This window comes from Chiloscyllium punctatum, chromosome 28, assembly GCF_047496795.1.
Source record: "Chiloscyllium punctatum isolate Juve2018m chromosome 28, sChiPun1.3, whole genome shotgun sequence".
In the NCBI taxonomy this organism is placed as follows: Eukaryota; Metazoa; Chordata; class Chondrichthyes; order Orectolobiformes; family Hemiscylliidae; genus Chiloscyllium; species Chiloscyllium punctatum.
In genome coordinates this window covers 62,954,064-63,026,152 of record NC_092766.1, presented here as the reverse complement: position 1 = coordinate 63,026,152, position 72,089 = coordinate 62,954,064, and positions in this window count along the sequence as shown.

Genomic DNA, 72,089 nt, shown 5'->3' with positions numbered 1-72,089 from the left:
GCCCCCACCCTCTGTCTCTTCCCCCTTCCACTTTCACTCTCGTCCCCCTCCCCACTCTCTTGTCCCCTCTCTCTCTTTCTCGCTCATTTCCATTCTCTCTCTCCCCGTCCCTCTCTCTCTCACCCCCTCGCTCTCTCTCTCTTGCCCCCCCCTTCCTCTCTCTCTTTCACCCCCTCCCTCCCTCGCTCTCAGCCTCTCCCTCTCTTTCTCACCCCAACCCTCTCTCGCTCTCACCCCCTCCCTCTCTCTCGCCCCTTCCCTCTCTCTCTCGCCCCTTTCCTCTCTCTTTCGCCCCATCGCTCTCTCGTCCCCCTACCTCTCTCTCTCTCTGTCGATCTCTCCCTCCCACGCTCTCACCCTCTCCCTCTCTTTCTCACCCCATCCCTCTCTCGTTCTCACCCCCTCCATTTCTCTCACCCCCTCCCTCTCTCTCTCGCCCCTTCCCTCTCTCTCTCGCCCCTTCCCTCTCTCTTTCGCCCCCTCGCTCTCTCTCGTCCCCTACCTCTCTCTCTCGATCTCTCCCTCCCTCTCTTTCACCCCATCCCTCTCTCTCTCGCCCCCCTCCCTCGCTCTCTCGTCCCTCTAACTCTATCTCTCATCCCTCCCTCTATCTCTCTCTCTACCCCTCCCTCTCTCTCTCTCTCGACCCCTCCCTCTCTCGCACCCTCCTTCACTCTCTCGTCCCTCTCTCTCTCTCTCGCCCACGCTCTGACTCTCATCCCCCTCCCTCTCTCTCTCTCGCACCTTTCATCTCTCTCTCACCCCCCTCACTCCCTCGCTCGCCCGTCCCTCTCACTCTATCTCTCGCCCCTCCCTCTCTCTCTCTCTCTACCCCTCTCTCTCTCTCTCGCCCCCTCCCTCTCTCGCCCCCTCCTCTCTCTCGTCCCTCTCTCTCTCTAGCTCACTCCCTCTCTCTCACCCCCTGCCTCTCCCTCTCTCGCCACCTCCCTCTCTCGCCCCCTCCCTCTCTCTCTTTTCTCCCTCTCTCTCGCACCCTCCTTCTCTCTCTCTCACACGCTCCCTCTCTCTGTCTCTCGCCCCCTCCCTCCCCCTCTCTCGCCCCCTCCCTCTCTCTCGCCCCTTCTCTCTCTCTCTCCCACGCCCTCTCTCTCTTATCCCCCTCCCTCTCTCTCTCGTCCCCTCCCTCTCTCTCTCTTGTCCCCCTCCCCTTTCTCTCCCGCCCCCTTCATCTCTCTCTCGCCCCTCTTTCACTCTCTCTCTCACACCCTCTCTCTCTCGCCCCCTCCCTCTCTCTCGCCAACTCCCTCTCTCTCTCGCTGCCCCTTCCTCTCTCGCTCGCTCTCTCACGACCTCGCTCTCATACTGTCCCTCACTTTCTCACCCCATCCCTCTCTCGCTCTCACCCTCTCCTTCTCTCTCTCACCCCATCCCTCTCTCTCTCACCCCATCCCTCTCTCTCTCGTCCCCTTCCTATCTCTCTCTCGCCCCCTCCCTCTCTCCCGCCCCCCTCGCTCTCTCTTGCCCTCCTTGGTCTCGCTCTCACACTCCCCTCCCTCGCTCTCTCGTCGCTCTCACTCTATCTCTCGCCCCTCCCTCTCTCTCTCGCCCCTCCCTCTCTCTCTACCACTCCCTCTCTTTCTCTCTCTCTCTCGCCCCCTCCATCTCCCTCTCTCGCCCCCTCCCTCTCTCGCCCCTTCCCTCTCTTGCTCATCCCTCTCTCTCTCAAGTCCACTGCGTCTTTCTCTCTCTCGGCCTCTGCCTCTCCCTCTCTCGCCCCCTCCCTCTAGCCCCCTCCCTCTCTCTCATCCCTCTCTCTTTCTCGCCCACGCCCTCACTCCCCCCTCCCTCTCTCTCTTGCACCCTCCCTCTCTCTGTCTCATCCCCTCCCTCTCTCTCTAGTCCACACCTCTCCCCCTATCTCACCCACATCTCTCTTGGCCCACCACTCGCCCCCCCCCCGCTCTCTCGCCCCCCTCCATCTCTCGTCCCCGTCCCTCTCTATCTCACCCCCTCCCTCACTCTCTCTCTCGCACACTCCATCTCTCTCTCGCCCGCCCACCCTCTCTCTCTCTCATCCCCCGTCTCTCTCTCTCACCCCTCCCTCTCTCTCTCTCGCCCCTCCCTCTCTCTCTCTCACCCCCTCCCTCTCTCTCGCACACTCCCTCTCTCTCTCGCCCGCCCAACCTCTCTCTCTCTCTCTCACCCCCTCTATCTCTCTCCCCTCCCTCTCTCTCGTTCCCCTCCCTCTCTCTCGTGCCCCTCCCTCTCACTCTCTCGTGCCCCTCCCTCTCTCTCTCCCCTCCCTCTCTCTCTCACTCCCTCACCTCTCTCGCCCACGCCCTCTCTTTCTCGTCCCTCTCCCTCTCTGTCACGCCCCCTCCCTCTCCCTCTCTCGCCCCCTCCCCCTTCCCTCTCTCTCTCTTGACCCCTCCCTCTCTCTCTCGACCTGTCCTTCTCTCTCTCTGATCCCCGCCATCTCTCTCTCCCCTTCCGCTCTCTCTCTCTCTCCCTTCGCTCCCTTTTGCCCCCTCCCTCCCTCTTTCTCGCCCCTCCCCGACTCACTCTCGCCCCCTCCCTCTCTCTCTCTCTTGCCCTCTCCCTCTCTCTCTCGCCCCCTTCATCTCCCTCTCTCTCTTGCTTACCTCCCTCTCTCTCTTGTCCCTCTCTCTCTCTCGCCCCCGCTCTCTCTGTCACTTGGTCCCTGCCCTCTCTCTCTCATTCCCATTCCGCTCTCTCGTCCGCCTCGGTCTCTTTCTTATCCTCCTTCCACACTCTCTCGCCCCTCCCTCGCTCTCCCGCCCCTCTCCCTCTCTCTCGCACCTGCTCTCTCTCTCGCCTGCCCCACTCTCTCTCGCCCCCTCCCTCTCTCTCTCTCTCTCGCCCCCTCCCTCTCTCTCGACCAGCTCCCCCTCTCTCGCGCCCCTTCCCTCTCTCTCTCGTCCCCTCCCTTTCTCTCTCGTCGCCATTCCTCTCTATCTCTCGCCCCTTCCCGCTCTCGCTCTCACCCTTTCACTCTCTATCTCTCTCACCCCATCGCTCTCTCTCTCACTCGCTCCGACCCTCTTTCTCTCTCTTGTCCCTGCCTCTCTCTCTCTTGCCCCCCTCGGTCTCTCTCTCTCGCCCCCCCTCCCCCTCTCTCTCGTCCCTCTCTCTCTCTCGCCCCCTCCCTCTCTCGCCCCCTCTCTCTTTCTCGTCCCTGTCTCTCTCTCGCTCACGCCCTCTCTCGCTCGTCCCTCTCCCTCTCTGTCTCTCGTCCCCTTCCCTCTCTCTCTTGCCCCCTCACTCTCTCTCTCGCCCCTCCCACTCTCACCCCCTGTCTCTCGTCCCTCTCACTCTCTCTCGCCCCTCCCTCTCTCTCGTCCCTCTCACTCTATCTCTCGCCCCCTCCCTCTCTCTCTCGTCCCTCTCACTCTCGTTCCCCCACCCTCTCTCTTCCCCTCCCACTTTCTCTCTCGTCCACCTCCCATCTCTCTCTCTCGTCCCCTCTCTCTCTTTCTCGCCCCACTTCCATTCTCTCTCGCCCCCTCCTTCTCTCTCACTCCCTCTCTCTCTCTCACTCGCCCCTCCCTCTCTCTCTCCCCCCTTCCCTCTCTCTCTCTCTCTCGCCCCTTCCCTCTCTCTCTCGCCCCCTTCTCTCTCTCTCACCCCTCGCTCTCTCTCGTGCCCCCCTTCCTCTCTCTCTCTCGCTCTCTCTCCCTCGCTCTCACCCTATCCCTCTCTCTCTCACCCCATCCCTCTCTCTCCCTCACCCCATCCCTCTCACTCTATCGTCCCTTCCTCTCTCTCACTCTCACCCCCTCCCTCTCTCTCTACCCCTGCCTCTCCCTCTCTCACCCCTCCCTCTCTCGCCCCCTCCCTCTCTCTCGTCCCTCTCTCTCTCTCGCACACGCCCTCTCTCTCATCCACATCCCTCTCTCACCCTCCTCCCTCTCTCTCTCGCACCCTCCATCTCTCACTCCCCCCCTCCATCTCTCGCTCGCCCCATCCCTCGCTCGCCCGCTCCTCTCTCTCGTCCCTCTCACTCTCTCTCTCGCCCCCTCCCTCTCTCTCTCTCGCCCCCTCCATCTCTCTCTCTCACGCCCCACTCTCTCTTTCCCCCTCCCTTTCTCTCTCATCGCCCTGCCTCACTCTCTCGCCCCTTCCCGCTCTCGCTCTCACCCTTTCACTCTCTCTTTCTCACCCCATCCCTCTCTCTCATTCGCCCCGTCCCTCTCTCTCTCTCGTCCCTGCCTCTCTCTCTCTCGCCCCCCTCGCTCTCTCTCTTTCATCCCCTCCCTCTCTCTCTCATCCTTCTCACTCTATCTCTCACCCTCTCTCTCTAACCCCCCTCCCTCCCCCTCTCTCGCCCCCTCCCTCTCTCTCGTCCCTATCTCTCTCTCACCCATGCCCTCTCTCTCTCATCCCTCTCCCTCTCTGTCCCATCCCCCTCCCCTCTCTCTCTGTCGTCCCCTTCCCTCTCTCTCTCGTCCATCTCTCTCTCCTTCTCCCCCGCCCTCTCTCTAGTCCCCTACCCTCCCTCTCTCTCCCGTCCCCCTCCCACTTTCTCTCTCGTCCGCCTCCCCTCTCTATCTCGTGCCCTCTCATTCTTTCTCGCCCCACTTCCATTCTCTCTCGCCCCCTCCTTGTCTCTCACTCCCTCTCTCTCTCTTCCCCTTCCCTCTCTATCGCCCCTTTCCTCTCTGTCTCGCCCCCTTCTCTCTCTCTCTGGCCCCCTCGCTCTCTCTCTCGCCCCCTTTCCTCTCTCTCTCTTGCTCTCTCCCTCCCTCGCTCTCATCCTATCCCTCTCTCTCTCACCCCATCCCTCTCTCGCTCTCACCCTCTCCCTCTCTCTTTCACCGCATCCCTCTCTCTCTCTCACCCCTTCCCCCTCTCTCTCTCTCGTCCCCTCCCTCCCCCTCTCTCGCCCCCTCCCTCTCCCTCTCGTCCCTCTCTCTCTCTCGCCCACGCACTCTCGCTCTCATCCCCCTCCCTCTCTCTCTCGTCCCCCCTCTCTCTCTCTTGTCCCCCTCCCCTTTCTCTCCCGCCCCCTCAATTTCGCTCTCGCCTCTCTTTCACTCTCTCGCCCCCTCCCTCTCTCTCACACCCTCTCTCTCTCGCCCCCTCCCTCTCTCTCGCCCCCTACCTCTCTCTTTCGCCCCCTTCCCTCTCTCTCTCGCCCCTTCCCTCTCTCTCTCGCCCCCTCCCTCTCTCTCTCGCACCCTCCCTCTCTCGCTCTCACCCTCTCCGTCTCTCTCTCACCCAATCCCTCTCTCTCTCTCAGTCTCACCCAATCCCTCTCTCCCTCTCGCCCCCTCCCTCTCTCGCTCTCACCCCATCCCTCTCTCTCTCACCCATCCCTCTCTCTCGCCCCCTCCCTCTCTCTCGCCCCCTCTCTCGCTTTCGCCCCCCTCCCTCTCTCTCTCGTCCCTCTCACTCTGTCTCCCGCCCCCCTCCCTCTCTCTCGTCTCTCTCACTCTCTCTCTCTCTCGCCCACACACTTTCTCGCTCGTCCCTCTCACTCTCTGTCTCTCATCCACCTCCCTCTTTTACTCCCCATTCCCTCGTTCTCTCACGCCCTCCCTCTCTCTTTCTCACACCCTCCCTCTCTCTCTCTCGCCCCCTCCCTCTCTCGCCCGCCCCTCTTTCTCGTCCCACTCCCTCTCTCTCTCGCCCGCTCCATCTCTCTCTCTCGCGCCCCTCCCTCTCCCTCTCTCGTCCCCTCCCTCTTTGTCTTCTCCCTCTCTCTCTCGGCCCCACCCTGTCTCTAGTCCCCTTCCACCTCTCTCTCTCTCGTCCCCCTCCCACTTTCTCTCTCGCGCCCTCCGTTCTCTCTGTCATCCACTCTCTCTCTCTCTCGCCCCCATTCCACTCTCACTCACCTTCCCCCACTCTCTCGCCCACTCCCTCTCTCTCTCTCACTCGCTCTCTCTCGCCCCCTTCCTCTGTCTCTCGCCCTCTCCCTCTCTCGCTCTCACCCGCTCCCACTCTCTCTCTCTCACCCCATCCGTCTCTCTCTCGCCCCCTCCCTCTCACTGTCTCGCCCCCTCCCCCTCTCTCACCCTTCTCACTGTCTGTCTCCCACCCGCCTTGCACTCTCTCTCTCTCGCCCCCTCGCTATCTCTCTCTCTCGCTCCCTCCCTCTCTCTCGTCCCTCTCACACTCTCTCTTGCTGCCTCCCTCTCTCTCTCTCGCACCCTCCCTCTCTCTGTCTTTCGCCCCCTCCCTGTACCACTCTCACCCCCTCCCTCTCTCTCACGTCCCTCTCTCTCTCGCCCCTCCCTCTCTCTCTCACCCCCTCTCACTCTTTTGCCCCCTCCCTCTCTCTCGCCCCGTCCCTCTCTCTCGCCCCCGCTCCCTCACACTCTCTCTCTCTCACCCCCTCCCTCTCTCTCTCGCGCCCCACTTTCTCTTTCTCTCTCACCACCACCCTCCCTTTCTCTAGCCACCCCTCCCTCTCTCTCTCGCCCTGCTTTCTCTTTCTCTCTCACCCCCTCCCTCTCTTTTGCCCCTTCCTCTCTCTCGCCCCGTCCCCCTCTCTCGCCCCACTCCCTCACTCTCTCTCTCACCCCGTCCCTCTCTCACTCTCTCACCCCCCTTTCTCTTTCTCTCTCACCACCACCTTCCCTTTCTCTAACCACCCCTCCCCCTCTCTCTCGCCCTGGTTTCTCTTTCTCTCTCGCCCCCTCCCTCTCTCTCTCTCGCCCCCTACCACTGTCTCTCGCCACTCCCTCTCTCTCTCACTCCGTCTCTCTCTTGCCCCCTCCTTCTCTCTCTCGCCCCATCCCTCTCTCTCTCGCTCCATCGCTCTCGCTCTCACCCCCTTCCTCTCTCTCTCGCCCCCTCCCTTTCTCGCTCTCAACCCGTTCCTCTCTCTTTCACCCCATCCCTAGCTCTCTCTCTCTCTCATTCGCACCCTCCCTCTCTCTCTCTCGAACCCCTGCCTCTCTCTCATCCCCCCTCGCTCACTCTTGTCCCTCTCCCTCTCTCTCTTGCCCCATCAATCTCTCGCTCTCCCCCACCCTCCCTCGTCCCCTCACTCTCTCTGTCTCTTGCCCCCTCCCTCTCTCTCTCTCACTCGCTTGCCCCCTCCCACTCTCAACCCCTCTCACACGCCCCCCCTTGACCCTCGGTCTCTTTCATCCCCCCTCTGCTCTCTCTCTCGTCCCTCTCACTCTCTCTCTCTCACCCCCTCCCTCTCTCTCTCTCGTGCCCCCTCCTTCTCCCTCCCTCGCCCATCCCTCTCTCTCTTGTCCCTCTCTCTCTCTCTCGGCCCTGCCCTCTCTCTAGCCCCCTCCCCTCCCTCTTGCTCTTGTCCCCCTCCCACTTTCTCTCTCGTCCGCCTCCCCCCTCTCTCTCCTCCCCTCTCTCTCTTTCTCACTGCACTTCCATTCTCTCTCACCCCCTCCCTCTCTCTCTCGCCCCTTCGCTCTCTCTCGCCCCCTTCCCTCTCTCTCTCGCCCCCTCACTCTCTCGCTCTCACCCTCTCCCTCTCTCTCTCATCCCCTCCTTCTCTCTCTCGCCCCCTCCCTCTCTCTCTCGCCCCCCTCTCTCGCTTTCGCCCCCTCCCTCTCTCTCGTCCCTCTCACTCTGTCTCTCACCCCTCCCTCTCCCTCTCTCGCCCCCTCCCTCTCTTTCTCGTCCCTCTCTCTCTCCTTCTCTCCCGCCCTCTCTCTAGCCCCCCACCCTCCCTCTCTCTCTCGTCCCCCTCCCCTCTCTCTCTCATCCCCTCTCTCTCTCTCGCCCCCATTCCACTCTCTCTCGCTTCCCCTACTCTCCCGCCCACTCCCTCTCTCTCAAACTCGCTCTCTCTCTCTCGCCCCCTTCCTCTCTCTCTCGCCCCCTTCCTCTCTCTCTCGCCCTCTCCCTCTCTCGCTCTCACCCGCTCCCTCTCTCTCTCTCACCCCATCCCTCTCTCTCTCGCCCCCTCCCTATCACTGTCTCGCCCCCTCCCTCTCTCTCGCCCCTCTCACTCTCTGTCTCTCGCCCGCCTCGCTCTCTCTCTCTCTCTCGCCCACTCACTATCTCTCACTCTTGCCCCCTGCCTCTCTCTCTCATCCCTCTCATTCTATCTCTCACCCCTCCCTCTCTCTCTCTCCCCCTCCCTCTCTCTCTCGTCCGTCTCCCGCTCTCGCCCTCTCCCTCTCTCTCTCGTCCCTCTCTCTCTACCACCCACGCCATCTCTCTTGTCCCTCTCCCTCTCTGTCCCGTCCCCTCCCTCTCTCTCTCTCGTCCCCCTCCCTCTCTCTCTCGTCCCCCTCCCTCTCTTTCTCCCCCTCCCTCTCTCTCTCTCTCTCTCTCTCGCCCAGGCCCTCTCTCTCTCTCACCCCTGCCTCTCCCTCTCTCGCCCCCTCCCTCCCCCTCTCTCGCCCCCTCCCTCTCTCTCTCGCCCACGCCCTCTCTCTCTCGTCCCCCTCCCTCTCTCTCTCTCATCCTTCTCTCTCTCTCCCCCGCCCTCTCTCTAGTCCCCTTCCATCCCTCTCTCTCGTCCCCCTCCCACTTTCTCTCTCATCCCCCTCCACTCTCTCTCTCATCCCCTCTCTCTCGCTCGCCCCCAATCCAGTCTCTCTTGCCCCCCTCTCTCTCTCGCCCACTCCCTCTCTCTCTCACTCCCTCTCTCTCTCACCGCCTCACTCTCTCTCTCGCCCCCTTCCCTCTCTCTCACCCCATCCCTCTCTCTCTCACCCCATCCCTCTCTCTCTCTCACCCCCTCCATCTCTCTCCTGCCCCCTCCCTCTCTCTCGCCCCCTCGCTATCTCTCTCTCTCTCACCCCCTTCCCTCTCTGTCTAACCCCCTTCCCTCTCTCTCTCGCCCCCTCGCACTCACTCTCACCCCCCTTCCTCTCTCTCTCGCCCTCTCCCTCTCTCGCTCTCACCTGCTTCCTCTCTCTCGCCCCCTCCCTCTCTCTCTCTCGCCCCCTACCACTGTCTCTCGCCACTCCCTCTCTCTCTCACTCCGTCTCTCTCTCGCCCCCTCCTTCTCTCTCTCGCCCCATCCCTCTCTCTCTCGCTCCATCGCTCTCGCTCTCACCCCCTTCCTCTCTCTCTCGCCCCCTCCCTTTCTCGCTCTCAACCCGTTCCTCTCTCTTTCACCCCATCCCTAGCTCTCTCTCTCTCTCATTCGCTCCCTCCCTCTCTCTCTCTCGAACCCCTGCCTCTCTCTCATCCCCCCTCGCTCACTCTTGTCCCTCTCCCTCTCTCTCTTGCCCCATCAATCTCTCGCTCTCCCCCACCCTCCCTCGTCCCCTCACTCTCTCTGTCTCTTGCCCCCTCCCTCTCTCTCTCTCACTCGCTCGCCCCCTCCCACTCTCAACCCCTCTCACACGCCCCCCCTTGACCCTCGGTCTCTTTCATCCCCCCTCCCTCTCTCTCTCGTCCCTCTCACTCTCTCTCTCTCACCCCCTCCCTCTCTCTCTCTCGTGCCCCCTCCTTCTCCCTCCCTCGCCCATCCCTCTCTCTCTTGTCCCTCTCTCTCTCTCTCGGCCCTGCCCTCTCTCTAGCCCCCTCCCCTCCCTCTTGCTCTTGTCCCCCTCCCACTTTCTCTCTCGTCCGCCTCCCCCCTCTCTCTCCTCCCCTCTCTCTCTTTCTCACTGCACTTCCATTCTCTCTCACCCCCTCCCTCTCTCTCTCGCCCCCTCGCTCTCTCTCGCCCCCTTCCCTCTCTCTCTCGCCCCCTCACTCTCTCGCTCTCACCCTCTCCCTCTTTCTCTCATCCCCTCCTTCTCTCTCTCGCCCCCTCCCTCTCTCTCTCGCCCCCTCTCTCGCTTTCGCCCCCTCCCTCTCTCTCGTCCCTCTCACTCTGTCTCTCACCCCTCCCTCTCCCTCTCTCGCCCCCTCCCTCTCTCTCTCGTCCCACTCCCACTTTCTCTCTCGTCCCCCTCCCCTCTCTCTCTCATCCCCTCTCTCTCTCTCGCCCCCATTCCACTCTCTCTCGCTTCCCCTACTCTCCCGCCCACTCCCTCTCTCTCAAACTCGCTCTCTCTCTCTCGCCCCCTTCCTCTCTCTCTCGCCCCCTTCCTCTCTCTCTCGCCCTCTCCCTCTCTCGCTCTCACCCGCTCCCTCTCTCTCTCTCACCCCATCCCTCTCTCTCTCGCCCCCTCCCTATCACTGTCTCGCCCCCTCCCTCTCTCTCGCCCCTCTCACTCTCTGTCTCTCGCCCGCCTCGCTCTCTCTCTCTCTCTCGCCCACTCGCTATCTCTCACTCTTGCCCCCTACCTCTCTCTCTCATCCCTCTCATTCTATCTCTCACCCCTCCCTCTCTCTCTCTCCCCCTCCCTCTCTCTCTCGTCCGTCTCCCGCTCTCGCCCTCTCCCTCTCTCTCTCGTCCCTCTCTCTCTACCACCCACGCCATCTCTCTTGTCCCTCTCCCTCTCTGTCCCATCCCCTCCCTCTCTCTCTCTCGTCCCCCTCCCTCTCTCTCTCGTCCCCCTCCCTCTCTTTCTCCCCCTCCCTCTCTCTCTCGCTCTCTCTCTCGCCCAGGCCCTCTCTCTCTCTCACCCCTGCCTCTCCCTCTCTCGCCCCCTCCCTCCCCCTCTCTCGCCCCCTCCCTCTCTCTCTCGCCCACGCCCTCTCTCTCTCGTCCCCCTCCCTCTCTCTCTCTCTCATCCTTCTCTCTCTCTCCCCCGCCCTCTCTCTAGTCCCCTTCCATCCCTCTCTCTCTCGTCCCCCTCCCACTTTCTCTCTCATCCCCCTCCACTCTCTCTCTCATCCCCTCTCTCTCGCTCGCCCCCAATCCACTCTCTCTTGCCCCCCTCTCTCTCTCGCCCACTCCCTCTCTCTCTCACTCCCTCTCTCTCTCACCGCCTCCCTCTCTCTCTCGCCCCTTCCCTCTCTCTCACCCCATCCCTCTCTCTCTCTCACCCCCTCCATCTCTGTCCTGCCTCCTCCCTCTCTCTCGCCCCCTCGCTATCTCTCTCTCTCTCACCCCCTTCCCTCTCTCTCTAACCCCCTTACCTCTCTCTCTCGCCCCCTCGCACTCACTCTCACCCGCCTTCCTCTCTCTCTCGCCCTCTCCCTCTCTCGCTCTCACCTGCTTCCTCTCTCTCGCCCCCTCCCTCTCTCTCTCTCGCCCCCTACCACTGTCTCTCGCCACTCCCTCTCTCTCTCACTCCGTCTCTCTCTCGCCCCCTCCTTCTCTCTCTCGCCCCATCCCTCTCTCTCTCGCTCCATCGCTCTCGCTCTCACCCCCTTCCTCTCTCTCTCGCCCCCTCCCTTTCTCGCTCTCAACCCGTTCCTCTCTCTTTCACCCCATCCCTAGCTCTCTCTCTCTCTCATTCGCACCCTCCCTCTCTCTCTCTCGAACCCCTGCCTCTCTCTCATCCCCCCTCGCTCACTCTTGTCCCTCTCCCTCTCTCTCTTGCCCCATCAATCTCTCGCTCTCCCCCACCCTCCCTCGTCCCCTCACTCTCTCTGTCTCTTGCCCCCTCCCTCTCTCTCTCTCACTCGCTCGCCCCCTCCCACTCTCAACCCCTCTCACACGCCCCCCCTTGACCCTCGGTCTCTTTCATCCCCCCTCCCTCTCTCTCTCGTCCCTCTCACTCTCTCTCTCTCACCCCCTCCCTCTCTCTCTCTCGTGCCCCCTCCTTCTCCCTCCCTCGCCCATCCCTCTCTCTCTTGTCCCTCTCTCTCTCTCTCGGCCCTGCCCTCTCTCTAGCCCCCTCCCCTCCCTCTTGCTCTTGTCCCCCTCCCACTTTCTCTCTCGTCCGCCTCCCCCCTCTCTCTCCTCCCCTCTCTCTCTTTCTCACTGCACTTCCATTCTCTCTCACCCCCTCCCTCTCTCTCTCGCCCCCTCGCTCTCTCTCGCCCCCTTCCCTCTCTCTCTCGCCCCCTCACTCTCTCGCTCTCACCCTCTCCCTCTCTCTCTCATCCCCTCCTTCTCTCTCTCGCCCCCTTCCTCTCTCTCTCGCCCCCTCTCTCGCTTTCGCCCCCTCCCTCTCTCTCGTCCCTCTCACTCTGTCTCTCACCCCTCCCTCTCCCTCTCTCGCCCCCTCCCTCTCTTTCTCGTCCCTCTCTCTCTCCTTCTCTCCCGCCCTCTCTCTAGCCCCCCACCCTCCCTCTCTCTCTCATCCCCTCCTTCTCTCTCTCGCCCCCTTCCTCTCTCTCTCGCCCCCTCTCTCGCTTTCGCCCCCTCCCTCTCTCTCGTCCCTCTCACTCTGTCTCTCACCCCTCCCTCTCCCTCTCTCGCCCCCTCCCTCTCTTTCTCGTCCCTCTCTCTCTCCTTCTCTCCCGCCCTCTCTCTAGCCCCCCACCCTCCCTCTCTCTCTCGTCCCCCTCCCACTTTCTCTCTCGTCCCCCTCCCCTCTCTCTCTCATCCCCTCTCTCTCTCTCGCCCCCATTCCACTCTCTCTCGCTTCCCCTACTCTCCCGCCCACTCCCTCTCTCTCAAACTCGCTCTCTCTCTCTCGCCCCCTTCCTCTCTCTCTCGCCCCCTTCCTCTGTCTCTCGCCCTCTCCCTCTCTCGCTCTCACCCGCTCCCTCTCTCTCTCTCACCCCATCCCTCTCTCTCTCGCCCCCTCCCTATCACTGTCTCGCCCCCTCCCTCTCTCTCGCCCACTCGCTATCTCTCACTCTTGCCCCCTGCCTCTCTCTCTCATCCCTCTCATTGTATCTCTCACCCCTCCCTCTCTCTCTCTCCCCCTCCCTCTCTCTCTCGTCCGTCTCCCGCTCTCGCCCTCTCCCTCTCTCTCTCGTCCCTCTCTCTCTACCACCCACGCCATCTCTCTTGTCCCTCTCCCTCTCTGTCCCGTCCCCTCCCTCTCTCTCTCTCGTCCCCCTCCCTCTCTCTCTCGTCCCCCTCCCTCTCTTTCTCCCCCTCCCTCTCTCTCTCTCTCTCTCTCTCGCCCAGGCCCTCTCTCTCTCTCACCCCTGCCTCTCCCTCTCTCGCCCCCTCCCTCCCCCTCTCTCGCCCCCTCCCTCTCTCTCTCGCCCACGCCCTCTCTCTCTCGTCCCCCTCCCTCTCTCTCTCTCATCCTTCTCTCTCTCTCCCCCGCCCTCTCTCTAGTCCCCTTCCATCCCTCTCTCTCTCGTCCCCCTCCCACTTTCTCTCTCATCCCCCTCCACTCTCTCTCTCATCCCCTCTCTCTCTCTCACCCCCTTCCCTCTCTCTCTATCCCCCTTCCCTCTCTCTCTCGCCCCCTCGCACTCACTCTCACCCCCTTCCTCTCTCTCTCGCCCTCTCCCTCTCTCGCTCTCACCTGCTTCCTCTCTCTCACCCCATCCCTCTCTCTCTCATCCGCCTCCCTCTCTCACACTCTCGTCCCCTCCATCTCTCTCGCTCGTATCCCCCTCTCTCACCCCCTTTCCTCTCTCTCTCGCTCCCCTCCCTGTCTCTCTCACACCCTCCCTCTCTCTCTCTTTCGCTCCCCTCTCTCTCTCTCGCCCGCCCCTCCCTCTCTCTCTCTTGCTCACCTCCCTCTCCCTCTCTCAAACCTTCCCTCTCTCTCTCTCCCTCTCTCCCTCTATCTCTCACCCTCTCCCTCTCTCTCTCACCCATCCTCTCTCTCTCTCGCCCCCTCCTTCTCTCTCTTTCGACTCCTCCCTCTCTCTCTAACCCCCTCCCTATCTCTCTCTCACCGCCACCCTCCCTCTCACTCTCTCATCCCACCTCCCTCTCTCTCATTCTCGCTCCGACTCGCTCTTTATCTCGCCTCCCCTCCCTCTCTCTCTTTCTCCCTCCCTGTTTCTCTCTCATCCCCCTCCCTCTCTCTCCCATCCCCCTCCTTCTCTCTCTCTCTCACCCGGCTCCCTCCATCTGTCATACCCCTCCCTCTCTCTCTCACCCCTACTTCACAATCACGTCCACTCCCTCTCCCCAGCTCCCTCTCTCTCTCTCACCCCCCTCCCTCTCTCTCTCGCGCCCCCCGTCTCTCGCCCACCTCCCTCTCTCTCCCTCACCCCCTCCCTCCCTCTCTCTCACCCCTCTCCCTCTCTCTCGTACCCTTCCCTCTCTCTCTCACCCACTTCCCTCTCTCTCTCTCGTCCCCCTCCCTCTCTCTGGTACCCCTCCTTCTCTCTCTAAGCCCCCCCTCTCTCCCTCTCGCCCCCTCCCTCTCTCTCTCGACCCCCTCTCCCTATCTCTCTAATCCCCCTCCCTCTCTCTCTCGTCCCCCCTTCTTTCTCTCTCGCCTGCCCACCCATTCTCTCTCTCGTCCCACTCCCTCTCCCTCGCCCCTTCCCTCTCTCTCACCCCCTCTCTCTCTCTCTCGCTCGCTCCCTCCCTCCCTCTCTCTCTCGCCCGCCCCCTCCCTCTCTCTCGCCCTCTCACACACCCCTCTCTCCTTTGTGCCCTTCCTCTCTCTCACCATCTCTCTCTCTCTCGCCCATTCTCGCTTTCATCCAGTCTTTCTCTCTCTCTCTCTCTACCTCCCTCTCTCGACCCTTTCTCTCTTCTCACCTCTATCTCTCTCTCTTCCCTCCTCTATCTCTCTCCAGCCATCCCGCTTTTTCTTGCCCCATCTCCCAACCCCTGTCTCTCTTTCGCCCCCTCATCCTCTCTCTCTCTGCCTTGTCTTTTTCTCTCTATCTCGCCTTCCCTATCTCTCTTGTTCCTTTCTTTCTCTCGTCGCCCCTCTCTCTCTCTGTGTCTTTCTCCCTCTTGCCCCCTCCCTCACCCCTCTCTCAGTCTCACTCTCTCTCGCCCCTCTCTCATTATCTCCTCCCGTGTCTCTCCCTCACCCTCTCTCTCTCTCTCTCTCCCCCTTCTTGCTCTCCCACTCCCTCGGTATCTCTCTCTTCCAATCTCCCTCTCTTTTCCTCTGACTGAATCTCTCTCCCTCCTGTCCCTCCCTCCCTCCCTCTCTCTCTGACATACTCTGCCTCCCTGATCCTTGTCTCTCCCTCTGACCCAGAGACTGGGGGTGTTTGGGGGTCAGTCTGCGTGTGGGGGGTGGGGGCGAAATGTGGGGGGTGGAGGTGAGATTTGGGAGGTGCGGAAAATGTCGTAGAGATGGAATTGTGAGAGGGAGACAGCGACGGCATGAGAGAGAGAGGGGGGGGGGAGAGGGAAGAGTGGAGGCAGGTGGAGAAACCGGATTTGGGGGTGTGTGTGTGTAGAGAGAGGGATGAGGGAGAGGGTTGAGAAAGAGAGTGTGTGCTGAAAGTGAGAGAAAGAGAGAGTTGAGGAGAAAGAGTAGGGGAGAGGTAATGGGGAGGCCAGGCTGCAGTGGTGGGACAGAGGCTGTTAAACCCAGCTCCTGAGCTCAGGGCGCGGTGCCCTCCCCTTCCCTGAGGACCAGGACTTGGGGCTGAGTCTGTCTCTCTCCAGTTCAGCTTCTCCAACACAAAGACACACAACAACATCGGTCACTCTGCTGCTCGGCACGCTTTAATCAACATTTTTATTGGTTACAAATGGCAGTGATGGATACAGTCAGTGGGATGGTGCCTTTTCTCACTGGCCCCTAAGTTGTGAGAAACATTGAAATGTTTCCCTGTAACCCCCCTGTGCGATAAGGATGGACAAACCAGCACTACCCTCAGTCTGTTACCATAGCGACAGGCTGCTCCATCGCTGAAACACTGAACTGAAATGAGAAAATCCCGGATGGATTGATTATAGAGGGAATTTGATGGATGGATGGATTTGGGTGAAGGGATATTTCATCACATTCTTCAGCTGCTGCCTGAACTTAGTCTGGGTCACGGCATAAATTGCGGTGTTTGTGCAGCAACTGAGGAGCTGCAGCATGAAGCCAAATTCCTGCACAAAGCGATGGAGAAACACAGTCTCATACCCAAAATCATACATCCGTCTCCATATAGAAAACAGCATGAACGTTGACCATAACAGGATGAAATTGGCCGAGATCACAAACAGTAAAATGATGTATTTTTTTCCGTTTCTCATTTCAGTGTCAGACTGAGCGTCCCCATTGGTGTGAGCGTGGAGTCTCCTGCGGGCTCTGCTGGTCACTAAAATGTGTCTGACGGTGAGAACATTGAGCAGCAGAATAAGGAGAAATGGGACACACGGGGTTAGAATGTGGTGGAGGAACTCGATTGTGACCCAGACAATGGAGTATTGAACAGCGTCTGTTACATCACAAAACCAGGGTTTGTTCCTCAGCCGATACTGAGCCATGAGCATAAAATACCAGAAAATGTTCTTTAAACAGCTCAGCACAGTCACTGCTCCCAGAACCACAGCCGCCGTTTTCTCACTGCAATATTTACTTTTCAGCTTCTGACAACAAATGGCCACAAACCGATCAAAGGTGAAAGTGACGGTGAACCAGACAGAGCAGTCAGTGGCTGTATAAAGCAGGACGGCGTGGATATTACACACGGGGACGGAGTCCATCAGGAAATAAAACTGTTCCCGATAAACAATGGGAATGTGTCTCAGGATCAGGTCGAGGATAATGACTAGGAGATCCGCCGCTGCCATGGCCCCCAGGTAACGTCTGACACATGGAGACAATCCACAATCTTTATAAAGCAGGACGTAGATGGTCACTACGTTAACTGTGAGGAAGGAAAACAAACCCATTATCCATCAGCCTGGAGGCAAAGGGACCCGTTTGATCGGGGACCCAGTGAGATTTTCAAATGTGTCCCTGCATTCAGGGATTTATTAAGATAATTGGATCTGGAATAACAAATGGGAAGGTCAGGATTACTGACAAAAATATGACATAAACTAAAAGAAACTCCTCCCTCCCCAAACACACAGAGACACATCCATAAGGACAGATGGTTTCTAGAACATTCCCACACACTCGATCACTAGAGAGCAGACACAGGTCACTCCTTCCCAGTTCCTAATACGGAGGGAGGGAATGTTGCTGTCCTGAAGGACTCTCTCCCAGTTTCCTGAAGACAAACGGAGTTTGTGAATTCCTGCATTTTGGTCTAAATTGTGGTCGATCCTGTGTCGTAGAGAAATGTAAACGCAGGGAAAATGTATTCTCCCCTTTAACTGCCTGAGGGGCCTTCGAAACAGTGTCTACTTCTCCCTGGAACGGGATCTCTTCCCTCGGGATCTTATCGTTTGTTCAATTCACTGACGTCCGGCCGTTCACAAACAATGTCAGGGACAGACGTTCCAGAGAATGTCAGTTATAGAATGTCGGGGAAAGAACGTTCCATTGAATGTCAGTTATAGAATGTTGGGGACAGAACGTTCCGCGGAATGTCAGTTATAGAATGTCGGGGGCAGAACGTTCCGGCGAACTCCTTGACCTGTCCAACACCTTTCCCCCTCTATCCACCACACCAACATGATGTACTGTGCACAGGCTACATATCCATCCAGGTAAAAGGGGAAAACGATGTAAACGAGGCTTTTGCCCTAAACGTCGATTTCGCTGCTCCTTGGATGCTGCCTGAACTGCTGTGCTCTTCCAGCACCACTAATCCAGATACCTATCCATCCAGCACGGGGAGCTGCACTGACCACATCATTGCATTATCTATAAACCTATTCACCAGATAGTCTATTCACCACAGCAACCTGTGCAATGATCACCCGTGAGTTAATCTGCAAACCTGCAGCAGTTACCCTCCCCTCATGTAGGACTGTGTACCCCACCCCAGTGCATTGCTCAGTAACACTGTGTTAGATCACTGCCCTGTGTGACAAAACTTGCGTCCCTTGCTGGAAGTGACAGGATGTGCAGCTCACACCCATTTCCAGCTCCATATCTAGATTAGAGTGATGCTGGAAAAGCTCAGCAGTTCAGGCAGCATACGAGGAGGAGTAAAATTGATGTTTTGGGCAAAGGCCCTTCAACAGGAATGAAGGTTTTTGCCTGAAACATTGATTTAACTCCTCCTCGGATGCTGCCTGAACTGCTGAGCTTTTCCAGCATCACTCCAATCTAGACTCTGGTTTCCAGCATCTGCAGTCATTAAACATACATAACTCCATCTCTCCATTGTGCCATGACAAGGGGGTGCTGTGGATGTGAACATCACTGCCAGAGAGAGATGATGGGGATATCAGTTTAAATATCACCACATGGGAGGGGTTTGGGGTATAGACCGAGAGGGGGAGATTGAGAGACAGTGTCATGGAAGGATGTGTTCCCAGGTTGCAGAGTGCTGAAATGTGGACACTTTGACAGCATCCTGTAACATGAGCCAGTCTTCCCAGGAAAATGGAAAAAAGGGAGATTGGTGTGAGGTCAGAAGAGCATTTGTTCCGCATCTTTGTAACTGGAATTGGATTCAAATGAATCTATGACTCATTGGGCTGATTCTAACAATAATTTATCTTTGTTTGATTTTCCTTTAGTGTGACAGAGGGATCGTCCACACGAGGCTGAGGTAGTTTCCTGGTGCTATCGTATTGGACTCACCTCATTAACTACCCACCCCACCCCATGGTGTCCCTCAGCCCGATTCTCCCACCCATCATAACTGGAGGTACTCCCCACCACCCGGGTACCCCTGGATATTCCGACCATGGCAATTACACCACGGTTTGTTGACAGGGCACGGAGGTCCTGGTGGATATGCTCATACAAGAAGGGGACCAATCTTTTCCCACAGAGAGCCACACCACCAGACCCACCGAGCATAGTCTGAGCTCACCAACCAGCTCAGTGCAGTATCTACGGTCTGAGGAAATGTCCAGCAATACAGGACAAGTATCAATAACCTTCCCCACTCTGTCAGGGTAAAGGTCACTGTGTCCTCTCTGCTCCCTCACACTCACTGTATATCTGTTATAGCACCTAACGCCAAACAAGGCTCATGCTCAACGACTCTCACTGCTGCATGCAGCACCTTCCCCACCAACACATCTCTCTCTCTCTCTCTCTCTCTCTCTCTCTCTCTCTCTCCCCCTCCACTTTACCCACAGCAACAGCACTGCATGGATACAATACTGTGAACTGACTCCCTCTGAACCCCTCCCCATGTTTCCCCACCTACACCAGCACTAATGCAGGACCACCCACTCCCACCCTCCCTCCCTCCCTTTCTTCCATTTCAGGAAAAACAACCTGGAATAGGACAGAAAAGGCCTATCCGTTTGGTGAAGTGCCCGATATCCGTTCCCTCCCCCCATCCCCCTGCCATATGGGGAGGACCGAGGTATGAGCCAGAGAGGAGATTCTGAAACATCCACGTCTCACCGACTGAGTAAGGAGCAATGTTCAGTGAAGGGCAATTCTCACTTTAAACCCACTGGAAGCTCCGTGGCACAACTTAGAAGCCGTGGCCTTGATGCCATCTCCCTTTTGTGTCGAGCTGGTACAAATGGAATCCCCACAGTCTCAGTGGGCAGGAGGGTGGGCTCACAACACATCGTCACCACCACCTCCCAGGAAAGGAGCACCGAGACTCCCTCCTACACCTCCCCCCTGTAAACAGCTCAGATACTGAAACTAATCTGTGATAGTTACTGCTCTCCCCACTTGTCCTGATAACTTCAACAATCTGTGCTCATATACACCCAGCGCCCTCTGCTACTGCAGCCCCATTATAATGGCACAGCCTGTTTTAAACTGTCTTTCATTGTCTTTCCTACCAAAGTGCATCACCTCACACTGCTCTGCACAGATCCCCACCTGCCTTACACCTGAACACTACATCAACGTGTGATTGTCCTGTTAGAGTTCCACACTCTCCTCCATAGACTTTACAATTCTTCCAGGTTCGGTGCCATTTACTAACATTGAGATTGTTATAGTGTCACAGTCCCCATGAAACAACTGAAATCCTGCCCCACAGGCACGAGTGTGAGCAAGTGAAATACTGATATATTCATATGGACAGAGTCTAATAATGACATGCTGTCAATGGAGCAACAAAAGTCCTGACACACACCAGACGGAGCGAATGAAATATTGACAAACCACAGAGCAAGAGAAATCCGGAGAGGTCCCACTTATGGATATTCATCAGGGTATAATGTGATGGAGTTGAAAGGGTGTACTGTACCTTCAAGAGAGAGGGAATGCTGTTCTGAACTGAGAGCTTACAAGCACCTGTGATATGAGAGGATGTCAGACCCAGAAACAGTATATTGCTATAGAGCTGGAGTCGGGTAATAAGTAGTTCAGAGAAAGAGGGTCCCAGAATTGTGAATAGTTCATGAAAAATGTTCACTTTCAGAGTGAAAAAATAAATTGATGTTTTTATTTAAACAGTGGAATTTGGGAGTTCTCTGTCACTCATATTTTAACAGTTTACGAGGTGAATTGAGCATTTTTTAATGTTTCATTTAAGTTACCAGATGAGATTCACGCTGTGTCCTAACCATCCCCGTGTGTGTATCTGTGTGTCTCTGTGTGGGGCAGGTCTGGCAGTCTCTGTGGTGCTTAAAGTGATGCAATGCCACCCTCTGCTGGCCTCCACACGCCACTGCACAGGCATTGGCAAAGGGTGAAAACCAACAGGGATTCATTCAGAGAGGGGGAGGGAGAGGGCAGCTGCTCACAGCACCATCCAAACTGATGTCTTATCCATGGACTGATCTAAATATCCTGTAAGCGTTGTAACTGTCCCTGCTTTCACCACTTCCTCTGGAAGTTCATTCCACACACAAGCCAGCTTCTGTCTAAAATATTTACCTCTCGTGACTTTTGTAAATCTTTTTCCTCGCACCTTAAAAATAATTCAGTTTTGAATCCCCAACTCTAGAGAAAAGACATCAGCCCTTCAGCATCTCTGTAACCCTCAATATTTTATAAACCTCTGTAAAGTTACTGCTTAATCTCATATTCTTCAATGAAAAAAGTCCCAGCCTATGCAGCCTCTCCTTATAGCTCACACCCTCCTTTCCCAGCAACATCCAGGTTAATCTCTTCTCAATCCTCTCCAGCTTAATAATATCAACATCAGTAATATCAAAGTGAATAGTCAAGGTATTTTCTAAGGGTACGGGGAGTCCAAAACTAGAGGACATAGGCTTAAGGTGAGACGGGAAACATTTAAAAGTAACCTAAGGGGCAGCTTTTTCACCCAGAGGGTGGTGTGCCAATGGAATGAGCGGGCAGGATGACCAGTCTGGACACAGAGGTCTCACCAATGTCCTGTACAACCTCAACATGACATCCCAATTCCGATACTCAAAGGTCTGTCCTATGAAGACATGTGTGTTAAACACCTTCTTAACCACACTATCTATATGAGATGCACATTTTAAACAATTAAACCTGACGGCCTAGGTTTCTGTACTACAGCACTGCCAAAGGCTCTTCTTTTAATTGTATAGGTCCTGCTGTTGTTTGATTTACCAAATCCAATACCTCGCATTAATCCAAACTAAACTCCATCAGCCACCCCTCAGCCCAGTGAGTGATATTACTGCCACCTCCCCCTCCCCCTTCAATTTTAAAACGCCCATCCATCTCCAGGAGGCCTGCACACTCCGGCCTTGATTTTCACAATGACCCTGAGCTTGGTTTGCCTTGTGTGGTTAGGGGAAAGTGGGACAGATTACAGACACAGTCAGTGGGGAGGAGAGGCTGGACAGTAATCACCGGCCTGGTGTCATTTCATGGTTTTAGGAAAAGGGGAGTTGCACGTGAGAGTTGGGTAAGAGTGATCGGTGTTTTGGGGTCAGAAATTAAGCTCTTCCTTCGTCTCTGGTGTTCAGTAATAAATATCTATTTGAGACCCTTCATTGGGCAGAGTGTGTCTGCAGGATTTCTTTCCCTAATATTGCAGACTACAGATAATAGCAATTAAAGATGTTTATATTTAATTTCAATGGCACAGTACGTACACTCAATATCCTACAGTTGAGACAAATATCTTGCATTTGTTTAACAATACAAAGTGTTTTATATAGTTCAGTAATGGGAACCTGATTATAATAAATCCACACCGAGCTGAAAGTGGGCACTAAAATATGACCCAACATCTGGGTATGGTAGTGTAGTGGGTAGTGTCCCTGTCTCTGAGCCGGGCTTTGGATTTGATTCCAATTCCTGAACTTGTGTGGTAGTGTTCCTAGCTCTGGGCTGGAAGGCCTGGATTCAAGTTCTTCCTGTTGCAGAGGTATGTCCCAGCATGTCAGGACAATCTGATGAACAAACACACAGGAGAATACTGTTACAGCTGTATGGGTATTGTCGAGTGATGCTCGTGTCCCTGCCTCCCGGCACAAAGGTCTCGGCGTAAAGCCCACAGAAGGGTCTCAGGATACATCTGAACAAACTGATTAAAATGGATTTAGAATTGTGACTTGATGGAGAAGGAAGACGTGTCAGTATTGAATTTCAGAATTTAGGCCCAGGATGACTGAAAGTACAGCCATTCATGTTGATTGGAGTCACATTTTGTCGCAGTAAAGGTTTATTAAATCAAAATGGCCATAGATAGGGTGAGTAGTCAGGGGTTTTTCCCCAGGTTAAAACTAGAGGGCTTTGGTGGAAAGTGAGAGGGGAAAGGTTTTGAGGAGGCCTAAAGGGCACCATTTCACACAGAGGCTGGTGTGCATATGGAATGAGCTGGCAGAGGAAGTGGTGGAGGCTGGTACAACTACAGCATCTGGGTACTGAGAGACCTGGCGAGCTTGTCCAGCAATTTCTGTATTTCTTTAAAAAATGCATTCAGTTTAACACAGGTATTCTGAATAAACTAAACATTTTTATTTTTTAATGACGCAGGGACATATAACCATATCTTCAAATTGACCGAGACCATTTTCTGCGAAGGGTATGGCTCTGTGTATGACAGCAGCAATGATGCACCTACATGGAACAGGGAATGTGATGGAGACATAGTTTGGACAATGTACAAGGAGACCTCACATGGTCCAGTTTGGGAGAGGATGACATTACTGTGTGATTCAGCTCAGAGAGGGAGAAAATGTAATCTGCCTGAGAAGGAATGACCTATTGCACTCTCTCTCCTTCATTGTTGCTCATCACAGTAATATGTGCGAGCTAAAAAAAAACCTCTACAGTCATCGTTACCATTCTTATTTTTATGGAATCCCTGCAGTGTGGAAACATGCCCTTCGACCCAACAAGTCCATACCAACCTTCCCAACCCATTCCCCCATATTTACCTCTGACTATTGCACATAACCTAGAAATCCCTGAACACTACGGACAATTTAGCATGACCAATCCAGCGAACCTGCACAGTTTGTGGTAGGAAACAGGATCGCCCATTAGAAGCTCACACAGACAAGGGGAGAATTTGCAAACTCCACACAAACAGTCAACCAAGGCTGGAATCGAACCCAAGGCCCTAGTGCTGTGAGGCAGCAGTGCTCACCACCGTGCTCCCCTTTGGATGATCACGAACTAGAATTCACTGGAATCTACTCACTGCCTAAAGCAAAGGGAATTCAGCCAAATCCAAACTCTCCCAGGATGAAATCCCATTGCTAGCAGCCGTGTGAGTACAATATCTTCAAAAGCAGAATAACGTTTTGGACAATCTCACAATTTTTCACGAGTTTCAATAATATTTGGACCAAGTTATTTCAAGTTAAAATTGCAGAGATTTTTTTTTGTGTGTGTGTGTCAGTGTGTTTAGAAAGGGAAATATTGATTATATAATTGCAATACCCAAACAGTTTGCTATTCATCTTTCCATCATAGTTTGAGTAACATTGCTCTGGATCATAAACGTGTTGTTTTAGCAGATTAAAGAAACTAGCCTGACTTCTTCATAAAACTGACCCTAACCCAGTCTGAGACCGATATCATCGGCCATATCACCAACCTGGTCACATTTAACATTTGTTGTGAGCAGTGGAGGAGTGGGACTAGAAAAGGAAACAGTGACCCAAAAAGTCGGGGAACTATAGAAGGGAGAGCCTGATGTCAGTGGTGGGTAAGTTGTTGGAGGGGATTCTGAGGGATAGCATTTACATACATTTGAGAAGGCAAGGGCTGATCGGAGTAGACAACGAAGCTTTCTGCATGGGCAATCATGTCTCGTTAATTTGGTTGAATTTTTTGAAGAGGTGACAAAGACGATTGATGAAGGCAGTTTGGTAGACATTGTCTATATGGACTTCAGCAAGGTGTTCATTTAAAGAACAAAGACCAAAGAAAATTTACAGCCCAGGAACAGGGCCTTCGCCCTCCAAGCGTGAGCCGATCCAAATTTACTGTCTAAATCTATCGGTCAATTCTTAAGCATCGGTATCCCTCTGCTCCCCACCTACTCATGCATCTGTCCAGACGCCTCTTAAATGAATCAGCCGTGCCTGCCTCCACCACCTCTGCTAGCAACGCGTTCCAAATGCCCACCACCCTCTGTGTGAAGTACTTACCGCGTGTATCCCCCTTAAACTTTCCTCCTCTCACTTTGAAAGCATGAACTCTCGTTATTGAATCCTTCAACCTGGGAAAAAGCTTGTCTCTATCCACCCTGGCTATACCCTTCATGATTTTGCAAACCTTAATCAGGTCCCGCCCCCCCCCCCCCTCCTCCATCTCCTAACATAAAATAAACCTAACATACTCAGCCTCAATGTGAAGGTGTGACTTTATCTCCGCAATGACTATGCAGTGGTTACTCTTAACCAATACTGTCACGGACAGATTAGATTAGTGGAAACAAGTCCACACCGCCCCGCCGAAGCGCAACCCACCCATACCCCTACATCTACCCCTTTACCTAACACTACGGGCAATTTAGCATGGCCAATTCACTGTGGGAGGAAACCGGAGCACCCGGAGGAAACCCACGCAGACACGGGGAGAATGTGCAAACTCCACACAGTCACTCGCCTGAGGCGGGAATTGAACCCGGGTCTCTGGCGCTGTGAGGCAGCAGTGCTAACCACTGTGCCACCGTGCACTTGTGCAACTGGCAGATTAGTAAGGCTCTGGTCAAATATGGCTTTTCCCTCTTGTGGGTTCCTTCACCACCTGCCATAGACCCAGTATATCAGTTATATCCTTTAGGACACGGCCAGCTCAAACAGTAATGCTGCAGCTGAGCTACTCTTGATGGTGGACATTGAAATCCCTTACCTAAAGTACGTTTTGTGCCCTTGCCACCCTCAGAGCTTCCTCCAAGTGTTGATCAGCATAGAGGAGTCCTGACCCATCAGTTGAGAGAGGCTGGTACATGGTAATCAGCAGGAGGTTGCCTTTCCCATGTGCAAACTAACGCCATGAGACTTCATGGGATACAGGTCACTGTTGAGGACTCCCAGAGCAATTCCCTTCCAACTGTATCCCACTGTGCCGCCATTTCTGATTTGTATGTCCTGCTGGTGAGAGAGGAGATATCCGGGGAAGGGAATGGGTGTGAGGGATATAGTCATACTCACAGAATCTTACCTTAAATACAATGTCAGGCTGTTGCTTCACCTGTCTATTTATTTCTATTCACTGTTTCCTGCCAGCTGTCCCATTCGAGAAGCATGGCCATATATTCGCTCCAATCCACTAAGATTTGATTTTGCAAACTAGGCTGGGAGGTTTATCAACATTTTTTTCTGAAAATCCACGTGTTTTACATCCATTGCTTCTCTTTCATTTGTCTCCCAGTCAGTTTCTGAAACATAATTCCCATTTCATAAATCTATGTTAGTGTTGTATTTGACCATTATTTTCAGTCCCAATAATTTCTCCCAAACCATTTACTTACTATGTTCTATGTTCCATGTACTATTTCGTTTCCCACACCGGACTTTCCTGGTATTGTCAGAAAGTTCTGTGAAGACAGAACTGAAGTTGTGGATTCATAGTTTTGCCATTTCCCTCTTCCCCATTCTCCATTCTCTGGTTTCAAACTAGAAGGAACCCACACTGTTTTGTCATACTTCTCACATTGACATAATTTGACAAACTATAACAGTTCACTCTTATAAACTTTGAGAACATTATCTTCAGAAACCTATCAATTCCTGTCTTAAGCTGCTCAGCTCCACATCATACACGCCCAGGAGCATAGTCTCTGTACCAACAGAAATAGGACGATCTATATTAGTCCCACTTTCCAACACCAGGCACATAGCCTGGAATGTTATGACACTTCCAAGTGCTTGTCCAAGTATACTTACTGATTGAGAGGTTAGCCGTGATAACTCCCCTCTCAGGAAGTACATTTCAGAAATCAACACCCTCTGGGTGAAAAAAAGTAATCTTTAAATCCTCTCTGAACCTCAAACCCTTCACTTTAAGGTGTGCTCCCTTGTTCTTGACCCTCTGTCTAAAAGGAACAGCTACTGTCTATCCACCCTGTCCATGCCCCTTGTTAACTTATCCTTCTGAATCACATCGCCCTCAGCCTTCTCTGCTCCAAAGTAAACAACCTGAGCTTATCCAGCTTCTCTCCATAGCTGATATGCTCCATCCCAGGGAACATCCTGGTGAATCACCTCTGCAACACCCTCCAGTACAATCACATCCTTCATATAATGAGGCTCCCGGAACGACATACAGTACTCTATCATGGACTAAACCAAGCCCTGTATAACACTTATAATCTACTCCGTGATTAATAAACGCTACAGCCAAGGTTCAATTCTTAACTAGTCCATTACCCTGTTCAGTCACATTCAGGGATGTGTGGACAAATACCCTCTGAGCTCCCTAGTGTGCTGCCAATCATTGTGTACACCCCATGTCTGGTTCCTCCTTCCAAAGTACATCACCTCATATTTATCACGATCACATTCCATCTGCCATTGATCTGCCCATCTGATCATTCCACTTGTATTTTCAAATAAGATCACAACTTCCTCCTCACTGTCAACCACCCGGCCAATCTTTGTGTCAAACACAAACTTACTTATCACAACTCCCACCCCTCCACCCACTCCCCCTCCAGATTCACATCTTTACCATTTATGAATGCTACAAACAATAAGGGACACAGCACTGATCCCTGTGGTACACCAGGGGACACTGGTCTCCAGTCACACAAACAGCCTTCTCCTACCACCCTCTGTCTCCTGACACTAAGACATTTTTCGCTGTAACTTTTCAAGTTATCCTTGATACTCTGAGATTTTACTTTACTTTGTTTAGTTTCCCATGCGGAACTTTGTCAAAGGCATTGCATCAAAACTAAATAAGCGACCTCCTCAAACTAATTGAATCAACTCCATTAGTGTGACATCCCTCTGATAAAGTCATGATGATTATCCCTGATCAAGCCTTGCCATTCTGATTGGAGTTCAATTTTCTCCTTCTCTATTTTCTCCAGTAGTTTCCCGAACAGTGATTTAATACTCTCTCGTCCATAGTTTCCTGGTTTATCTCTACTTCCCTTACTGTGAAGTGCAATCATAATAGCTGTTCTCCAGTCCTCTGGTGCCTCCCATATTGTCAGATTCTAATTAAAATTTCCAGTCAGCGTCTTTCCTCCCTTGACTCCAACATTATCCAGACCTGCTGATTGGTGCAATTTTATACCAGAGAAAGCCTCAAACCGCCGCTCGTATTTTACATCAATCTCTTTTCAAGAGCTTTCCAGTCCATCTTCTCGAATTCTGTACCTGCATCCTCCTTCTCCCAAGTAAAACAGCTGTGATGTTTACATGTAACAATCTATCAATGTTCTCCGGGTTGACACACTGATTGCCCCTTTGGTTTCTAATGGACACTAACTGTTGCTGATTATTCTGTTCTACTTGTCCGTGTAGAATATCATGGGATTCTCCCTCATCTCTCCTGCTTGCACTTCTCCATGTCCCTCGGTTGTTCTCTCCCCTCTATGTTTCTAAGTTTCACTAAAATCACCTCTCATCTTTTGAAACTCGAGATCACAGGCTGAGTTTCCACATCAGACAATCTTGCCATTTTAGGGATTAATCTGGAGAATACCTTTTGCAGTTCGTCTGTAGTATATTCTATCTTAGATTGGGACTCCAAACGGTACACAATACTCTCAGTTTAGTCTCAGCAACACTCTGTGCAGCTGGCGCATGGCATCTTCTATATTCCAATTACATTCACATGAATGTAAACCTAATTTTTCGTTTCCTATTTGCTTGTGTTTAGATTACATTGCGTTACAGTGTGGAAACAGGCCCTTCGGCCCAACAAGTCCACACCGTCCCGCCGAAGCGCAACCCACCCATACCCCTACATTTACCCCTTACCTAACACTACAGGCAATTTAGAATGGCCAATTCACCTGACCTGCACATCTTTGAACTGTGGGAGGAAACCGGAACACCCAGAGGAAACCCACGCAGACACGGGGAGAATATGCAAACTCCACACAGTCAGTCACCTGAGGTGGGAGTTGAACCAGTGTCTCTGGCGCTGTGACGTAGCAGTGACAAGCACTGTGCCACTGTGCCGCCCAATTCCTTTCACTTTAACTTTTCTTATGATGTTAGTGGGAGAGTTCTTAAAAAAGATCCACTTGAATATCCAACTATACGTTATCCATTAGCTCCCCATTGCCTACGTCCACAAGAATCATCTTCAAACCATTCCAAAAAATGTTTGCCACTTATGGTTTTCGTTTCATCGATGCATTATCATCCTCCCCAGTTTTCCCATTACCTTCTATATATCCAGTAACACGTTCTTTTTAATCGAGCCCAACAGACACCCGACCGCGGATGACAAGTTACTGATCTGTAGTTCACCACTCTCCATCTTCATCCTTTCTTAAACTGTTGGATAATATTTATTAACTTTACCTTATCCAGACTGGCTAAATATCTTTCGGGAATGTATTGGAAAACAACGTGATAATATACGATGCAATCAATACGTCTATTGCTGCTTCCTCTGAAATTCTTGCATGAAGTACATCTGATCTGTCAGATTTATAAATACTCAATCCAGCTTCCTTTTAAAACATGACCTCAACACTGATAAGAATGATCTTAGACTTTACTTACACAAGCCCCATGGTCACTTGGTATTTCTGGGAGAATTTCTGGATATTCTGCCTTGAAGATAGACGCAAAGAAACTGTTTCTTTTCCCTGCGATTTCTCTGTTGTCTTCAATAAATTATTCTGTCCGCACACCCACTGTTCCATATTTGACCTTGTTTTTATTTTTGTTTCATACACTGATGTACTTTTTTTTTTAGCAGTCTTTATGTTTTTCTTTTGATTGTATGCTTTTTCGCTTTTTGATTTTCTTTTCTTGGTCATCCGTTGCTGGGTCCTAAATTTCTCCGAATCCACTGGCTTACTACGGTACTTGGCATTTTTCTAAGCTGATTCCTGTGATCTAATATACAGTTGAAGGTGAGGCTGAAAGGGTTAGGTCGGAGAGGTGGGTGGACCAGATTGATCGGAAGGAAGATAAACACATAGGAACATTCAAAAGGGGGGAGGATGCTGAGTTGGATGATTGGACTGGGATAAGGTGGAGTTAGGGTAAATGGGGAAACTGGTGAAACCTACATTAATCCCCTGAGGTTGGAGGGTCCCACGGTAGAAGAGGAACCTTTCTTCATCCATGCTTTGGGTGGTTAGGGTTTGGTGATGGAGGAGGCCCAGGACTCTCACGTCCTTGGCAGAGTGGAAAGGGGAGTTAAAGTGTTCAGCCACAAGGCAGTGGAGTTGGTCAATGTGGCTATCCCAGATATGTTCTCTGAAATGATCCACCTGCCTTACCAATGTAGAGAAGACCACACTGGCTTTAATGTATGTAGTAGATGAGGCGTTCTGTCTCCTTTCATCACCTATCACTTTCAACCCCACCTTCATCTACCTATCGCATTGCGAGCTACCTCCCTCCTGCCACACCACCTTCTCATTTATCTCTCAGCCCCCTTCATCATAAGCCTCATTCCTGATGAAGGGCTTATGCCCAAAACGTCAATTCTCCTGCTCCTAGTACGCTGCCTGACTGTGCTTTTCCAGGACCACACTCTTCGACTCTGATCTTCCAGCACCACACTCTTCGACTCTGATCTCAAGCATCTGTTGTCCCCAAGTTCTCTTCACACCTTCAGGGCTTGCATGATTCAGATTTATGACAGTTACTTCAAATAAAACAAAAACTACCGTGTACTCAAACAGCATAAAAGAAAACCAATGCATTGTGGTCACTGTTCCCAAAAGGTCCTTTACAGCAAAGTTTTCAATTAGTTATTTTGATCATTCAACATCAATTTCTAAATCACCTGATCTCTAGCTCAGTGCTCGACAAAATGTTAATGCCACCATCTAACACATGCTCATGAAATCCATTTTTCCCAGCATTAGCATTCAGTTGGGTTAACACAGTTTAGATATAATGTAAACAGTACATTATTACTGCAGTACCCACAAATGTGTATATCTCATTTCCTGTTTTATAACATGCCCAGCATTTGTATTGCAGCTTTCACTTTGATATATAACTCCCATCAATGTTTCCTTCTCCTTGCTGTTTTTGCACTCCACCTTACTAGATTCTGGAGAATCTGAGCGATGTGGGATTTGGGGAGATTAATGGTAGAGATTATCTCGCCACATCATTTATGATCTTCTTAAGCATCATTGTGACATTTTCTCCAGATATCCCGTTATGCTAGTGGAGTAGAGAAGGACATTGATCGTTCATAAATGCTGCGTATTTCCCCAGAGAGCTGAGACAGCTCTAACCTGGGTGGGAACCTTACAGCAGGCTGGTAAAGCATTGCTGCTGCTGTACAGGATCTTAGTGAGATCAAATCTGGAGTAGTGTGCACAGATTTAGTCTCTTCAATGAAGAAAGGATGTTGTTATATTGGAAGCAGCTCAGAGATGGTTCCCTCAGCTGATTCCTGCAATGAAGGTGCTAGCTTATAACGAAAGGATGATCAGGTTGATCCAATAGCCATTGGAGTTTACAAAAATAAAGGCTGATCTTATTTCAACATAGATGACAGGAAGGGGTCAACAACTGAAGAGAATTACACAGATAGTGGGGGAATCCATTCCGTTCTCCAGCCTGTTACACAGGAACAACAGGAGGATATTCAGGCCTTCGAACCTGTTACACCAGAATAGGACGACACTGTTCAGCCCCTCGAGCCTGATATTTTTTCGAGGCCAATCAGCCCCTCGAATCTATAACACTGGCCCCAGAGTAGGCCATGCTGCACCAGTATCCTATTACACAGCAACAGGATCAGCCCATTCAGCCTCCTCAAGTCCGTAACATAGGAACTGGAAGTGGTCACACAGTGACTGGAGATTGTTACACTGGGATAACAGGAGGCCTTTCAGACCCACCGAGTCTGTTGCAAGGGAAATGTGTTAGGAGAAAAACTATCTGAGACTTTTTTCATGAGAAAGGAGGAGGTAATTCAGACACGTGTCTGTTGTATGGGAACAAGAGAAGACCAATCGCTCGATTCGTCCCATCTCTGGGATACATGAGGAGACCGTTCAGTATCTCCACCGATTATGGAGAAATATGAGAAGACCCATCAGCCCCTCAAAATGTTACAAAGCAACGGGAAGATTCCATAATCCCCCACCCCTCTAACGCATCAACAGGAGGTGGTCATTTTGGCCTTGGAGATGACAACATGGGCACACCAGAAAGACTTCATCCCATCGATTTTGTACACCAGCAGGATGATGAGTCCAGTCACCCACACATCCCGCTTATACAGCAATTGGAGCACATCTCTTAAAACCTTTTGTCCATCAAACAGGAATTCAAAGAAAACGTAAAGGTTTTAGAAAGGGAAGAACTTATAATAACTGAATACATTAGGGAGTAAAATGTAACAATAAAGTATTGTAATTTTAAGGTAAATTATTAGAATCCATTGTTGTGGACATTTGCAAACGTAAACCACAATCCATCGGACTCAACATGGTTTTACAAAAGATAAACCATGATTAAAGTGTTTTCTTGAGTTATTTAAAGATGTGACAAACAAGGTGGATAGTGGGAATCCTGGAGATGGAATGTATCTGGTCTTCGTGAAGGCATCGTATATGTCACTTCTCCAAAGAGTGAGTGGTAAGATCAGACTGCATCAGTTTAGGAGTAATTTATTACCTTGGATGGAGGCTTGGTTAACTAACAAAATGTAGTCAGATGAATTAAATGTATCATTTTATATTGGAAAATGCAATTTGTTGGGTGCCATAGATTTCAGTTCTCATGCCTCAACCATTTGGGATCGATACTATTACTCGGTTGACGGGATAGAAAATACAATAGCTACATTTTCAGATGACACTCACATTGGTGTGAAATTACTTCGGAATGATGATGCAAGAGATAAAAAACTATATGAATAGGTTGGGTGAATGGGCAAACATTTGGCAATGAAAATTAAAGTGAATAAATATGGGGTTATTCAAGTTGGCCAGACTAATAAAAAGGCAAATTATTATCTAAATGGAGAGAAACCTCAAAGAGCTTAAGTGCAGAGGGATCTGGGTGCCTGCTTACATATCACAGAAAATTTGCTTGCGGGTACTTCAAATACTGAGAAATGCAAGCATAACTTCATCGTTTATTTGTAAAAGGATAGAGTAGAAAGGTAGGGAGTGTTGCTGTAGCTATGCAATGCATTAGTGAGGCTGCAACTGGAGTACAGTTTGGGGGTCCTGCAGAATTAGGTATTTCTATTGGAGGCAATTCAGAAGAGCTTCATTAGAATGATTCCATATTTGAAGTGTTTGTCTTATGAAGAGAAATTGAGCAGTTCAGGCCTATACTCTCGATTTTATAAGAACGATAGGAGAGCTCATTGAGGTCTGTAAGATGCGAAATATAATTGAAAGTGTAGATGTGGAGTGGATATTCTTTTCATCAGCCACAATCTCCAACAAGAGACTAGAGTTTGACGATCAAGAGATAGCAGGGATGTGGAACAGAGGCCGCGATGACATCAGCCATGATTGTATTCCATGGCGGAGCAGATTCGAGGGGTTGGATTCCTGACTGATTCTCCTCATTCATATTCAGCTTTTCCACTGTGTTACACAGTAATGGGAGAGGACTGTGTATCAAACAGGAAGAAGGCGCTCCGGATAAATCAGTCTTAATCAGTTTGACAGTACGTCACCAGTGGAGTCACACAGTGACCAGTGCTGGGTCCTCAACTATTTACAATCTATATCAATGATCAGGAGGATAGAACAGATATAGAGATACTGAGTTTGGTCATGTTGCTGTAATAAGCAAGAGATTAAATTATCAAGAGAGGTAAAGGCAATGGATAATAATTTGGCACGTGCAATATAACATGATATAACCTGTCATTTCATTTACAGGAATAATGGAAGGCAGTATGTTACTGAAATGGAGAGGGATTACAGGACTTAGTGATACTGTGTACTGGGGGGTTCTCTCAGACCCGTTCAGACATGGGAGGTTTTGCTCCGTCCCTGATCGTCAGCTCCTTCACACTCCAAGTGACCCCATTGCTCTCCGTACACATGGAATGTTTTGAAGTGTTTGGTTGGTGATGGGGATGCTGTTTTCAAACATGTATTAAGGGGATGGTCTTTATCCAAGATAAATTCATTCATTTCTACATGGAGACCCGAAGACGATGGGATTGCTGTCTGCTTGTGAATGAAGGAACTGTGGCTGCTGTCAGGACAGAAGTATTCACCAACATAGTGTACTGTGCATGGACACACGGTAACATTAACAGAGAGAGAGCTCCTTCAGTTCCTCTACCTCTCCCCATTGACATGGGTCCTCTGCAGATGCCATGTACACCATCGGGAATCCCATTATACTGGATACACCCGGCAGCTCCCTGCTGTAGGGGAAACGATGTATTTACCTCATCCACCATATATATCCTCCATCACCGAATGGTTACATTGATGGCAACATACTGGGAGATGATGGCTATGTCACCCAGGACTGTTTGGAAAGTTCCAGAACATAGAAGCTAAATGAAACTGTGAACCGAACAGCCACTGGGAGCACCGTCCTTTCCCCTGGGGTGAGGCTGCAGGACGCGTTAAAGGAGGTGACACTGCTCTGTGACCAGCTCCTTGATCAATCAGTGTCCCCTCACACTCTGCTCCTGGATTAAGTGTAGCTTGCGAGGCTGTTAATGGAAAACTCGGGTGGGTCCAACAGATCCCTTTCCACACATGCACTAACTTTGTGTTTTCAGAGTTTCCCCACTCTGTAACCTTTGCTCCATTTGTTGCTCATGTTAGAGACCCAGATGCTGTAACTACAGTCCCCAGGCTCCACCCAAAGATGGGTCAACAAATCCTCATGTCTCCCTGAATGTCTCAGGCAGCTCACAGCACAACCTCCAGCAAACCATCCCCAACCCCTCCACTACATTTTCAATAAGAGTCAGTCAGAAACTCCTCATCTATAAGTGTTGTGGACCAGACCAGATCCCTGCAAAATATTTTAAGAAGGTCGCTTAGACCCAAACCTTTCCTTATTTTAAAAATAGATGTGAAGTGTGCGTTCCAGATATGTTGTGACAGGTCAAACCACTTGACATTAAGCAAAATATAATCTATTCAAATGCTTTAGTTAAAATCCAATCAAAGAAAAGAACATTTTGAAATAGCGTATATGTTTGAACACTTACACAAACAATAGATACCGTAACTTCTTGGTATACACTGCTTGGCACAAAGATATATTCAAATACAGATCCTTACATGCAGTTTTCCGATCGAAGAGATATCAACATCAACAGAGATCTCATAGAGAAAAGCAGCTGGGGATCATGTATTGAAACTTCCAACCCTTTCCGGGATCCCCAACAGCTTCTGAATGCTGCAGATAAAAGCAAACCGAAAAAACCTGGTATGGGAGAGCTGGCCGCTGCCCTTCCATTGTTACCAATGTTTTAATAAAACCTAAAGGCTTTCTCAATTATTTACTTAAACTGTTTTCAGACAGCAGTTCTGCACCTCTGTCTTTATAACCTCTCTTCAAAAAAAAATCCCAAGACAAAATCACCTTTTTATAGTGATAGTATACTCACAACTCCACCTTTAATAAAATGATCCATCAATATACAAAAAGGGATTCATTTTAGACCTCCTAATCTTCCTTTATGAGTAGACTGGCGGGAATGGCGGGATTACCTTACACTGAAAGACTGAAGTGACTAGGCTTGTATACCCTTGAGTTTAAAAGACTAAGTGGGGATTTGATTGAGACATATAAGATTATGAAAGGATTGGACACTCTGGCAGCAGGAAACATGTTTCTGCTGATGGGTGACTGCTGAATCAGAGGACAGACCTTAAAAATACGGGGTAGACCATTTTGGACAGAGATGAGCAGAAACTTCTTCACCCAGAGAGTGGTGGCTGTGTGGAATGCTCTGCCCCAGCGGGCAGTGGAGGCCCGGTCTCTGGATTCATTTCAGAAAGAGTTGGACAGAGCTCTCAAAGATAGTGGAATCAAGGGTTATGGAGATAAGGCAGGAAGAGGATACTGATTAGGAATGATCAGCCATGATCATATTGAATGGTGGTGCAGGCTCGAAGGGCAGAATGGCCTATTCCTGCAACTATTGCCTATTGTCTATTGACTGCAATGCATTTATATTACATTGATTCTGAGCATACAGAGTTTCTCCCAAAACTTCTCCAAAAACTTTAAGGGGTCACGATCAGTGAAAACGATTTGTCTCAGATACGTTATTTGCAATTTAAATGCTGAAATGTTGTAACGCCAACACCAAGCTCAAGGCCTCCTTCCCCATTGGGGAATAAGTCTGTTGATGTTTCCATTAGACCCTCCAACCACACGTTACATAATGGAGCACTTCTCATCTCTCCAATAGTCCTTCTGAATGACATAGCTCCTCATGTCTCAGCATAAAAGATTTACATCCTTCTTTACCTCTTAACGCTGTAACCTCTTTACCTGCTACTCCTGGCCTATGCAGGTAAACCTTACTCTCACAGGGATATGTTCTAAGAAAATCTCACACGTTCTTCTCAATCGCTCACAGAAACCAAACTGTGATTTCTGAACTCAATCATCATCATCATCAGCCATTTTAGCTTCTAACCTTCCCATTGTTACTCTCTGCTCTGCCACATGACTGCAGGAAGTAAATTGTTGAACTTCTCCAAAATAAGAACCTCTCTAAGGGTCATAGGTTTGCTCTTTTAAATACCCTTCCCCAACTTTCAAAACTTGTCTGATCCTTTCAAACACAACGTGCGTTTAACCAGGCATGCTATTTTAGATTCCTGAAACACTGTCAATCAGCTTCTGGCACAAGCTCATATGCACTTCAAATGGCTTTCTTTACCTCCTCATACTCAGCAGATACCTCCTCTGAGAGGGATGCATATGCCTATCAGGTTTGTTTAAATCAACTAAATCCACATGTTCTCTGGCAACTGCATTTATTTAGCCACTTTCTGAAATGATATTAAAAAGGCTCCCTCCATCATTCTCATCAAATTTAGATAATACCTGGATGTATTTAAACAGATCCCCATCAGACCTTTGGCGATATAGGGTTGCTCATCCTCACTATCGTCCTTATCCAGCCGACTGTCTGCCTTCAGCTCCAACTTCTATGTCAACTTTCCTCTCTAATTACTAACTTTTGAAGTTGAAAAACTCTGCTTTTCTTCTCAATTTTTCTCTCTTTCGTCTTCATTTCCTTTTCTTTTATTTCTACTTTTCATCATAATTCAAACTGTTTCAATTCCTTTTCATGTTCAAGGTGCCTCATTTGAAATTGAATTCTAGCCATTTCCAAAGATTCTGATGGAGTTTCCACCAAATGTAATTGCCGAGCTCTAGCTGTAATTATCTCTCATTTTCTCACAGACAAACACAATTCCAATTCCAGCTTGTCTGTCAATTCCTACAGCTTCCCTTCATTACCTTTTGTAAAACTTTACTTCTTCCACACCCAGAGAACTCTTAGTGACTGAAATTGTCTTTATACTCAACACACTGTTTAAACCAACCGAATTCAACATCCAGAACCAAAGACACTAACAACTACCATACGGGACCTTTGAACACAATAGCCTCCCAGTGCATACTCTCCAGTGTTTGCATGAGCTTATTGTGGATTCTCTAGTTTCCTCCCACAATCCAAAAGTCTGTATGTCAGCTGAATTGACCATGCTAAATTGTTTGTAATTTTCAGGGATGTGTGGGTTGGGTGCCTTGGTCGGGGTAAATGTGTAATAATAGGGTAGAGGAATGGGTCTGGGTAGGTTACTTCTCGGAGGGTCGTTGTGGACTTGTTGGGTCGAAGGGCCTGTTTGCACACTGTAGGGATTGTAATTCTAAACCCACTTTGGTGTTATCGATTTAGAACGAGACAAGAGTCCCCAGTTTGCAATAGACCAACCAGACTGTCTCAAACTATTTTAAGGAGGTAGTTTGGATGCGAACCTTTTCTTATTTTAAACGAAGATGTGAAGAGGGTGTTCCAGATGTGATGGTACTCGTCAAACCACTCACCATAAAGCAAAACACAATGTATTTAAACACTCTAATCAAAATCCATACACAATGAAGAGGAATTTAGACTAACTCAACTATTGGAAACCATAACAGAATAATGGATCCAGTACCTTCTACAAATGAACTGTTCCAATATACTACAATCACCTAAACACACCCCTTGGCAAAAAGGAACATTCAAACATGCATTCTTGCATACAGTTCTCCAATCCAGGAGGAAAGAGCATCAAATGAGCTTCCAGAGAGAATAGCAGCGAGGGATAATTTACGAAAACTTACACCCGTTCTGGGACCCCAAGCACCTGGTGATTGTTATTGCTACAATGAAAAGAAACCTAGAAAGCCTGGTCTATGCGAGCTGGCCATTGTTACTACTATTTATTAAAAACCCTAAAATCCCCGGAAATTATTTACTTGAGCCGTTTTCAGTAGGAAGTTTGGCCTTTAAGACCTCTTACTAAAAATAAGGAGAAAATAACCTTTTATTTAAAAAAGTGACAGCATTGTCAGGCAATTTAGATGCCTGGTCCTTTACTCAGTGGTCTTCCTCGTGTTACTGATTGCAAGATCACCTGAGAGGGACAGCCACAGGTACACACCAAGTTACAAGGATGTGTCTCATAACTTCTGAAATATACCTGTCCATGAACCATCACATGGGACATACCGGGAAGTGAACAACAGCCTGACACACGCCATTTCATTATTTCTGAGCTACACAATGCCAGGATTCGATACACTAGGGAGACAAAACCCAAGGCCAGGGAAAGATACAAAGGGACAGAGAGATTCACTTTAAAGACAGAAACAGTCAGTTAATTAACTGAAAAGATGTTGTGGAAATAATGTGGAAAAAGACAGGGCAGTGGGACTAACTGCATAAGTGAGATCTTCGTGAGTACAATGACAAGACTGAGAACATTGAATACAGGCATTGTCAGATCAGCTGGAATGGTTTGTTACATCAAATTCTGAATCTGCTTCACAGAACACCACAAACAACATAGACTGGGACAAGATGACAACCCAACATGGAGAGCTGTGCACACCATGCTAGTGTGTTGCTCAGTGAACTGCACTATCTGGCGAGTATTGAAAACTTTACTAACATATGTTAACTATACTCGCATCAGATTACTGCCTATAATGGGAAGGTTTGTTCTCTCTGTGTGTTCATCAGAGACTGAGATAGTATGTGCGATAGGCGTGGTTGAATGTGACACTCATTGTTTGAGAAGGAACGCACATGGAAAAAACAATTTTAAATACGAACAACTGGCGGGCTTTTTGTTTATCAATAGAGAGAACGAGGGACGTTTCATGGACAGATGAGGTAAAGTGTTTGAGAATGTTAAAACAAAGGCATTGCGAGACAAAACAGCAATATACATCCGCGTGCACATGAATGACAGATGGATGGGAGTTTGGTGTGAGTTAGAATCATAGTTGCTTCAGCAGGTTTGAAGCCGGGACCATCAGCAGCAGATTTTTGGCTTCATTAAGCCTGTACTTCTTAGCTCAAGGTTCAAACAGCAGATGGAATAAACCAGTGAGATATATTCTGGAGTAGTGAGTATTTCAAGTTAGAAATGTCAGGGAATGGTGTCAAGACTCAGCTCATTGTCAAAGGGATCTCCCACAGTTGTGACTTGTCTGCTTCAGCTGCAGGTATTGGCCAGGGATGGGTTGGAAACAGTGGAGGGAAGTGGTGTTTGTAGCCAGAACAGTAGACAGTGACCTCCATGCTCTTAACAGCAAAGTCAATGATACGATGCATTATGATTCTCCCCTGAAACTGAATAGATCAACATAGAGATCCGTGAGTAACACTGCCAGAGCAGAAAGCGAGACAGTAATTGAACACCTTCATTGATGCAGTTAGCAGTGGTCTGTAGAGTGAATATCTCGATTGAGAGATTGGATTGGATTGCAACAATTATAGTGGCAGGAAGTGTAGACGATATGAAATAACAATAATACAGTCATAACTGGTTTATAGAAAACAAAACCTGGATAGTGACACTCACCAGGAACACCAACGATAGCCAGGAAGGGATAATAAAAGTATTGAATAATGAGAAGAGCGAAATAGATCCGCAATGATAATGACATCCAATCAAATTCAGAAAGATACCAAACATAATCGGATAAGCTCCTGTATATTGTTGGAATATTCCTGTCTAATGTTCTCAGATTCTGATCCATTGTTGGAATATTTCAGTCTAATATTCTCAAATTCTGATCCATTCTCAGCTTCTGATCTCTCCTCCCCTTCTCTCTGGATCGGCTGTTCCTTTTCAGTGCTGTCAGTGATGCTCCCGCTTATGTTATGGGATAACACATTGAACGGAGCCAATTTATCATTAAAAGATGGAAACCCTCCACTGAGATAATTAGAATCCATGGAATTTGGCATTAAGCGCAGTCACTGAACAGATAGGCTCAGTTAACCAGTTCAATAAATCACTTTTCATTTCCTGGTTTTGGATGGAATGGATAAGGTTGCTGAGGGATGGACCATAAATCTTTCAATATTTTATATCTTTTTTTCCTTGTATATGAGAGTATTAACAGAACACTGCAGGGGTCTATGTATGTTCCATTCTTTTTTATGAAAGGAGGCAGTTATAAAATAACAGATCGGCTGCATAAACAAGGGGGAGGGCGGGCAAGTTTCTAGATACGTGAACACAAGGTATGGTGCTTATTGACCAGTGTGCGGCCACTCCTGGTTTTAAGTGCCCTGTTATCAAATCCTTTCATAACCTTGAGATAGAGCATTGGGTCTGCTGCTCAGGAACAGGCCGAAGAAATTCTCTCCCAATAGGCCTCTTACAGAGGGAGAAGAGAAGACCATTCAGCCCATATTAGCCTGTTGCTACTTGAAAAGGTGGAAAGCTGGAATATTGGCACATTTTGTCAACAGAATCATTCAGACAAAGAGATGTGTTGCTGCAGCTGCATAAAGTGTAACTGAGAGGGCACTTGCAGTACATTGTGTTGTCTGTGTTTCTGTATCTGAGAAAGGATGGACCTCCATCAGATACAGTTTAATGGCTGCTCGTAATCCACGGGTTGCTGTGTCTCGGATCTGTTACACAGGGACAGGAGGAGGCCATGCAGCATCTCGAGTGTGTTTAGAAGAACTGGAGGAGTCCATTAAGTCTCTTGAGTCTATTTCAGAGGGACAGGAGGAGCCTAGTCAGACTTTCGAGCCCGTTACAGAGGGGCAGGAAGTGTTGATTTAACTTTCAAGTCTGTTACGCATAAATATTAGTTTTAAATTAGTTGTGGAATAGGAAAGACCTGATGTAAACATTAAAGTTCTAACTTTGAACAAGGCCAATTTTGAAAGTGTTAGTTGAGCCCTGTGAAAGGCTGATTGGAATACCCTATTCACAGGTAAAGGGATGGTTGGAAAATGCAAGGCCATCAAAACCTGGTTTCAGAGAGTCCAGAGCCAACGTGTTCCAATTAGTGAGAGGGGCAAGGCTGGTGGGTGCAGGGAGTGCTGGATGGTTAGAGAAATTGATGTTATGGTCAAGGTAATGAAGGAGGCAAATGTTCGGTAAACAGAGCTGAGATTAAGTGAATCCCGAGAGGAGTATAAGGGCAATAAGTGTATAGTCAACGGGAAATTCGGGCCAGAAAAATGTGGACATGAGATGGCTTTAGAAATAGGGTTAACGAGGCATTGAAGAAATTCTACAAATCCTTTAATGGTAAACTATTAACTCGGAGGAGAACAGGGCCTCTTGAAGATCAGTAAGACTACCTATGTGTGGAACCACCCGAGATTGGAGGGATATGAAACAAAAATTTCTCCTCAGTATTTAATGAGGAGGAGGTTACAAGAGCGAGAGAACGAATAAATATACAGTGAAACATTGAAAGGTGTCTATATTACAGGAAGTGTTTGACATTTTAAAACACATAAAGGTGAACTAATCCCTGGGACCTGATCGGTTGTATCCCAAATGTTTGTGAGAAGCTAGGAAAGAAATTGGTCAGCATTTTGCTGATATATTTGTATCATTGATTTCCACAGGTGAGGTGTCAAAAGACTGGAGGGCAGCTAACATTATTTAAAAAGTAAGGAAAAAAACAGGTAACTATAGATCGCTGAGCCTGACATCAGTGATGACTAAATTGTTGGAAGGGATTTTGTTGGAAAGGATGTAAATGCATTTGAAAAGACAAGGACTGAAGAGGGCTTTGTACATTGGAGATCACGTCTCACTGACTCGGTGTAATCTTTTGAGGAAGTGATGAAGATGATTGATGAAGACAGGCCAGTGGATGTTGTCTTTATGGAATTCAGTAGGATTACCAAAATGTTCTACATGGTAGGCTGGTTAGCAAGGTTAGACTGCCTGGGATCCAGGGAGAAGTCGCAATTTAGATCCGAAATTTTCTTGAATATTGGAAACAGGGCGTGACAGTGGACATTTGTTCATTAAACTTGGAGACCTGTGACCAGTGGCGTGCTGCAAAGATCAATAGTGGGTCCACTGCCTTTTGTCACTGATACAAATCATTTACATTTGAGTATATGAAGTATGGTCAGTAAGTTTGTAGATAATTCCAAATTTGGTGGTGTAGTCGACAGTGAAGAATGATCTCTCAGACTATAATGGGACCTTTTTTAGGTGAACCGAGGAGTGGCAGATAGAGTATATTTTAGTTACATATGAGGTGTTGCATTTTGGCAAGACAAATCAATGTAAGACTTACAGATAGTGCCCTGTCGAAAGCTGCCAGTGCAAGAGAACTCCATTGAAATTATCGAATCCCTACAGTAAGGAAACAGGCTTTTCGGCCCATCGAGGCCACACCGAGCCTCTAAACAGTATCCCACTGGACAAACACCTGCCCTATACCTCTATGCCTGCATTCTCCATGGCTAATCCACCTACCCTACATATCCCTGGGTATGGTGCGCAATTTAGCATGGCCAATCTACCCTTATCTGTATATCTTTATACAGTTGGAGTAAAACATAGCACTCGCAGGAAACTCACGCAGACACGGGGAGAATGTACAAACTCCACTCAGCGAGTCATTCAAGGATGGAATTAAACCCAGGTCCCTGCCCTGTGAGGCAGCAAAGCTAGACTAGTGGTGCAGGTTCTCCGTTCCTTGAAAGTGCTGTCACAGGTAGACAGTGTAGTGATGAAGGCATTTGGTGATCTTCCCTTTATTGGTGCGTGCTTTGAGTCGAAGCATTTGCATGACATGTTAAATGTGTACAGGACATTGGTTTGGCCACTTTTGTAATACTGCCTTTAATTCTAGTCTCCCTGCTGTCGGGAAGATGTTGTCAAACTTGAAAGGGTGCAGAAGAGATTTAAAAGAATGTTGCAGGTGTTGGAGGGTTAGGGTTACAGGGAGAGTTTTAATAGGCTGGGGCTATTTTCAAGTGTTGAGGCTGGGGGGGACCTTAAAGGGTTTTATAAAATCATGAGGGGCATAGATAAGGTAAACAGTCAATGTCTTCCCAGGATAGACGAGTCCAAATTTAGAAGACAAAAGTTTAAGGTGAGAGGAGAATGCTTTAAAAAGGGACACGAGGGACAACATCTTCACATAGAGACTGATGTGTGTATGGATTGAACAGCCAAAAGAGGTGGTGGGGGCAGGTACATTTGGATGGATATATGCATGGGAAGTGTTTAGAGGGAGATGGGCCAAGTGCTGGCAACAGGGACGAGATTATTTTAGGATATTTGGCGGTATGGATGACCAGACCGAACGATCTTTTTCCGTGCTGTACATCTCTGAGAGGCTATTGACTCTTCAGTGTATAACACTGGAACAGGAGGAGGCTATTCAGCTTCTGAAGTCTATTAGTCAGCTGGTTTGCTCAATTACTGAGAGTCAAATACAAAAATAAATCATTCAGATTTTGATGGTGCTTTACCGAAACGGGGAAAGGCCTTCAGTCAAGAAAAAGTTGTAAAGAATGTGAAGAGGCCATTCAGTCCCTCACCTCCATTCCACAGGAGCAGCAGGTGAGCACAGAGCTATTGGAGCCTGTTACTCAGGAGCAGGAGGAGGACATCTACTTTCACAAACTTGGGATCAGGAGTAAGTCATTCAACTGCTTGAAGCTGGGGCACAGGGACAGGAGACAATCACTCAACTGTTGAAAACTGGGACACAGGAACAGGAGCCAGTTATTCAACTGTTCAAAACTGGGGCACAGGGAAATCTGGAGGCTCGTGAGGCCCCAGGATCCTGTTACGCAGGAACAGGAGGAGGTGATTCACTCCCCATCAGTATGGGACACTGGGAGAGAAGGGGAGTTTGCTTGGAACAAACAGAAATATATGATAAGTTGCATCAGTGGTCCATTCAATCCTGCCCCAACATTCACTAAGACCATGGCTGATCTGATTGTGATTCCGTCATTCCATTTTACAGAGCTTCCCCTCCCTGCAGCCTCTGCTCCATTATTAGTCATGTTGCAGACGCAGGTGCTGTAACAACAGTTACCATGACTCATCCAGAGGGACGGGTCGAACTGGATGAGTCAGAATTTGAAGTGTCCAATCACAAGAATTAAAACAAAAATAAAGGCATCGCCGGATGTTTAGTTCTCTCACATTCGCAATCCAACTCATAACCATTACATATTCAGGATGGATCACTGTGTCGATCCGGCTAGTGTACTGCTGAATGCAACCCAGCTAAATCCTGAGTGAAACTCTGTGCAGCCCACACCAATGCTGGATCTATAATCCTGGGCTAAATGTCCAGCGTCGGGGGGGGGGGGCTGTGCAGTCCGCACTGGTTCATTCATATATAAACCCAGATTGTTGCATTGTTCGGTAACACTGTGTTAGATCGCAGCTCAGTGTGGGGAAACTTGCAACCAATGTTGGAACTGACAGGATGTGCAGCTCCCATCCATTTACAGCTCCATATCTCCAATATGTCTTGACAAGGGATGCTGCGAATGTGAAAGTCACTGCGAGGAAGAGATGTAAATGGAAACAATTTAAATGCCAATCGTTCTGATTAAGGCGCGTATCACTCTAGTATTTAAAGATGAAATAACTGAGATAATATCCAATGAGATTTTGTAAATGATGCAAACAATAAGAGGGGTTTGTACCGTTATAGTGGCTGCACTATAAGCCTTCAAATAATCAATGGGAATTCGAAGAACAAATATGCAGGAAGACTGGCGAGACTTGCAGGAGCAATAGGGTTGTCATAATAGGTGATTTTAATTATCCTAACATAGACTGGGACTTCCAGAGGGTTAAGAACTTAGATGGAACGTAATTTGTTAAGTGTGTTCAGGAAAGCTTCCACAAGCAGCATGTACAGGGTCCTACTCGGGAAGGAACAAACTCGACTTACCTTTGGGAAACAGGGCAGGTTGGATGACGGAGGTAAAGTGGGGGAGCATTTTGGGAAAAGTGACCAGTGATGTCTTAATTTTAAAATAGGCATGGTAGGGAAAAAATTGGCCCACAGACTCAAGTTCTAAATTGGGGCAAGGCGAATTTTGTTGAAATTCGACAGGGGATTGCAGGGCTTGATTGGAGTAGTGTGTTTCCAGATCAAAGGATCCAGGGCAAGTGGGAGGGCTTCAAAGTGAGATAGCTCGAGTTCAAGGTCTGCATGTTCCTGTGAGGGTGAAGGGAAAGTGAGGCTGGAAGAGAGAAACCTGGATGACAAGAGATATTGAGGCTCTGACCAGAAAGAAAGGAGGCGTCGCTCAAGTACAGGCAGCTGGTTCCAATGGAATCTCTAGAGGTACACAGGGTTTACAGGAGTTTACTGAAGAAGGAAATCAGTAGGGCTAAAATGGGGTATGAGATAGCCTTGGCTGAGCAGAATAAGAGGAATCCAAATTCAGTATAGTAAATAAAAAGAACAACTAGAGAGAGATAGGACGCCTTACAATCCAAAATGGGCATGCATGTGTAAAACCTCAAGAGATGGGTGAGGTCCTCAATTTCCCCTCTGTGTTTATCATGAAGAAAGCCATGAAGACATGTGACCTTTGGGAGGTTAGTGGTCATATCTTGGTACAGTCCATATCACAGTAGAGGTGCTGTTGGACATATTAGAATGCACAAAGTCAGATAAATCTCTTGGTCCTGACCAGATATATGTAAGAGCACTGCACAAGGCGAGAGAAGGTCAAGGTCTCGGAAGACTGGGCAGTAGCAAATGTAGTGCCCTTATTCAGAAGGGCTGCAAAGACAAGCCTGGGAAATATAGACCAGTAAGCTTCACAATTGGTTCGGAAACAACTTGAGAAGTTTCGGTGATATAAGATATGGATGCATTTCGGAAGACAGAGTTTGACTTAAAGCAGTCAGCATAGCTTTGTGCGTGGCAGATCATGCCTGACAAATTTTGATCGAGATTTTTGAGGAAGTGACTTGGAAGGTTGACGAGGAAAGATGGTGGACATAGTCTATATGGATTTCATTAGGCCTTTGATAAGGTTCCACATGGTAGGCTGCTCTAGAAGGTTAGATCGCCTGGACTCCAATGTAAACTGGCAAATTGGCGACACAATTGGCTTAATGTTCTGAAACAAATGGCTATGGTGGAGGTATGCTTGTCAGACTGGAGGCCTGTAACTAGTGCAATGCCTTAGTGGTCGGTCCTGGGCCCATTGCTGTTTGTTATCTATATCAATGATTTGGACCAGAGTGTACAACGCAGGATGTTGGTAAGGCTGCAGTTGGAGTATTGTGTCAGTTTTGTTCATCTTGCTCTAGAAAGGATATTATTGAACTAGAAAGTATGCAGAACAAATTTCCAAAGATGTTTCCTGGGCTAAAAGCTCTAAGTTATAGGCAGAGGTTGGACAGGTTAGAACTTATTTCTTTACAGCTTCGGAAACCGAGGGGGTTCTTATAGAAGTGTAGCCCTTATAAAATCATGAGAGGCGTGCATGGGGTGAATACTTCAAACCTTTTTCTCAAGTTTGGTGAATCGATGACTAGAGGACATCCATTAATGTTTGGAAAGAATAAAAAATATAAAAAGGAAACTGAGTGGCAACTTTTTTACATAGAGTGTGATACGCATATGGGCTGAGCTGTCAGTGGAAGTGATTGAGGTGGGTACAATAACAACATTGAAAAGGCAATTGGACAAATACACAGATAGGAAAGGATTAGAGGGATACAGAACAAGGGCAGGAAAATGGGGTGAGTCTGGATGTACATTTTGGTTGCCATGGACCAGCTAGGCCAAATGACCAGTCATACTGGCAGTCTCGTGCAATATGACTGTAAATGAGTGTGTTTTGGGGTGGAGATAGGATGCGGGGGGGGGGGGTGCGGTGGAGAGACTGAGATAAAATGTCATGGAAGGATATGTTCACAGGTTTCAGAATGAAGACATTTCGATAGTATCATGCAACACGGGTCTGTATTTCGAAGAATTATGAGTAAAAGGGATATTGCTGTGAGTTCAGACGATGGAGAGTTTTGGATGAGCATTTGTTCTGCAGCTTTATAACTGCGAATGAGGACAGCAGAGTCTTCGCCTCACTGGGCTGAATCTAACAAAAGACTTTCGCAGTGACATTTTAATTAAGTGTGACAGAGGGGTTGTCAGCACGAGGCCGAGCTAGTTTCCTGGTGCTATCTTACCAAACTCGTCTCATTATCACCCCACTCCATAGTGTCCCTCTCATACAATGCCAGCCCAATTCTCCAACCCATCAAGACTGGAGGTACTCACCATTGCCAGGATGCCCCGGATATTCTGTGATCCCTGTCACTTGTGCCATCTTTAAAAAGCCAATGGGTACATGGTTGTGCTTTCTCAGTTCAGAACTGCCCTGCACAGTTTGCCCCGAGCATAGCAGCTAAGGGGACATTACACCACAGTTTGTCAACAGGGGCACGGAGGTCCTGGTAGATGGGTTAGTACAGAGGGGGACCATTCTCTTCCCAGAGGGATCACACCACCAGACCCACCGAACATGGTCTGAACTCCTCACCTAGCTCAGTGCAGTATGCAGTCTGAGGAAATGTCCAGCAAAACAGGACAAGCATCAATAACCTTCCCTGCTCTGTCAGGATAAGGGTCACCGTATTCCCTCTGCTCCCTCACACTCACTGCATATCTGTTATAGCACCGATCCCCGAACAAGGCTCATGCTCCTCCACTCTCACTACTGCATACAGCACCATCCCTCTCTTTCTCTCTTGCTTTTCTAATGCCCCCCCACCCCACACACACACAGTTATAAAATATTCTGGAGAATGCCATTTATGGAATGTTCCAGATAATGTTCCAACTTATTCCCAGTTTCAGGAAAACGGCTGTGCCCCAGTGTGTAACATGTAAGAGGATGGAGTAGAGATGTACGTTTTTCAAATCACACACAATTAAAATCCATCATGAGGCTATTCAGTCCTTCAAATATGCTCCAACATTCAATACGTTTGGGGGGGGATCTGATGGTTTTCTCAGCTCCATGTTACGTGAACTTTTAGTCATTCGACCCCCAGGTTCCTGTTACCGAGCAGACGATTCTCAGACACTTCATACCCCGGGTTTTTTCCGAAGGCATTTCCCATGGGGACGGACTCTCCTAACAATATATTTCATCTGATTTATAAATTCATGCAACAGTCATCATGCTTTCCACAGACCAATCAAAAACATGCACTTATTTTATGGTTATCGATATCAAACCACAATTAGACCTTCTGGTTATTTCACTTGTCTCACCTTATTGTATTCAGCCAAAGACTGCTTCCAAAAACTTGACTCATTATAAAATACAATTTCTAGCAGAGAACATTTTTATCCTCAGCCGTTACCATGACGATTATCTCAAATATACCTTTGTCCTGGTCATGAAAGTTTCTCTTGCTCTTTGTCTGTGACTGATTCTGTCTGTAACAGTTACACAGACTCCCACTCAGTTGGCTGGATGGTTGGTTTGTGATGCAGAGGGAGGCCACCTGGGCAGGTTCAATTCCCCACACTGACAGAGGTAACCATGAAGGGGATGCTCTCTCAACCTCACCCTGTCACTGGGGTGTGGTGACCCTCAGGGTAAACCACCATGAGTAGTCTCTCTAATGAGAGTTCTTTGGGACTCTATTCTAACAATTCTGGCATTTTATTTTTTTAACAAACATTTTTATTGAAAATGAGGTTTTTATTATTATATTAAACCAATAACAAAATAACTCAAATAACTGAACAAAATTACACCCAATTGCATGTACATACAAAACAAGTTAAAGTCTCTAAATGGACAGAAGAAAAACAAAAAATAAACAATAAACAATAAATAAATAATATGGTTCAGCATAACAAAACTATAGTTCTCGTTCTTCGAGAACATTACACATTCATATGTTCATAATTCTTCATATTAGATTCATTAGACAATATCGTCATGGCTATATAAAAGCCCTTTTTAGAGTGGCAGATAAGCCTGTACCGCGGTAATCCAAAAAGGGTTGCCATATCTTATATAAATCTCTGTTTTTTGGTGCACCATACTCGTGAGAAAGTCCAAAAGGATATTCTCCATGATGAGCTTACAAGGACCCAACAGACCCGGGGGGTTTTCAGACATCCAACATAACAGAATATTTTTCCTAGCACAGGAAGTATGGGGGAGATACTGAACGAGTATTTTGCATCAGTTATTTATTGTGGAAGACATAAAATGTAGGGAAATAGATGGTGACACCTTGCAAAATGTCCATATTACAGAGGAGGAAGTGCTGGATGTATTAAAATGGGTAAAGGTGGACAAATATCCAAGGATGTCTTGAAACGCGTCCCCAGGACCCGATCAGGTATACCCTTGAACTCTATGGGAAGCTAGAGAAGTGATTGCTGGGCGTCTGGCTGAGATATTTGTCATATGGAACGTCACAGGTGAGGTGCCGGAAGACTGGAGGTTTGATCACGTGGTACCACAGTTTAAGAAGGGTGGTAAGGATACGCCAGGGGACTACAGACTAGTGAGCCTTACGTTGTTGGTGGGCAAGTTGTTGGAAGGAATCCTGAGGGACAGGATGTGCATGTATTTAGAAAGGCAAGGACTGATTAGGGATAGTCAACATGGCTTTGTGCGTGAGAAATCATGTCTCACAACGTTGATTGAGTTTTTTGAGGAAGTAAAAAAGAGGATTGATGAGGGGAAAGGGGTAGATGTGATCTAAATGGACTTCAGTCAGGGTTTTCATAAGGTTCCCCATGGGAGACTGATTGGCAAGGTTAGTTCTCATGGAATACAGGGAGAGCTAGCCATTTGGATACATAACTGGCTCAAAGGTAGAAGATAGAGAGTGGTGGTGGAGGGTGTTTTTTCAGACTGGAGGCCTGTGACCAGTGGAGTGACACAAGAATCGGTGCTGGATTCACTACTTTTTGTCATTGACATAAATGGTTTGGATGCGAGCATAAGAGGTACAGTTAGTAAGTTTGCAGATGACACCAAAATTGCAGGTGTCGTGGACAGCGAAGAAGGTCACCTCAGATTACAACAGGATCTTGACCAAATTGCCAATGGGCTGAGAAGTGGCAGATGGAGTTTAATTCAGATAAATGCGATGTGCTGCATTTTGGGAAAGCAAATCTTAGCAGGACTTATACACTTTATGGTCAAGTCGCAGGTAGATAGGATAGTGAAGAAGGCATTTGATATGCTTTCCTTTATTGGTCAGAGTATTGAGTACAGGAGTTGGAAGATCATTTTACGACTGTACAGGACATTGGATAGGCCACTGTTGTAATATTGCGTGCAATTCTGGTCTCCTTCCTATCGGAAATATGTTGTGAAACTTGAAAGGGTTCAGAAAAGATGTATAAGGATGTTGCCAGGGTCAGAGGATTTGAGCCACAGGGAGAGGATGAACAGGCTGGTGCTGTTTTCGCTGGAGCGTCGGAGGCTGAGGGGTGACCTCATAGAGGTTTACAAAATTAAGATGGGCATGGATAGGGTAAATAGGTGAAGTATTTTCCCTGGAGTCGGGGAGTCCAGCACGAGAGGGCATAGGTTTAGGGTGAGACGTGAAAGATATAAAAGAGACCTAAGGGGCAATTATTTCAAACAGAGGGTAGCATGTGTATGGAATGAGCTGCCAGGTGAGGTGGGGGAGGCTGATATAAGTGCAACATTTAAGAAGCATTTGGATGGGTATATGAATACGAAGGGTTTGGAGGGTTTTGGGCCGGTTGCTGGCAGGTGAGACCACATTGGTTTGGGATATGTGGTCGGCAAGGATGGGTTTGACCGAAGGTTTCCATGCTTTACATCTCTCTGACTCTATGACTTATCCTAATCTCTGTTTTTTGGTGCACCATACTGGTGAGAAAGTCCAAAGGGATATTTTCCATGAGGAGCTTACAAAGACCAACAGCCCCGAGGAGTTTTCAAACATCCAACACAACAGAATAAGTTTCCTAGCACAGAAAGTAAGGATTTTTTTTCCCATGCGTAAGATACTCTGGGCAGGCCCAGGAAAGAGAAACCGGGTCCATCTCCAATTCGGTCCCCAAGGCCCACTCTGTCAAACCTAACACAGTGCTTCAATATATATGAAGCCTGCAGCAGGACATTATGCAATGAGCAAGAGTGCTGTTGTCATTCTGCATTTAGGACATGCTGAAGATAATCCCACTTTGAATTTTGAGCGAAACACTGGTGTCAGATTGACCCTATGAAGAATTTATAACTGCATGCAATGTGTCCTGTTACAGATCAAAATCCTTTGAGCATTTTCACAAATATCCTCAAATGTCTCCGAAGAGATCTAAACCCTCAACTCTCTCGCACAGACGTCACGAAGCTGCACAGTCTTGTCTGAGTGGACATTATCCAACTGATGGTAAAGGGTACTGACAGAGAGTGTACCCACTTCTCTGTATCGGATCTATCAGTCTCGGTTACATTTTTAATAATCAAATCTCTAATCTGGAAAAAAAAACAGAAGAAGTCTCTACTAGGTAGTCCATACTTAACGAGTTATTTGACCAAATGATATCATTCTTTCTCCCTCAAGTAACACGTGGTGGCTCAGTGGTTTGCACTGACTCACAGCACCAGGGTCACGGGTTTGGTTCCAGCTTTGGGTGACGGCCTGTGTGGAGTTCGTATATTCTCAATTGTGTCTGCGTAGGTTTCCTCCAACAGTTACAAAGATGTGCAGGTTCGATGAATTGGCCGTTGCTAAATCGCTCATAGTGTTCCAGGATCTGTAATTGGGGCATTAATCAGGGTAAATATAAGATGGTAGGGGAATGGGTGTGGGTGGGTTACTCTTCGGAGGGTCGAAGTGGTCTTGCTGGGCCCAATGACCTGTTTCCACACTGTAGGGATTCTACTAATTCTAAATCACTCAAGCAAAGTATCCCCCTCGCTGCCCATAGTTTAAACCTGGAATCCATCACCCCCGGTTGACAACCCGGTATATCAATTAGAGGGGGTAAGAAACATGGTTTTGTCTGTATTGCCCTCGATCTGACGCATTTCCTTAAAGTTTTAACAGTATTGATCATCATAAGTTTATGTCAATACTCCATAAACGTTGTAATTTTATCTAAGAACAACAGACTAATAAGGGTTCACTTTGTCTGAGAGGGCTCAATGTCTAGCCATATTGATGCCGAGACCTCAGTGGCCCAGACACTCACATCGGATGAAAAAACTAAATTGATTGCTTTTAATCGGGGAGATCAACTCCCCAAAATCTGTGGGGCAGTTGCAATTTTGTTAGCTTGATGAAGAATCAATTATGGTGCCAAATACAAGAGCTAAACCAGCCATTTTTTTCTAAAAATCATCTTAGATTACTTAAAGTTTGCAAACAGGCCCTTCGGCCCAACAAGTCCACACTAATTCGCCGAAGCACAACCCACTCAGACCCATTCCCTTACATTTACACCTACATTCATTTTAATAACAGCTATCCGACCTAGCCAGGATATTGGAAATGCCTCCCATCTTTGAAGGTCTTGTTTAATTTTGTCAAACAAATGGATACAGTTCACGTTAAATAAATTATCAAAGACAGATGCAATGAATATACTGAAATAGGGAAACCACCCCAGTGAACGTTTAAAAGGAAACCAGAATTTGGCCTCAGTATCAGGTATTTCCCTAAGACCTCCCATAGGCATGGCCTGCAACCTTGTAAAATTAATCTTATTGCCCAGAAAGTCAACAAGCGAATCAATGAATTGCATCACATGAACTACCGAAATTGCGGAATTTGACATAAAACATACAATGTAATCTTATGTGACTTCTATCCTACTTCTGGGGCAGATATGTTGGCATCCCTACGGATGGCCTCCGCCAGTGGTTAAATCCACAACGTAAACAACAATGGTGAAAAGTGTTAACCTTGTCGGCTGCCTGGAGAAATATTAATATTACTGGTTGGCCACACCATTAGTGAGAACCACAGCCAGAGGATCACGGTAAAGGACCCTCACCCACTTGATAAAAACTTTGCATAGACCAAACCATTCTAATGTACAGAAGAGATTCGGCCACTCAACCCAAACAAATGCCTTCTCTCATCTAAAGAGATCATTAATCCCTGGACAGATTGTTGTTGACACTCTTGGATCATATTGAGTAAACTCTTCACATTGTAGGAAGATCTGTGGCCTTTTATAAAGCATGCTTGGTCCTCTTTGGTAACGGAAGGCAGCAAAGTTTCCACCTTAATGTACAGGTCACAGACGGGATTTTGAAACCAACATTTAAAAGTAAGTTCGGCGTGTAAGAAGCACAATCCTCCAGGGTCTTTCATTCTTAAGCATCAGAGAGATATGACCCTCTCTAAAGGATGGAGGGAGGGGTTCGTGACTGTATGAGTGACAGAACATGTTAAACATCAGCCGTGACAATAGGTTTATAAATTATTTATAAAATTCATTCAGAAATCCGTCAGGAACGTGCACCTTTACATTCTGAAGCTGCTTCACACCCTCCTGCGCTGACAATGGTACATTAAGGCACAACACTTATTCAGGGGTTACTCCTGGAAGAGACAGGTTCTTGAAAAATGACTCCATCTTAATCCATCTATCTTCAAAATGTTAAGGCTGAAATAATTCGGAGAAAATTCTCGGACAGGCTGTATTAATCTTTTTGGAATCGGAGGGAAAGATCCCAGTACCTTCCCTAATTGATGTCATGGCTTGAGGGGGCGCTCATTTTCCTGGCAAGTTAGGCTAAATACTTGCCTAGCTTATCTCCATGTTCAAACAGCCTTTGTTATTCAAAAGTAAGTTCATTCCTGGCTGTCTGTGTGAGCGAGGAATTCACTGTGGACCGAAGCGTTGTGATCCTCTGCAGATTAGGCACTGAGGAGCTATCACAGTATGCCCTCTCGGCTGTCCTTAGCTGTGCCTCAAACCAGCGTTCCTGCTCCCCCTTCTGCCGCTTCCTGATGAATAAATATTTCCTTGGCATGAGCGTTAGTAGTTTCACATAGAATGGATGGGTGACTGGTTGAATCTGCATTAATGGATAAGGAAGATCTGAAATCTTTACAGAAATACTCAATGAACTAACTAGCCTTAAGAAAAAAAGGATCCATTCGCCAGCGTCTCGAAACTGTTATACTTCTTCATGGTCAGAAATGGTAATTTTCCTAATTGTGCAGGATGCCACCGAATTTAAGTTTGTTGCAGGGATGGAGAAGAGATCAACATTCGTGTGGCATTTATGCGGGTTATAGGAGAAAATATAATCCCTAATTGTAATGTGGATCTGCCTCCAGACATCCACCAGCTCTAGTTCTGCACAAGAATCAACTAATTGTTTACATTATGATGAGGGTATTGGGTGACCATTCTGTCCACTGTGGGGTCCATAAGACAATTGAAACCATCTACACTAATGCACCATGAGACAAAATAACTTAATTTGGAAAATGCATCTATCACAGTTTGAGAGGGTGCGCCGGGAGGCAATAACCATTCAAAATACTGTATTCTTTCCCACAGTTCAAGGGTTTGGGGATTATGATCCTCCTGTGAATGTCTAATGTAATCTAGTAATTTAACGGGAAGATTCTTCCTTTCGAATATGGCTTCTCCCCTACTCCTACTATTAATAAAACGAGAAATAACTCGGATCAAACCCGCCCTGCTGTAATGTCAAATGTTCCTTGTCATCAAGGTGCATCGCCTGCAATAGGACAACATCCACCCTCTCCTTTCTAAGACTAGAAAGTACATTCTTCCTCTTGACTGGACGATGGCTCCGCTTATTGTTCCAGGCACACCATTTATCCATCACACACTGTAGCAACATTTGAGCTCTAGAGAGGAAGAAATCGAATTACACATCACTGATCATGAATGAGAAATGACTCATAGAGCTTAAAAACAACACGAACTAAGACTACTACATCTAACAAGCTCTCAAAACGTTCCAAAACTAAACACACAAAAAAAACCAAAAAATGAAACAAAATCCAACGTGCGAATGACACTCCATAGGGAATTTACCACCCCCCAACCACGCCCGTCCAGTGGGGATGGTTACATACCCCAAAACTTCATCTTCTGCCTGCTACCAATATGACATCCAGGGCAACTAACGACAAAAATCGGGCTTCAATTGCCCTTTGGTCGGTATTTAGTCAACACAACTCCCTCCGTAACCCGCTCCAGCTTGAGTCGCACCCCAGACGCAAGCAAGGAAAGAGAATAAGAGTCGTAATACTAATGAAGAAGTTAAAAGTGAGTACTCTTACCCATCCCCGACTATAATTTAACACTGGTTAATACCAGAAAAATCCAAGGAAATTTCTTTAAGAGAGAAACATGATTATCTAAACATGCATCTTACTTTAAAATGTCCACAAAGTTTTTGCTTTCTCTGGAGAGTCAGACGAGTGTATGGATTCATTGAAAGCATACGGAGCACCGCTGGGATATTAAGGAATATTGACTCCAAGTTCCCTTACTCTTCTCTTGATATCATCAAAAGATTTTTTTTCCTGAATCACCGCCGTTGAAAAGTCCTGAAAGATCATAATCCTGGAGCCCTTGTGAATTAAAGCCATCGGATCTTTCCCCTAGGTTCTGGAAGATTCCAGCTGCCTTTGTTTATCCCCATAACTATGTAACCGCAGAAGGACAGGGCGAAGGCGTTGGACGAACTGTTTCAGTCTTCACCTGCCCCTTTTTCAGTTTTGAAGTGAAGGAATCGCTGCAGCCAATTCTCAATAAACTCACTGGCTGACCACCTTCCATCCGGTCCAGCAAACTGACGATGTGAACATTCTTCATCCTATCCCTGTTCTCGAGGTGGTCGTCATGTTCAGTTAAGGTATGGACCTGCTTTTCAAAGGCGAGGATCCTCTCCTGAAAGGAACTGATCGCGGTGTCTGTCGCTGCAGTTCGGCGCTCGGCATAATCTGTTCTGTTTCCAAGGCTGACATGTTGCTGCTCATGTTTCTGGAGCACGGCTGAGAGCGGATCTAGCCACTGCTGAACCCTTCTTCAATCATTACTTCAATCATTTCACATAACTTAGTGAACTCAGTGACCAAGGCCTGGTGAGTAACTGGGTCTATGGAACGAGCAGAGTGGGTTGCAGCTACAGCCTCAGGCATGCTCGATGCTTCTGACGGGTGCACCACGTGATGGGACTTACTTGATCCTTTCCCATGTTTTGTCATTTCCACTTGATAAAACGGGATTAGTAAAGATTCTATCGCTCTTTTAGTGTTGAATTTTACGTAAATGGCTGGGATGGGATGGGTTAGAGAACCACTTTGCCCGTGCTGTGATGCAGAGCCCAGCAAAACAGACCTTCCGGATCTCCGGTATCTTGGATTCCCCCTTAATGTTTTATCGATATTATCATTTCATTTTGCATTATATTCCTGGATGTTCCGGACCCGTGTAATTTGATACCACTGTCTACACTTTCCCCTACGCTGCAAATTGCTGCCCATTCCTCGATAATCCTTGACTCTGTTGTTATTTATTAACCTTCTGTCGGTGCCTCAAAAATATTCAATATTTCTGCCTCCAACGGTCTGTGAGGAAGAGTGTTCCAAAGACTCTCAGCATTTTGAGAAAACAAATATAAACTTTATGATCTGAGTGTGAGATTTTCTTTTGTGTCTCCTTATCTGAGAAAGGATATAATTACATTGAAAGCAGTTCAGAGATGTTTCATTTCACATATTCCTGGGGTGAAGGGCTTATATTATGAAGGCTTTAACAGGGTACTCTTGGAATGAGAATGAAACATACAAGACCTTGGTAAGTGTGGATTAGGTATATACCCGCTGGGTGTTTGTATATGCCAAATTTGTTGTCATTGTCACAGAACGTCTGCAGTGTGGAGGCAGGAATTTCCGTCCATTAAGTCCGCACTGATGCCCCAAACAGCATCCTACCTGGACGTGGCCCCCTACCTTATCCATGTAACCCTACATTTCCCATTACTAACCCACCTATCCTACACATCCCTGGGCACTATGGGCAATCCACTTTAAACTGCATATCTTTGGACTGTGGCAGGAAACCGGAGCACTGAGAGGAAACCCACACGGTCACGGGGAGAATGTTCAAACTCCACATAGAGGGTCGCCCGCGGTTGGAATCGAAACCAGCTCCTTGGTGATGTGAGGAAGCAGTGCCACCCACAGATCCACCATACTCCTCCGTTAGTTCTGTTAGTAACTTGTGGCTGATTAAAGAAATCTGCCTGACTTCTTATCACTGAACCTAACCCAGTCTGTGACCTTTATCATCGGCCATATCACCAACCTGGTTACATTTAAAATTTGTTGTGAGCAGTGGAGGATTGGGACTAGAAAAGGAAAGAGTGACACCCTTCATCCTCAGTCACAAATGGAGTGAGAAGAAATTCACAAAGTGGGAATTCAGTCAAGTGGAAATCCTCTTTCCCAGAAGGTTGGGTTGGCCGAATCTTTATATTATGTCGAGGCTGGCGTCATCTGATTTTCCACAGACAGGTGAATCAGGGATAATGGTGCATGGAGAGAAAAGTGCAGCTGGGACAACAATGAGATGAGCCACGATCGCATTTACTGGTGGGGTAGTGTCAAAGGGCCGAATGGCCCAGTCCTATCTATCAGCCCTGTGTTCTGATGTTCCATTCAGCCCTTCGGACCTGCAAATCGAGGCCACTCCGATGGTTAGGTGTAGTTTTGGAAATGTACTTGGAAAATCTAGCCTGGATCAGGAAGTGACCCTCACCTCCAATCCCTGTTTCCAGGCTTCCCATCTCTGTAACTTCTGCTCCAAATTTAATCCATGTCCCAGACCCAGATTCACTGTGACTACAGCCCCCATACCCCACCCAGGGTAAACTCAAACAAATCCTCTGCTCATCTGAATGTAGCATTACACAACACAACTTCCAGGAAAATAACCAGTTCCTTTCCAAAAGTATAACATGTGAAATTAATAACAGTATGAACAACAATAGGCTATTCGGCCCGTCAAGCTTGCCCTGTCATTAAATACGAACATGGCTGATCTACTTCAGGACTCGACTCCACTTTCTTGCCGACTCCTTGAGGAGAGTGAATGAGTTATATATACCCGCTGGGTGTTTGTATAGTCCAAATTTGTTGTCCCTCCACACCTCTCCGGGTTAGGGAATTCCAGACATTCACTACCTTCTGTTAGAAGACATCACTTTGCATCTCAGACTGATGTTCCATATTTGGTATCTATGTCCTAAAGTTCGGGACTCCACCCAGGAATGGTAACAACTTCTCAACATCTACAGTGTCAACCCCTCTCTGTGTCTTGTATTTTTCAGCAGTATCACTCCTCATTCATTTAAACCCCAATGAATGATCATTCACCTCACCATTTTAGAGATTCTCATTAACACAAACCCAGGAACCCATTAGGTTAGATTACTTACAGTGTGGAAACAGGCCCTTCGGCCCTACAAGTCCACACCGACCCACTGAAGCGCAACCCACCCATTCCCCTACATTTACCCCTTTACCTAACACTACGGGCAATTTAGCATGGCCAATTCACCTGACCTGCACATCTTTGGACTGAGGGAGGAAACCGGAGCACCCGGAGGAAACCCAAACAGACTCGGGGAGAACGTGCAAACTCCACACAGTCAGTCGCCCGAGTCAGGGATTGAACCCGGGTCACTGGCGCTGTGAGGCAACAGTGCTAACCACTGTGCCACCGTGCCGCTCATCTTTTGAACCAATCCAGTTACTTGCTGCACCAGCATGCTGACTTTTATGTTTCATACACCGGTAGACTCCAATCCTTGTGTAGTGCTCTTTTATTGGGAGTCGTCTCCATTAAATAACAGCCTCCCTTTGGTTCTCAGTGTCATCCACAAACTCGGATGTTATGTTGCACTCAACACCCTTCTTCAGGCTATCAGTATAGATTGTAAATAACTGATGCCATCGGACTCATAGCTGTGGTACTCCAGCAGATACACCTTTATCATGAAGATTCATTAATCCTGACTCTCCGATTTCTATGTGCGACCCAATCATCATCCCATGTTAATACATTATCCATCATCCTACGTCCTTCTGTCATGTGTAAGAACCTTTTTTTTAATACCTTGTGGAAATTCTCTGGAAAGCCTGGTGTCCACCAGATCCCCTTTATCAAGTCTGCTTGTTACATTCTCAGGCATCTCCAGAAATACTTTGCATAATTTTACAGGGCAAAATATAATTTCCCTTTCACAAACCCACTCGGACACTGCGTGAAGCTTTTCTAAATGTCCATGCTGGCTAAGTTTTCCAAATTAAGCTCGTCCCACCTGCTTTCATTTGGTCCATGTGCCTCGAAATGTTCCCCATTCATATGTTGGTCCAAATGAGTTTTAAATGTTGTACCTGTACTGGCATCTACCACACTTCCCCTGACAGCTCATTCCATACCCAACCACCCAGTGTGTAAAAAAGTTGCCCCTTCGTTCCTTTTAAATCTTTCCTCTTTCACCTTATACCTGTACCTTCTATGGCTTTACTCCCCCATGCCGTTGGAAAGATCTTGGCTGTTCACCCTATCCATATCTCTCATGATTTTAGAAGCTTTTACAATGTCAACACCCAACCTCCTACACTCCATCTGATACTAATTTCAAGAACAAGCATTTAAAGATAAGCACTGAAAATTTAAACAATATTAAACATGACAGGTAAACAATACTCAGCCCAAACTTCATATGGTGATTTGTTTTTCACCATATTACAATACTAAGGCAGCATGAAACGCTTACTCGTGCCAATAAGAAGTCAAACACCTGGATTCCTTTGTCTAAAGGAGGTGACGATCTCGACAGTGAAAACGTATCTATGGCCAGATCTATATAATGCTACATAGTCAACATTCTCCCTCCTGGCCTCCCCATGACCTTATGTGGTTGTGTCTTCTTTATCTTGCACTCAATTGAGAGAACCCATTTCCCCCATTCTCACGTTAAATTAAACACATTTTACATCATCCCCTCGTTCACCACTGCTAAAAGCCCGTTAATGTTTGCCACACCCTCTTTTCCCTGTCACCCATCCTCCACCTCTGACAAGGGATTAAAAATCCCAGTTTCCAATTCTTTTCAGTTCTGAAGAAGTGTCACACTGGGCTTGAAATGCTGACGCTTTTTCTCAGTCTCTGCAGATGCTGACAGACCTGGTGAGTTTCTCCAGAAATGAATAGGCACAGAATAAGTTTTCACTAAAACAAATAACTATGGCTACTGGAAATAAAAATACAAAAATTGCTTGAAAAACTGGGAGCTTTGGAAAGGGTCACTGGACATGAACGTTCAACTCTGCATTCATTCCAGAAGATTCTGCAACATTTTCAGTAATTTCTTCAGCAATTTCTGTTTTTGGACAATTTCCAAAGAAGTATGTCAATGATGCTCAAACATCCCATCCAACCTGGAGCGCCGTACACTGGGGACTGAACGATAATGCATGGTGCACAAGTTCCTACATTCTAAAACTGCAGAAGACTGACATCACTGACACTGCAGAGCTCTTCATCATGTCAGGGAGAATAACAGAGGGAAACACATTCATTTCAAATACCGAAGTTGACATTGTGGAAAAGAAACGATTTAGATTATTACCTTAAATGGATTGAGATAAAGTAACAAATTGGAGGTGTGACACCAGAGAGATGCCCTCAGCAGAATGAGAATATGAAAATGGAAGTGTTACCGCATTAGGTCACTGAATACAGGGCTGATGCCAACGTCGGAAGCACGTGCACCTAAACCTGTTGACAACCCACACATGACTGGTTGCATTCCAAACAGCAGAAATAACTTCTGATGGAGAAGGGGAAATGATCCCAAGACTAACAGATCGGATGTAGGCTCTGTCGTCCTGCTAAATCCAATCATAAATGTCGATGGATTATTAAACAATTTACTGGAGCAGAGGACGCCATAAATATCCTCATCCTAAATATAGGAACAACTCTAAATCAGTGATAAAAAGTCAAGGATATGGTGTCTGTACTACCCTCAGCCAGAGGTGTTGACTGGATGATCCAACTCACACTCAGCATGATGCCCACAGATTCACAGATGCCAGTCTTCAAGCAATTCGATTTTCTGTATGTGACGTGAAGAAACAACTGGACACAGTAGATGTGACAAAGGCAATTGGCCCTGAAACCATTCCTGCAATGGGACTGAAGACTTGTGCTGCACAACAGGCCGCGTCCCTGGGGAAGCTGTTTCATTCCAGATCCAACTCTGACATCTCCCTGGCAATGCGGAAAATTACTCAGCTATGTCCAGTCCCCGAAGAGGAGAATAATTACATTCTGACCAATTACCACCTCGAACTCCCATCACGACAGTCAAATTGGTGGGAATTCTTTTTGACAGAGCAGTCAAGAAGCACAGAAATAACCTGCTCAGTGTGGTTTCCGATAGGTCCCCATGTGGAGATGGTGCTGTGGTGGAAATATCATTGGATTACGAATCCAGACCAGGTCAATGCTCCAGCAGCTGGTGGAAGCTAGAAACAAATAATAAAATATCGAGTCCGAAAATCTGGAGTCAGTATTGGTCATCTTGTGTCCAATGTTGATTGTAAACATCGATCTCCTTCCCCAATGTACTTTCAGGAAGTGGATATCCCGTGCTTTCCTGGTGTGGCCTAAAAGTGACTCCAGATACATGTGATCAACTTTTCAATGGTATCTAAAACGGTCAAGCAAGACACTCTATTGTATCAAACTGCTCTGAGGTCTTAAAGGATAAACCCGGACAGAACACCCGGCACCAGCCTCGTTATCAGAAAAGGGAATGGGAAACACAATCCTATCGATCCTGCAGAGGCCTCCTTCCTAACATCTGAGAACTTGTGACAACATTTACAGAGCTTTCCCACAGACTGCACACAAACATCGGGAAAGGAGGAGGTCATCCATTACGTCGAGCTTTCCTCATGCTAGTTCAGGGCCGAACATCTCCTCAATGCAGTTTTCCTCATACAATGTTCATATCCCAAAATATGTTTAAACATTGTGAAATATAATTCGAGAACGGATGTAGTGCTTTTGGCCCATCAAGTTTGTTTCTCTGTTCAATATACACGCAGTTCTTTGATAACGCTTGTGTATTAAATACGATTTGACTGTTTTCTTTGAAGTGAACTATCATCCCTGGTTCCAATCTGTCTCACACTGTCAGAGTTTGATATATTTCCTCCGGCTGGTGAGGCCAGAAACAAGGCGATAATGGACTTGAACGTGTGGCTGGGGAACTGGCACAGGAAGAAAGGATGTAAATTCTTGGATCACTGGGGTATGTTTTGTGGTAAGCATAAATTATACAAGAGAGACGGTTTGCACCTTAATAGGTTGGGGGACCAGCATTCTCGCAGGCAGGTTTGCTATTGCAACACAGCTGCATTTAAACTAAGTAGCTGGGGGGAGGGGACAAACTGGACGTTTGAGAAGGAAATTGAAGTGAAAGTTAGAAAAAGGGAAGTCAACAAAGACAACTTTATCAATGAGGCAGAAAACTCAAAAAGGGATCATGCTGTAAGGTTGAGTGAAATAGGAGTTTTTGGGAAGGGTGAGGATAGCAACAAATTAAAAATACTATATATGAATGCACGAAGCATTAGAAATAAGATGGGTGATCTTGACGCTCTTTTGGAAATTGGCAGATACGATATTATGGGGATAACTGAGATGTGGCTTCAACTGGACAGGGCCTGGGAAATGAATATTCAAGGCTACACGTGCTGTCGTAACAACAGACTGACGGGCAGAGGGGGTGAGGTGGCCTTGTTGGTAAGGGATGATATGCAGTCCCTTGCGCGGGGGGACCTAGAATCAGGGGATGTAGAGTCAGTATGGATAGAGCTGAGAAATTCTAAGCGTAAAAATACCCTCTTGAGTATTATCTACAGGCCCCAAACAGTAGTTTCGATGTCGGATGTAAGTTGAATCTGGAGCTGAAATTGGCCTGTTGTAAAGATATTACTGCAGTTGTTATGGGGGATTTCAACATGCAGGTCGACTGGGAGAATCAGGATGGTATTGGACCTCAAGAAAGACACTTCGTGGAGTCCCTCAGAGATGGATTCTTACAGCATCTGGTGCTGGAGCCGACCAGGGAGAAGGCAATTCTGGATCTGGTATTGTGCACCGAACCAGAATTGATCAGTGACCTCGAAGTAAAGGAGCCATAGGAAGTAGTGACCATAATACAATAAGTTTCAAGCTGCAATTTGAAAGGGAGAGGGTACAATCGAAAGTGACAATATTTCAGTTGAATAAAGGGAACTATGGAGCTATGAGGGAGGGGCTGGCCAAAGTTCAATGGTGCAATACCTTAGCAGGGATGACAGTAGAGTAGCAATGGCGGATATTTCTGTTTATAATGCAGAAGATACAGGATCAGTTCATTCCAAAAAGGAAGAAAAATCCTAGGAGGAGGCATGGGTGGCTGTGCCTGACGAGGGAAGTTAAGAAACATATAAAGTTAAAAGAGAAAAAGTATAACGTAGCAAAGATAAGTGGGAAAACGGAGGAGTGGGAAGCTTTGAAAGAACAACAGAGGATTACTAAGAAGGAAATACACAGAGAAAAAAAGAGGTACGAAGGTCACCTGGCCAAAAATATAATGGAGGGTAGTAAAAGCTTTTTTACGTATGTGAAAGGCAAAAAATGGTTAAGACTAAAATTGGGCCCTTGAAGATAGAAACAGGGGAACGTATTACAGGGAACAAAGAAATGGCAGAAGAATTAAATTGGTACTTCAGATCTCTATTCGCTGGGGAAGACACAAGCAATCTCCCTGAGGTAGTCGTGGCTGAAGGACCTGAACTTAAGGGAATTTGTATTTACCTGGAATTGGTGTTGGAGAGACTGTTAGGTCTGAAGGTTGATCAGTCCCCGGGGCCTGATGGTCTACATCCCAGGGTAATGAAGGAGGCGGCTCAAGAAATCGTGGATGTGTTGGTAATTATTTTCCAGAATTTCTTGATTCGGGATCAGTTTCTGCGGATTGGAGGGTGGCTAATGTTGTACCACTTTTTAAGAAAGTTGGGAGAGAGAAAACAGGAAATTATAGAGCAGATAGTCTGACCTCAGTGGTGGGAAAGATGCTGGAGTCAATTATAAAGGACGGAATTACGACACATCTGGAGAGTAGGAACAGGATAGGTCAGAGTCAGCATGGATTTATGAAGGGGAAATCTAAATTTCTGGAATTTTTTGAGGATGTAACTCTAAAAATGGACGAGGGAGATCCAGTAGATGTAGTGTACCTGGACTTTCAGAAAGCTTTTGATAAAGTCCCACATCGGAGGTTAGTGAGCAAAATTAGGGCACATGGTATTGGGGGCAAAGTACTAACTTGGATTGAAAGTTGGTTGGCTGACAGGAAACAAAGAGTAGTGATAAATGGCTCCATTTCAGAATGGCAGGCAGTGACCAGTGGGGTACCGCAGGGATCAGTGCTGATCCCGCAGCTTTTTACAATATATGTTAATGATATAGAAGATGGTATGAGTAATAACATTAGCAAATTTGCTGATGATACTAAGCTAGGTGGCAGGGTGATATGTGAGGAGGATGTTAGGAGATTACAGGGTGACCTGGACAGGTTAGGTGAGTGGTCAGATGCATGGCAGATGCAGTTTAATGTGGAAAAATGTATGGTTATCCACTTTGGTGGCAAGAACAGGAAGGCAGATTACTACCTCAATGGAATCAATTGAGGTAAAGGGGCAGTACAGAGAGATCTGGGTGTTCTTGTACACCAGTCAATGAAGGCAAGCATGCAGGTACAGCAGGTGAAGAAAGCTAATAGCATGGTGGCCTCCATAACAAGAGGGATTGGGTATAGAAGCAAAGAGTTTCTTCTGCAGCTGTACAGTGTCCTGGTGAGACCACACCTGGAGTATTGTGTGCAGTTCTGGTCTGCAAATTTGAGCAAAGACATTCTGGCGATTGAGGGAGTGCAGCGTAGGTTCACGAGGTCAATGCCTAGAATGGCGGGACCACCTTATGCGGAAAGACTAGAGCGACTGGGCTTGTATACCCTTGAGTTTAGAAGACTGAGAGGGGATCTGATTGAGACATATAAGATTATTTATAAAAGGATTGGACACTCTGGAGGCAGGAAACATGTTTCTGCTGATGGGTGAGTGCCTAACCAGAGGACACAGCTTAAAAATACCAGGTAGACCATTTAGGACAGAGATGAGGAGAAACTTCTTCTCCCAGAGAGTGGAGGCTGTGTGGAATGCTCTGCCCCAGAGGGCAGTGGAGGCCCAGTCTCTGGATTCATTTAAGAAAGAGTTGGATAGAGCTCTCAAGGATCGTGGAATCAAGGGTTTTGGAGATAAGGCAGGAATAGGATACTGATTCAGGATGATCGGTCATGCTCATAATGAATGGTGGTGCAGGCTCGAAAGGCAGAATGGCCTGATCCTGCACCTATTGTCTGTTGACTATTGTCTAATGATATCTCCACTCATTTTCCTAAACCCCATTAAATACAGGCCCAGTCACCCCAAATCGCTGGTCCCACAACAAGCCTGTCATCCCAGAGATCAGTTTGGTCATCCTCCACTGCTCTCCCTCAATGTCCTTTACTAGGCAAGGAGACCAAAACTGCGAACAATATTGCACAATGTTCGAGATGGGACCCCACTAAAGTTCTGTACAGCTGCAGTAAATCACCCTTACTCCTGTATTCAAACCTCCCTGAAATGAAGGTGAATACACCATTTATCTGCCTACCTGCTTTCTGCTCCTACAATATTACTTTCACTGATTGGTGTACAGGGACATACAGATCGTTTTCAATGTTCCAGCTCCCCACTTGTTGGGTATATATACACTGGTCAGCGTGCCAATGCTATTCCTAGTATTGACTTCTGGCTTCAGAACTCACTGCCATACATGGACTCGGAGGGCTGCGCAGAAATAAAATTAAAATGCAGCTTAAGTTCATTTATAGATCAACATTTTTCAACCACTTCCTTTGCAAATGATAGGATGCCATTCTATTGTTCCCATCAAAGTGTACAACATCTCATCTCTCCGATTGCTCTCCATCTACCATGTATTTGCCCAGTCTCTCCACATATCTCAAACATCTTGGAATCTTTTTAACATCCTCCTCATCCACTCACAAGCTGACATCGTTTAGTACTGTCAGCCGACTGGGGAATATAGCATATGAGCCCCTCAACCAACGATATGATGTGTATTGGGAATAGGTGATGTCAAATCTCGATATATCCGCGTTATATCCTCGAAGTGCTCCATTAAAAAAAAACATTGTTCTATTCTTACTCATTCTTTCCTGCCAGCTCTTCCATTCTAAAACCATGACCATATATTAGCCCCAGCCCCACAGGATTTGAATTTGCACAATAGGCTTGGGGCTTTATCAAAAATCTTTCTGAGATTCCAATCGTATTGCATTGATACCTTCTCATAATTTTGTTAACAGCCACTTTCTCAAATATGATTCCCATTTCATAAATCTCTGTTGACTTTGTCTTTGCCCATTAATTTCACTCCAATATGTTTCTCTAAAACTGTTTAATTGCTAATTTAGTTGCTATTCCCTTTTTCTCAGCAGACTAAAGTTCTCTAGTATTTCGAGGAAGATTTTTTTTTTGTTTTTTCTATCTTCTGTGAAGGCCTAACTGAAGTATTTGCTCCATTGATCTGCTATTTCCCTGTCCTCAATTCTCTGGTATCAGACTGTTAGAGGTGGGAAGGGAAGAAGCAGGCAGTGCAGGGTTCCCCTGTGGTCGTTCCCCTAAAAAATAAGTATACAGCTTTGGAAACTGTTGGGGGGGACAGCCTTGCAGGTGTAAGCTGCAGTGAAGGGGTCTGTGGCTCTGAGACTCAGAAGGGAAAGGGGGAGAGGAGGAGAGCGCTAGTTATAGGGGACTCTCTCGTTAGAGGGACGGACAGGCGGTTCTGTGGACATGGGCGAGACTCTCGGATGGTTTGTTGCCTCCCGGGTGCTAGGGTCCGAGACGTCTCAGACCGTGTCTTCAGAATCCTTAAGGGGGAGGGTGTGCAGCCAGAAGTCGTGGTACACATTGGCACCAATGATATAGGTAGGAAGAGGGGTGGGGAGGTCATTCAAGAGCTCAAGGAGTTAGGCTCGAAGCTAAAAGCTAGGACAGACAGAGTCGTCATCTCTGGGTTCTTGCCGGTGCCACGTGACAGTGAGGCAAAGAATAGGGAGAGAGTGCAGTTGAACACGTGGCTTCAAGGATGGTGTAGGAGGGAGGGCTTCAGATATTTGGACAATTGGACTGCATTCTGGGGAAGGTGGGACCTGTACAAACAGGACGGGTTGCACCTGAACCAGAAGGGCACCAATATCCTGGGGGGTCGGTTTGCTCGCACTCTTCGGGGGGGTTTAAACTAATTTGGTAGGGGGATGGGATCCGGACTTGTAGTCCAGCAAGTAAGCTAGCTGTGTGTCAGGATGCCCAAGACTGTAGGGAGGCTGTGGAGAAGGTAGCACTGACAGGGGCTACTTGCGGACACAGAGATGGGCTCAAGTGCGTATACTTCAACGCAAGGAGTATCAGAAATAAGGTGGGTAAACTTAAGGCGTGGATCGGTACCTGGGACTACGATGTTGTGGCCATCACGGAAACGTGGATAGATGAGGGACAGGAATGGCTCTTGGAGGTTCCTGGTTACAGATGTTTCAGTAAGATTAGGGAGGGTGGTAAAAAAGGAGGGGGGGTGGCATTGCTAATTAGAAATGGTATAACGGCTGCAGAAAGGAAGTTTGAGGGGGATCTGCCTTTGGAGGTAGTATGGGCTGAAGTCAGAAATAGGAAAGGTGCAGTCACCTTGTTGGGTGTTTACTATATAGGCCCCCCAATAGGAGCAGAGATGTGGAGAAACAGATTGGGAAACAGATTTTGGAAAGGTGCAGAAGCCACAGGGTCGTAGTCATGGGCGACTTCAACTTCCCAAATATTGATTGGAAGCTCTTTAGATCAAGTAGATTGGATGGGGCGGTGTTTGTGCAGTGTGTCCAGGAAGCTTTTCTAACGCAGTATGTAGATTGTCCAACCAGAGGGGAGGCCATATTGGATTTGGTACTCGGTAATGAACCGGGACAAGTGGTGGGATTGTCAGTGGGTGAACATTTTGGTGATGGTGACCACAGTTCTGTGACTTTCACCTTGGTTATGGAGAGAGATAGGTGCGCACAACAAGCTAGATTTTATAATTGGAGGAAGGGAAATTACGATGCTGTAAGACAGGATTTGAGGAGCATACGTTGGGAGCATAGGCTGTCAGGGAAGGATGTGGTGGAAATGTGGAACTTTTTCAAAGAGCAGATACGACGTGTCCATGATATGTATGTACCTATCAGGCAGGAAAGAAATGGTCGTGTGAGGGAGCCTTGGTTGACGAGGGAGGTTGAATGTCTAGTAAAGAGGAAGAAGGAGGCTTACATAAGGTTGAGGAAACAGGGTTCAGACAGAGCAGTAGATGGATACAGGGTAGCGAGAAGGGACCTGACGAAAGGGATGAGGAGAGCTAAGAGAGGGCATGAAAAATCCTTGGCGGATAGGATCAAGGATAACCCCAAGGCATTTTATGCGTATGTGAGAAACCTGAGAATAACGAGAACGAGGGTCGGTCCGAACAAGGACAGTAGTGGGAGACTGTGCATTGAGTCGGAAGAGATAGGAGATGTCTTGAACAAGTACTTTTCAGTATTTACGAACGAGAGGGACCGTATTGTTGAAGAGGAGAGTGTGAAACGGACTGTTAAGCTAGAAGAGATACCTGTTAGGAAGGAAGATGTGTTGGACATTTTGAACAACTTGAGGATAGACAAGTCCCCCGGGCCTGACGGGATATATCCAAGGATTATGTGCGAAGCAAGAGAGGAAATTGCAGTACCGTTGGCAATGATCTTCTCGTCTTCACTGGCAACGGGGGAGGTACCAGGGGACTGGAGAGTAGCGAATGTTGTGCCCCTGTTCAAAAAAGGGAATAGGGATAACCCCGGGAATTACAGGCCAGTTAGTCTTACTTCTGTGATAGGCAAAGTAATGGAAAGGGTACTGAGGGATAGGATTTACGAGTATCTGGAAAGACACTGCTTGATTAGGCACAGCCAGCACGAATTTGTGAAGGGTAGGTCTTGCCTTACAAGTCTTATTGAATTCTTCGAGGAGGTGACCAAGCATGTGGATGAGGGTAGAGCAGTGGATGTAGTGTACATGGATTTTAGTAAGGCATTTGATAAGATTCCCCATGGTAGGCTTATGCGGAAAGTCAGGAGGCATGGGACAGAGGGAAATTTGGCCAATTGGATAGAAAACTGGCTAACCGGTCAAAGGCAGAGAGTGGTGGTAGATGGTAAATATTCAGCCTGGAGCCCAGTTACAAGTGGAGTTCCGCAGGGATCAGTTCTGGGTCCTCTGCTGTTTGTAATTTTTATTCATGACTTAAATGAGGGAGTCAAAGTGTGGGTCAGTAAATTTGCAGATGATACGAAGATAGGTGGAGTTGTGGACAGTGAGGAGGGCTGTTGTCGGCTGCAGAGGGACTTAGATATGATGCAGAGCTGGGCTGAGGAGTGGCAGATGGAGTTCAACCCTGCCAAGTATGAGGTTGTCCATTTTGGAAGAACAAATAAGAATGCGGAATACAGGGTTAATGGTAGGGTTCTTAGTCAGGTGGAGGAACAGAGGGATCTTGGGGTCTATGTACATAGACCTTTGAAGGTTGCCACTCAGGTGGATAGAGTTTGTAAGAAGGCCTATGGAGTATTATCGTTCATTAGCAGAGGGATTGAATTCAAGAGTCGTGAAGTGATGTTGCAGCTGTACAGGACTTTGGTTAGGCCACAGTTGGAGTACTGTGTGCAGTTCTGGTCGCCTCACTTTAGGAAAGATGTGGAAGCTTTGGAGAGGGTGCAGGGAAGACTTACCAGGATGTTGCCTCGAATGGAGAGTAGGTCGTACGAGGATAGGTTGAGAGTTCTCGGCCTTTTCTCGTTGGAACGGTGAAGGATGAGGGGTGACTTGATAGAGGTTTATAAGATGATCAGAGGAATAGATAGAGTAGACAGTCAGAAACTTTTTCCCCGGGTACAACAGAGTGTTACAAGGGGACATAAATTTAAGGTGAAGGGTGGAAGGTATAGGGGAGATGTCAGGGGTGGGTTCTTTACCCAGAGAGTGGTGGGAGCATGGAATGCGCTGCCCGTGGGAGTGGTAGAGTCAGAATCATTGGCGACCTTTAAGCGGCATTTGGATAGGTACATGGATGGGTGCTTAATCTAGGTTAGAAGTTCGGCACAACATCGTGGGCCGAAGGGCCTGTTCTGTGCTGTATTGTTCTATGTTCTATGTTCTAAAGCTGCAACTTTTTCTGTTAATTTTGCCATTGACATATTTTCAGAAGATATTACAAGTTCTCTCTTACATACTTTGGTAAGATATTCTTCAGCAACCCATCAATTCTTATCTTAAGCTACTCGATGATTGACCTCCCACATCCATACAATAACAGAAGCACAGTCTCTGTTACATCAGAAATACAACACGACCTACATTCGGCCCACTTTCCGACACAAGATCCGTAGCTGTGAATCTTATGGCATTTCAACTGCACAACCATGTATTTTCTAAAGATTTTGAGGTTACGATGACAACTCCCCTCTCAAGCAGTGCATTCTAGACCCCACAACCTCTGGGTGCAAAACAGTCCTCAAATCCTCACTAAACCTCAAACCCTTCACTTTAAAAATGTGACCCTTTGACTAAAAGGAACAGCTGCGGTCTATCCACCCTGAATCTTATCCTTCTGATTCACATCCTCCCCAGCCTTTTCTGCTCCAAAGTAAACAACCCGAGCTTATCCAGCTTCTTTCCATAGCTGATATACTCCATCCCTGGGAACATCCTGGTGAATCTCCTTTGCACTCCCTCCAGTACAATCACATCCTTCCTGTAATGTGGCCCCCATAACTGCACACACTATTCCATCTTGGCCTAACCAAAGTTCCGCATAGCTCTTATAATCCATGCTTCGATGTATAAAGGCTGTGTTTACGCTCCCCTATGCGTTTCCAAGTTGTGCAATAACCTGTCCAGTCACATTCAGGGATGTGGGGAGAAGCACCCTCTGAGCTTCTGGTGTGCTGTCATTCATTTAGTCCTCCCCTGTCTGGTTCCTTCTTGCAAAGTGCATCACATCATATTTATCAGGGTTAACTTCCATCTGCCATTGATCTCACCATCTGACCATTTTCTCTGTATTGATGTGACCATCTGATCATTCCATCTGTATTTTCCTGAAACATAAGGCCTCCTCTTCACTGTCCGGCCAATCTTCGTATCAATAACAAACTTACTTATGACACCCCAAGACCTCGTCCATATTCACAGCTGCATCCTTTATGATAAGGTTTAAAATCAGAAAACATTAGCTTGTAGTCCAACAGATTTATTTGGAGGCACGAGCTTTCAAAGTGCTGCATCTTCATCAGGTGATTGTGCGCTTTGCTTAAGCGCTTCAAAAGCTCGTGCCACTGAATAAACCTTTTGGAGTATAACCTGGTGTTATGCAATTTTTAGCTTTGTCCACCCCAGTCCAACACCAACACCTCTGAATCAGAAATAATAAGAGACACAGCACTGACCCCTGTGGTAAACCAGTGGACACTAGCCTCCAATCACACAAACAGCCATCTACCACCATCCTCTGTCTCCTACCACTGAAGTTGATTTGGATGCGACTTGGCAAGTCATTAATGAGTCCTACCTGTTCCCTGGTTATTCTGATCTCCTGGAGACACTTGTAGAATATCAGGACATTCTTCCTAATCTTGACAGCCAGTAGGTTTCCATGCCCCTGTGTTAGTTAATCTCCTCCAAGTGAAGAATTTCCTCCTTATTGCAGTCTTAACTGTCCTGTCCCAGATCCTGCCAATATTTGCGCTGAATGTGGAATAGACAGCGAGGGAAGCATTCATGTCAATTTTCAACTTGTCATATGTTTTGTGAATTTTCTAAATTTCACTGTGACCCAACTCTCAAACTTTGAAACTCGAGCGAACACAGGCCGAGTTTCCTCATCAGGCAATCTCACCATCTGAGGGATTAATCTGGAGAATGTCCATTGCACTTCCTCTGTGGTCAGTATATTCTTTCTGAGATTCGGTCAACAAAACTGTACACAATACTCCAGGTACATTCCCACCAACACGCTGTGAAACTGCTTCAACATGTCTTTGTATCGATGTTCTGACTCTCTTATACGAAAGCGAACCAAACTTTAACTTTCCACTTACATATATTCCTCCAAATACCCTTCACATTCATTGCATTTACAACATCGTTTTTTGAGTTCTTATAGAAACCCTTCGGAAAATCCAATCTATACCACTTCTCCTGATTCCCCATTATCTATG